This window comes from Mytilus californianus, unplaced genomic scaffold (genome assembly GCF_021869535.1).
Source record: "Mytilus californianus isolate M0D057914Y unplaced genomic scaffold, xbMytCali1.0.p SCAF_6, whole genome shotgun sequence".
NCBI lineage: Eukaryota > Metazoa > Mollusca > Bivalvia > Mytilida > Mytilidae > Mytilus > Mytilus californianus.
The window spans coordinates 108,503,989-108,561,562 of record NW_026262712.1 but is presented as its reverse complement, the minus strand read 5'-3'; the positions used below and the strand labels follow the sequence as shown (position 1 = coordinate 108,561,562).

General features: G+C 33.4%; 2 protein-coding genes across 3 annotated transcripts; both read left to right on the top strand.

Moving 5' to 3' along the window:
* Nucleotides 1-16,790: 16,790 nt before the first annotated feature.
* LOC127704278 (galactose-3-O-sulfotransferase 2-like) lies at nt 16,791-23,674 on the top strand. The gene is made up of 2 exons (XM_052208277.1): nt 16,791-16,874; nt 22,010-23,674. Exon 2 carries the CDS (start codon nt 22,051-22,053, stop codon nt 23,341-23,343), a length of 1,293 nt encoding a protein of 430 aa, XP_052064237.1. The 5' UTR covers nt 16,791-16,874; nt 22,010-22,050; the 3' UTR covers nt 23,344-23,674.
* Nucleotides 23,675-32,520: 8,846 nt separating this feature from the next.
* Nucleotides 32,521-52,516, top strand: LOC127704277 (galactosylceramide sulfotransferase-like). 2 transcript variants are annotated; one of them, XM_052208275.1, is made up of 2 exons: nt 32,521-32,677; nt 51,070-52,516. In XM_052208275.1, exons 1-2 carry the CDS (start codon nt 32,655-32,657, stop codon nt 52,346-52,348), a joined length of 1,302 nt encoding a protein of 433 aa, XP_052064235.1. In that variant the 5' UTR covers nt 32,521-32,654; the 3' UTR covers nt 52,349-52,516. The 2 variants fall into 2 exon arrangements, with proteins under 2 accessions (XP_052064235.1, XP_052064236.1); XM_052208276.1 differs by lacking the exon at nt 32,521-32,677 and adding an exon at nt 36,607-36,711.
* The last annotated feature ends 5,058 nt before the right edge of the window (nt 52,517-57,574 follow it).

The following is a 57,574-nucleotide window of genomic DNA, read 5'->3' as shown; positions in this document are numbered from 1 at the left end:
ATAGAAACCCTTTGTTTTAAACTGTAAATAGACCTAAATAATAGGATAATCCCTTACTAAGAACATGATTTACATTCATTCTTCACAATAAAGAGACATCAAATCCTACAATTTCATTGGTCGAGAGCACTTTGCTATATTCTAAAATTACATAATAACTTATAAATCCTTTCAATCTGATAAATGTGCTTCGGGGCAGTTGTAACTCATTTATAGAACTCTTTGTTTTGAACTGTAAATAGACCTAAATTAAAGGATAATCCCTTACTAAGAACATAATTTACATTCATTCTTCACAATTAAGAGACATCAAATCCTACAATTTCATTGGTCGAGAGCACTTTGCTATATTCTAAAATTACTTAATACCTTATAAATCCTTTCAATCTGATAAATGTGCTTCGGGGCAATTGTAACTCATTTATAGAAACTCTTTGTTTTGAACTGTAATTATACCTAAATAATAGGATAATCCCTTACTAAGAACATGATTTACCTTCATTCTTCACAATTAAGAGACATCAAATCCTACAATTTCATTGGTCGAGAGCACTTTGCTATATTCTAAAATTACTTAATACCTTTTAAATCACTCATGAAGTCAACAAACATAATTCAGTATTCTCACCTGATGAATTATTATTGTGAGTTTCCATTCAGAAGGTAATAGTAAAATACTTTCATACTAGTTGATACCTTAGATGCAAGTAAATAGCTAGGATAGATTTTACAAGGAAGTCCTTGATATGTCGAAATTCCTCTTCAAACAATACCCTGTTTTCAAAGGAGAGGATAGAAATTTAAAACATCAAAATGGCATAACAATTTGATGCATAAGATTTACATCAGTTATGTTCAGAGCCAAAAAAGTTGAAGAACAGATTCAATAATTCCAAAGTTATTTATAATTTTAAAGTGCTATCCAATGAAAACCCTTTTCACTCTCTGGCTTTTATAGAGTATACATAGTAGACCTGGCTTTAATTTTTGCATGTTAAAAAACAGGGATGAGGGGTATAATTCAAAATTTTATGGCATTGTTCTTAACATTATCAGATGAACCAGTTATTTACTTTGTTGCCATTGAGGAAATGTATGCTATATTAAACAGCGTCACACTGCCATGTTGGACTGCATAAAACATACAATGACTTGAAAACGCATTATGCCAACATAAGCCGTGAAGCAATAAAAACATTTCTGAAACTTTGTGATCACTGTGCTCTAAGGAAAAAACGTTCTGAGCTTTTGATTATTCTTCTTTATTATTCAATAAATTTCAAATGTATATTCTGCTTTATTTAAATTTATTTTAAAATTTTGTACAAGTTAAAACCATTTTTAAGGAATATTTTGTACATGTTATAACTTGTACGAGTTACTTTTGTACATGTTATAACTTGTATGTTTGCATTGTACAAGTTATAACATGTACATTATTTCTGGTAAGAATTCAAGTCAGAAGGAATAGCAGATGACTAATATTTACAGGAAAATGTATAATCTTTAATTTATCACTGCCATAGGTATACGACAATCTATAAAAGAATTTTTTTTTTTTGCTAATAAACCAGTATTACGGCTGACAAATCATAAAACAAGAGGCTTCCGTGAGGGCAGTAACTCTTAAAAATGTAATTAACTATTTCTGCAGTGTTCACTTATATGTCGATCTGATTTTTCTCTATAATTATATAACTTTAAATTAACAATCATAAAATCTGTATTGATCTTTATGAACAAATCATTTTATTCTATTTTTTGGTGTTTATTTTCTGAATCCACTTTTTATTATAACTATGTAAAAATTTCATGTTCCATATTTCATGATGATGAAGAAGATTTTGGTGTTTAATGTTTTATAAGTGCAGTATTCGGCCTCTTTATTTGTAAAAAAAATGAATAACAATATCTGGGGGAAAATTGGCCTTAATAACATATTGAAGTCTTGTATTTTGTTAAAATAAAATAATTATTCAAGTTTATTCTGGAAATCGATTATATATGATACTATGAATACACCATCAACGGGTGTCTTTACGGAAAATCGGACTTTTCCTTCTCTACTTTGCATGATTAAAATATGAGCGCAAGTGAGAACATGTATGATATTTTACATACGGTATGTATGATAAAATATTAACATTATATACAAATTTCATAGATGTTCTCAACTGCGCTCATATCTAAATTTTTAAAAATTATCATGTACAGCCGTTGATTTTTGCGTGCGGTTTATTTTTCATCCAAAAACAGAGATCTATCATAAATCTCCTGTGGGATAATGCACGGGCTCCTTAAATAGTTCAAACCAAAAGAGCAGACGTCATATGTTAGCTCTCTATTTCAAAGCATAAATTATGATAGAGTGGTAAAAGTGATCAACGACCTGATTTATTTACAAAACAACAAACGAAAACACAAATATGATATACAGCGACAAACAAATACTGTATTATATGTTTTTTGATTTGGGACAGGCACATACAGTTTGGTATTTTTTAAAACTGATCTCCAATGCTTCTAAATGAACCTTAGGCTTTCCAATGCTCCTAAATAGAACCAATGCTTTTTACACGAATGAGTAGTAAGATAGAACACACGGAGTCCTTTTATTTTCATTTTTACCTTTGTTTTCTAACAGCTTGCTCCTTTATGTTATTTACATGATCGCAGTGCATTAAAGATTACCTCTTTTTTAAAATAAACTACAGTGATAATTTCAAACAAAACAACAACAAAAAATACTTTAGATCTGAATTTTTTTTATTTCAAATTAATATTTACAATGAAAAAAAATCCAACAGATCGGATTACTCATCAAACTCGTGTCGCAAACACCAGGCGAATTATATAACATCATAACGCGCAGATGAGATGAACCCATATTTCGTTGCTCTAAACATTTAATTGTCTGTCTTATACAACACTGCGAAGAATTTCCGTTTTTTTTTTTTTTTTTCTCGTAATGATTTTGAGATTGTATAACAGTTCATTCCAGATTTGAATTTGACCGGAAATTCCTTAGAGATGGCATTAAGAACATCCATCCTTCTATACCACTCAAAATAAAATGAAAAGAAAAAGACAACGCTTAGAACGTTGACCAGGAGTCGCAAACAACTCATCCAACACTGTAGTCAACTTATCTACTCACCAGTTGATAGAGATCGAAACATCCTTGCTCTCGGACGGTTTCAAATTCCGCCCAGTATCATGTCCCATCAATAAGACACATTTGTCGGAGGATCTTGACAACTTTCAGCCTCCGCATCGAGGAATTAATGTATGATTAATAAGAATGAATACCGACGTTTTTTATTTTTGCTAATAAACCAGTATTACGGCTGACAAATCATAAAACAAGAGGCTTCCGTGAGGGCAGTAACTCTTAAAAATGTAATTAACTATTTCTGCAGTGTTCACTTATATGTCGATCTGAGTTTTCTCTATAATTATATAACTTTAAATTAACAATCATAAAATCTGTATTGATCTTTATGAACAAATCATTTTATTCTATTTTTTGGTGTTTATTTTCTGAATCCACTTTTTATTATAACTATGTAAAAATTTCATGTTCCATATTTCATGATGATGAAGAAGATTTTGGTGTTTAATGTTTTATAAGTGCAGTATTCGGCCTCTTTATTTGTAAAAAAAATGAATAACAATATCTGGGGGAAAATTGGCCTTAATAACATATTGAAGTTTTGTATTTTGTTAAAATAAAATAATTATTCAAGTTTATTCTGGAAATCGATTATATATGATACTATGAATACACCATCAACGGGTGTCTTTACGGAAAATCGGACTTTTCCTTCTCTACTTTGCATGATTAAAATATGAGCGCAAGTGAGAACATGTATGATATTTTACATACGGTATGTATGATAAAATATTAACATTATATACAAATTTCATAGATGTTCTCAACTGCGCTCATATCTAAATTTTTAAAAATTATCATGTACAGCCGTTGATTTTTGCGTGCGGTTTATTTTTCATCCAAAAACAGAGATCTATCATAAATCTCCTGTGGGATAATGCACGGGCTCCTTAAATAGTTCAAACCAAAAGAGCAGACGTCATATGTTAGCTCTCTATTTCAAAGCATAAATTATGATAGAGTGGTAAAAGTGATCAACGACCTGATTTATTTACAAAACAACAAACGAAAACACAAATATGATATACAGCGACAAACAAATACTGTATTATATGTTTTTTGATTTGGGACAGGCACATACAGTTTGGTATTTTTTAAAACTGATCTCCAATGCTTCTAAATGAACCTTAGGCTTTCCAATGCTCCTAAATAGAACCAATGCTTTTTACACGAATGAGTAGTAAGATAGAACACACGGAGTCCTTTCATTTTCATTTTTACCTTTGTTTTCTAACAGCTTGCTCCTTTATGTTATTTACATGATCGCAGTGCATTAAAGATTACCTCTTTTTTAAAATAAACTACAGTGATAATTTCAAACAAAACAACAACAAAAAATACTTTAGATCTGAATTTTTTTTATTTCAAATTAATATTTACAATGAAAAAAAATCCAACAGATCGGATTACTCATCAAACTCGTGTCGCAAACACCAGGCGAATTATATAACATCATAACGCGCAGATGAGATGAACCCATATTTCGTTGCTCTAAACATTTAATTGTCTGTCTTATACAACACTGCGAAGAATTTCCGTTTTTTTTTTTTTTTTTTCTCGTAATGATTTTGAGATTGTATAACAGTTCATTCCAGATTTGAATTTGACCGGAAATTCCTTAGAGATGGCATTAAGAACATCCATCCTTCTATACCACTCAAAATAAAATGAAAAGAAAAAGACAACGCTTAGAACGTTGACCAGGAGTCGCAAACAACTCATCCAACACTGTAGTCAACTTATCTACTCACCAGTTGATAGAGATCGAAACATCCTTGCTCTCGGACGGTTTCAAATTCCGCCCAGTATCATGTCCCATCAATAAGACACATTTGTCGGAGGATCTTGACAACTTTCAGCCTCCGCATCGAGGAATTAATGTATGATTAATAAGTATGAATACCGACGTCAATATACTATTGGTTGTTACCTTAATCATAAGAAGAGTTCACACCCTGTTCACGGCTGTCATTCGGTAGATCGAGAAAAATTATCGTTAAAGAATAAGGAACAGTGGTCAAGTATTATGATAGGATTGCGAGAGAACTGGTATGGGATCGCGAAGGAAATGTTATCGAGAAGACACATGCAATGTCAATTGATATTCTAATTTATTGAATTATAAGAAAAAAATTTAAAAATAAAACTGTCTGTCGAAATGGTTTAACATAATGATCAGTGTCTTAGAAAATCAGTGTTTGAAATATCACCGTCTTTACATAACTACAAAAGGCGAATTCCTCTTCAACATTTCAATGACATAAAAAATGTAAACATACATGAAATTTTAATATATGAGCAATATCGTTCTATATCAATGTTTCAAATGGCTCTCAAATTATTTTGTAGTAGCTCAATCTGAAAGTGGGTCATGATTGGAATATTTTTATAGATTTGATGTATATGATCGTGAAAGATCGGCTACCACATTTTTGAGACCTTGAAAAGGATCGTGAAAGATCCGGTGTCGCTTATTTGTTATTGCACAAATTATTGAAAGTGTTCAAATCATTTATAATAATGTTATTGGTACAGCAAAATACTGGACTTTTATGACTTTCGGTTCACTCTTTGTTGGGGAGTAACCTGTTATGTTATGATGCTGCAATGCTATTTGGTCTGATTTTTTTTAATAAGACCGTGCCGACTAGTCCGTGGTATCCTAAAGTAATTTCTGAATTTCTGTCCGTCCGTCAACATTTTTATGTCGCTATTGTAAGTTAAGAATGCCTCATCTGATATCAATAATGTTTATAAACAGTATTTATATCTTTAAGAGGAAAATCCGTGCCGATTTTTTATCCCAAAAAAAGAGGAACATTTTTGTAAAAATAATCATTCTTTTTTGGTTAGAAAAATTCACAAAACTTGAGAAATATCTTTTTGTGCTAGAATTTCAATGGAACCGTACGGCCTTCAACGATGAACAAATCCAATAAGTCTTGTCTGGTCACGCATTGTTTTTACGATCAAAATAACGCGTTTCCTGATCTTTCACGAACGATTTTGATTAAAAATCAGAAAAAAATCCTTCCTTTTAAAAAATATAATATTAACCGTTTCAAGGGAAACATTACTTCCACTTTACTGTACTATCTGAATAACAAAAAAAAATACTTTCAAATATATCATGATTTATTGGAATGGAACCATTAAAGATCCAAAACGTGTTTTTTTCTTCAATGATCGCATAAGGTTGTGTGTCACCTTTTGTGTTTTCATAAAAAGTACTGAATTTTTTCTTTACCTTATTGCACAGTTTTATGAAGAAAGTTGAACCATTTTGACAGACATATTTCTTTGTCGGGTTTTCCCCGCCTGATGACAATACAACGGATATTTTCACATATTTTGAAGGTGAATTGTACTTTTAAAATTGCTTTCACGTATTGATATTAGATCTTTCACAATCCGTCACATTGCGTTGCCATTTTTAGGTAGCACGGTAGTATTTGCATTCCGGAATTTAGGTTGCTCTTTTGTGTACCCTACCTAAGTCAATGTATTTGAACAGTGTGATTGGACAAAAAATACAGTATCAACTGAACATATTTTCCCAAACTGAGGGATGAATCAGGTGTAGAAAAATATGAAATAATTTTACATACAGGTGAAAATGAATTTTTGAGAATTTGTTTAAATTTTGTATTCACTGCATGATAAAAGACTGATGTGATTTCCGAGTATTATCACTCAATACTAATACTTCTAATAAAATGAAATGCTCCTAATTGTACTAACTTACCAAATATACTCTGATACTCTCTGGTTAAGTTCTAGTACAGGCGTTCTCATTCCCGCCAATACGCCAACTCTCGTTACCTGGTAACTATTCGAGATCTTATCCTGAGCTGGGTAGTTTACCATGGATCATTCCGGGAACCGGGCTACGCGGTATATCTAACTACCGTACTGTCTACATAGTAATGTCACGTCCATTATACCATATTACACAACACTCCCCCCCACTTTGAAAGGAGTGAGTTTACTTCTTATCCGAATATTCACTATCTTCCTTTAGTCCACCCCGTCTGGTCGCACCACGGGGATACAAATAAATCTCCATATATATAGTTATAGATATTCCAATGTTGACATATTAACAACATACATATATTTCAAAATTCCACAATTGCTCCGTTGTCGCTCTGCGGAGTTATTTTAAAACTAGCATATCATTCCTTGATATATATATTATTATACACAATCTTCACTGTTGATGTAATTTCCAATCAAAATTTACAACTGATTTCCTTTATTCTCTATGTACACACGAATCTGCTCTATATGTACATCATAGTATCCTTGTCTTATATATGAAGTTATCTTGCGGTATCAGAGTCCTGGCACCGTGGACATCTGAACTTTACCATAGTGTCAGCCAGCTCTGGTGTCACATCTATACAAGCTCCATGGTACCACTCATCGCAAAAATCACACTGTATCATAAACAGTCCATCATCTGGTTTTCTGCACAAACAGTACAAGTCTTGATTAGTCGCCTTGGTCACATCTTCACCGTCCTGTAACCGGTGCTGGCACTGTTTTAACCAGGGTGGTACTTCTCTGTCGTTACATGGCTTTAAACGGTCATGATTTATTGTCAGTACAGTTTTTTGTAATTTTATCTTGTACACATACGAAGATAATTTGGCACATACAAGTCCTGGACCTTTCCAAGGTGGGTCCAATTTCTTCGCTCTACCTTTAATTTTTGCCGTGTCTAAAACATAAACTAAATCTCCTATTTTGTATTCTCTCTCCAGGATACGTACATCATAATCACGTTTCATGGTATTCTGTGTAGTTTTTAGCGTGTTGCGCGCTATTTCATGTGCAGATGTTATGGCATCTCTGAGTCTTATCACATACTCATCTTGTGACTCGTCTGTTTTAGCACCAGGTACGCTGTACAATAAATCAACAGGCTGGTTAACCTCTCTCCCAAGCATCAGCATGTTTGGCGTAAAACCAGTACTTCTGTTAACTGACGATCGAACAGCTCCTGCCAACTGTGCCAAATGTTCATCCCAATTGTTCTGTTGTTTAGAAACGAAGCAACGGACGGCGTCCATTAAGGTTCTGTTGCAACGTTCTGCTTGTCCGTTTGAGGATGGTCTGTACGGAGTAGTTCTTGCTTTGTGCATTTGCAAGATTTCACAGATGGATTTGAAAAGCTTACTTTCAAAATTGCGTCCTTGGTCTGTAAAAACCTGAAATGGGAATCCAAAACGAGAGAAAAACTCGTTCACAGCAGCTCTTGCCGTATGTTCTGCAGTTTGTGCTGGTAACGGAATACATTCCATCCATTTGGAAAACTGATCAACCATAACTAGTACATGTGCATTCCCAAATTTCGTCTCTGGCAGTGGTCCTAGAAAATCTAAGTGGACACGCTCCATTGGTGCACCTGCATGAAACTGGGTAAGCGGACATTTAGCCTTCCTGTTTGGCTTCTTGTGTAAATTGCATGTACTGCATGTTTTGACAAAGTCTCTTATTCGTTGTGTCATACCATACCATTGATATTTCGCCTTGATTCTCAATGTGGTCCTATTCATACCTTGGTGACCTGCAGCAGGAATATCATGACATAATGATATCACTTGTTCTACAAGATCTCTTGGTACCACAAGTCTTGGTGTTCTGTCTTTCTTGTCCAAATTTCTCAATATTCCATTATCATCTAAGTAGAACATATCTTTGTTTATCCAATATTTCTTAGCTATTGGACTGCATCTGAATATTGTAGCCTCTGATGGTTCTGTTTTGTCCCTGAACCATACCAGTATTAACTCCAAGTCTGGGTCTTTAGACTGATAATCTCGTAATTGCTCTGGTGAATAAGTACTAGCTTCTATACCTGTCTCAGTAATGGCATTTACATTTGGAAGGTCCAAATATGTCGCGTAAACTGACATACCAAGTGGTGTAGTGACTAATTCAACTGAACTGTGACAAACTTTTGGTTCTGGCTTACTGTATCTTGATTGGTACTGTCAAATACTTGTTGCTGGACCGGAGATGTACCTAAATTCTCATTCACGTGACTTGTCACGTTCTGGTCCCTCTCTTGTGATATTGAACTATCTGGTCTAGCATTGTCCTTTATAATTACATTCGTATGTTGTGCATTGTCCTGTTTCAGTAAATCGTTCTCAGAAATCAAAGAACTCGGTAGTACTGTAAGTGGTCCTGTATTGTGTGTTTGCTCAAAAGTTTTACAGTCTTGATGTGAAGCTAAAGGAATAACGTTATCTACGTCTTCTTGAAAACCAAGCCAACTTTGGTGAGCACGAGTACAATAATCGCATGCTCCACAGGGTAGATTGTGTTTTAGCACGTTCCCAGCTGCTAATCTATTCTGTGAACAGGCTAAATCTGGCAGACGTGATAATGCGTCCGCATTTTGGTGTCTTCTGCCTGGACTGTGCTTTACTGTCATGTGATACTGGCTTAGCTCCTCTAACCATCGAGCTAGTTGTCCTTGTGGCTCTTTAAAGTGCAATAACCACGTTAAACTACTATGGTCTGTACGGACTATAAACTCTCTTCCTAAAAGGTAATGTCTATAATGTCTGGTGAATTTCACTACTGCAAGCAATTCTTTCCGTGTCGTGCAGTATCGTTTTTGCTCATGGGTTAATGAAAAACTTCCGTAGGCAACGGGACGCTCTACACCATCTTGGACTTGTATTAATTCTGCGCCAATTCCGAAATTGGAAGCATCTGTATCCAAAATAAACGGATCTTTATTGTTTGGTAATGCCAATAACGGAGTTGTTGTCAATGCCTCTACAAGTTTGTCAAAAGCCTCTTGCTCTGAATCTCCCCATTTGTACGGTTTCTTACCGGTCAATTGATACAAAGGGTAGGATAAATCCGCAAAATTCTTGATGAAAGTTCTATGATAATTAGCAAAGCCAAGAAATTGTTCAACCTCTCTTGTTGTCGTAGGTACTTTCCATTTCTTAACAACTTCAACATATTCACTGCCAATTGCCATACCATCTCTATTGATTGTTCTGCCTAAAAAGTCTATTTCCTTTTTAAAGAAATCACATTTCCTGGGTTTCAATTTGAGCCCATACTCTCTGAAACGTTCAAAAACTGATCTCAAATTCTGTAAATGGTCTTCAAATGTCTTTCCCATTACTAGAATATCGTCCAGGAAGGCGAGTACAACATTCCATGTTAAACCTCTGAGAACGAGATTCATTACTCGTGAATATGTTCCAGGGGCGTTGCAAAGGCCAAAACTCATTCGGACAAAGTGGAATAATCCATATTTAGTGATGAAGGCAGTCTTTTCCTTGTCTGAGTCCTTCACTTTAATCTGATAATATGCACTATTAGCGTCGAATTTTGAAAACCATTCGTTTTCCGCTAAAGTGTCCAAACATTCGTCTATCAAGGGAAGTTGATAGACATCTTTTTTCGTCACGGAATTCAACTTCCGGTAATCAATGCACCAGCGCACGTTGCCATCGCGCTTGCGCACTAGTACTGGGGCAGATGCCCATTCTGACATAGATGGTTCTATGATACCTGCATCTAACATTTTCTTTAAATGGTTTTCTTCTTCGTGTGCAAAACACATGGGTGTTCGTCTTATTCGTTGTTTGATAGGGCGCGCATCGCCTGTATCAATCTGGTGTTCAATGTGGTTAAATGTTCCCAAGTCAAAATCATCTAGTGCAAAAACATCAGCAAATTCATGAAGTAAATTTGCAACTTTGGACTTTTGGTCTTCAGCAAGTGTACTGGATTTATCCAATATGTTCTGCAACTGTTCCGGTAGTGTATTGTTATCTCTGGCTATTCCAGTTGTTGCTACTGACGGGGCTGGCCCCGTTTCAACAACATCAGCTTCAATTGCTTCGCCTAATAGAGTTCCTTTTTGCAAAACTATCTTGTTGTTCGTTACATTAGGTAAACTGACACATGGCAAAGAACTAGCGTTGTAATAACCACGTGGGATTAACAAATCTATCTCTTTATTAGGTTCAATTATAAAATCAGTTAACTCTGCTGACAAATCTGACTCTAATTGTACAACTGAATTAGGAGGTATGACTGTTCTATGTGGAACGGTAATTTTAGCTACTCTTGCTATAACGTTCACAGGCGGTACCAGTCCAATATGTCCATGTACCATAGGTAGTGCCTCTCCATTGATGAAGAAGATTAATTTTCTGCAGTCTAAAATTACTTTTGCTTTGACTAGAAAATCAAGTCCTAATAGCATGTCATTATCAATAGGCGCAACATAAATATCTGTCCGATATGTTCTTTCACCAATTTGTAATTCAACTGGTCCCACTACAAAGGCATCCATGTGCATACCACGCCCTGCTGCATGCATTGTTGCTTTTCTTTTCATGGGTGGTTTTTTGCTAAGAGATTCATAAACTTTGTCAGAAATGATTGTAACTTCTGCTGCGGTATCTACTACCGAAATTACAGGCTGTCCATGCACTTTTAAAGTGAATCGAAGCATAGATGCTGAGCCTAACTGGCAAATAGTTCCTCCTAAGTGTACGGGATCTTGCAACTGAAGGTCAATTACTCTCTGTAAATCATTATCAGGATGCGTTGTGTGCAATAGTGAATTAGACAGAGTATCTGTGGATGTTGACATGTCACATGTTTTCAACGGGGTAATCCCCGAAACAGGTGTCTTGTTTCTTTCGTTTGAAATGGTGTTTAACGTTAGGCGGTTAGGTGTGGTCTGAGTCAGGGTTCCGCCCTTTAGCCCGACTCTTTCTGGTTTAAATGGTCTGTGTAATTTTTTTCTGTTGATGAATGCAAGTCAGGACAGTCCCGTTGTATATGGCCAAACTGGTGACAGAAGTAGCAAGCCATATTTGCTAATTTTTCAGGTGGAATAGGTCCCCAGCGCCTTTTAAATGGCGATTGTCGCTGATTATCTTGCCTATTATCCCTGTTACGCCATTGTTGGCGATTACCTTGATTTTGTTGGCTGAATGGTTGAGTTGCTGGCTGGACTTCATTTTGTGCAGGAAACTGTTTTGCCTGCTGTTGTTTTTGAAGCTGCTGTTTAATGTCTCCAATTTCCTGCTTATGAAATGCTTCCATGGCAGTCATTTTCTCTAGCAATGTTTCCATTTGTTTAGACAAATCGGACTTTGTGTCCGTCTTACCCATAGCGTGAACAGCTAGGTCGCTTTCATAATCACTTGGTTCATCCTGATTTGGTGTTGGGTCACGTCTACCGGTTGGTTTACCAAAGATAGCTGTGTGGTTATGTTGGAACCATTTTATCTGGTCAATTGCTGCTTCAACGGATGTTGGTCTGGCGGTGGCTCCATGTTGACCAGCTTCTTTATCTGAGCATCCCTGGCATATTTTCCAGATAGCTTGTGTATACATATAACTGTCGGGAAGATTTCTAAAGGCTTTACAGGCTAACGAGAGAACTCGGTCTGCCCAATCTTCCAATTTCTCATTTGTATTTTGTCGTGCACTCATGAACTGAACTTGCAACGTCTCTGGTAAGTCTTGAAAATTGAACCTTTTCTCTAATTTGTGAATTAATTCAAAGTAATCCACACCTTGGTCTCTATCCAGTAAATTTGCATAGTAATCACCTGCTTTACCATGTAAACACCAACACAGTTGGTCTTTTCGTTCCGTGGTAGTCCACGATAAACGATCAGCATACCTATGAAACCTGGTGTAAAACGTTTTCCAACTTGAGGAACCATCATACTTCAGTCCTTTAGGTATTTCTAGGTTCTTTGATTTTGGCTTTGCTGGAGGCATTAATTGCGGCGACTCCCCATAACTTAAATATGGTCTTGTAGGGTACATATTTCTGTTTATTGTAGAAGAGTATGTTGGATTTGGTGTTCTCAAGGAATATACTGGTTCCCTAAATATTTCTGGTGAAGGTATTCTGCGACGGATTTCTGGTGAAGGTATTCTGTGTCGGATTTCTGGTGAAGGTATATGTGATTCTACCTGTTGACGACGTCTTGGGACTGGAACTGGCCTTTCTAATCTAGGTTCGTGCTCGTTGGGCCCTTGCTGCCATCCCAATTGCTTTGTCTGCTGTTGTGTATTTTGATTACGTGAATAATCACGTTTTTCAATGTGCTCATTGGGACCTTGCTGCCATCCCAATTGTGAAGTCTGCTGCTGTGTATTTTGGTTACGTGAATAATCACGTTTTTCAATGTTTTCCTCAACATTTAATCTGATACTTGGTTTCGTGTACCCTAATTCATCTGTTCTGTGAATTTTGTCTGGCTTAAACTGTCGATCAATTGAAAAATCTTGAACTTTATCCTGGTCATCATACTTGGTTTGTAGTGATGGTTTTCTTTCATCAGGTCTTGACAATTTTGTTGAATACTGGTGGTCCCCATACTGCAAAGTGTAATATAAAGGCTTGCTCATCGCTGAACTGGGACGTGATAACTCACGTTTGACTTCCTCAGGCTCAGGTTTAAGCAAACATTCATCAGAAGGTGTGTCAGAATCCGAAAAGTCATTGATTTCTGCTTCTCGTCTTGCATATTCCGAATGAAATCCAGATGTTTTAACTTCACCATAATCAACATAGTCTTGTAAATCATAACTTGACTGAGTCCGTGATTTGTATTCTTGTAGCTGTGTAACTGGTGAAAAATCTATCAAATCCATCAAAGTTTCTGTAAGTCGTAGTCTTGGTATTTCAGAAAGATGCTCAAACTGAATATTACCATATGTCTCTCTCAAAGAGATAATCTTGTCAGCTGTGACATTTCCAACACCAGGTAACAATAATAATTCTTCATAAGTACAGCTATTAATCTTTGTACGCTCCTTCTGAAAAGCTAAGTCTGCCATTATGTTATTATAACACAAATACAATTCAATTTAATCACTGGTTGCTGAACCAGAAAAAAAAATTAATGTGTATGTGCTATGTGGCTAACCACACAAAAAAAACGGCAAATTTTTCCGAAAATGGCAAATTTTCACCAAATTGCTCTGATAACGGCTAATTTGTCTAATTTCTACACAAAACGGCTAATTTTAGCAAAACGTAAAACAATTATCGAAAATAACTTCTGTAATTAACGCAAGTTTTTATGCTTATATTATTTCCGTGTTCAAACACTTCATAATATACCAAATATAGCAATATGAACTTCGCAATTACACGTGACGTACTCACTTCTGTGTCTCGATAAATTCGTCTTTTTAACACAGGAAACCCTGCTCGCCAAGCGCCAGTGATGTGATTTCCGAGTATTATCACTCAATACTAATACTTCTAATAAAATGAAATGCTCCTAATTGTACTAACTTACCAAATATACTCTGATACTCTCTGGTTAAGTTCTAGTACAGGCGTTCTCATTCCCGCCAATACGCCAACTCTCGTTACCTGGTAACTATTCGAGATCTTATCCTGAGCTGGGTAGTTTACCATGGATCATTCCGGGAACCGGGCTACGCGGTATATCTAACTACCGTACTGTCTACATAGTAATGTCACGTCCATTATACCATATTACACAACAAGACCTAAAAGCACTAGTGGCCTTAGGTTTTTAAAGATAGCCAAAAAAAGTAAACGGTCATGATACATATTTAAATTCATTTCTGAAAATTATAATGAAAGTACTTCAGTAAACTGTGTACATAGAATTTTGGGCAGTGCTAGAAAGTGGTGAAAAGTTTAAAAAGGCTATCATTATCCCTTATGGGCCAGGAAATACTACCGTGCCACCTTTACTGATTCATTCACGATAATATTTCTCCACATACCGAATGACAGCCGTGTTATTCTTGATACGTAATCGCTCAACATTGCTTATTTGCATTTAAGGTCAAGGAACAGTATATGGGCTATTTCACAGATTTTGGTAAAATTTTTCATACAAGTTTGTCTCGTTGAATTAAAATCCTGAAATATTGCTGATTAAATTCCCTCAAAATATGTAAACATTTGTATAGAAAGCGTTTAAAATCAGCGAAAATCGTTCTTTTATTAATTTGTCTTAAAATCATCAAATCTCCAATTTCTAGTACGTAGATTTTTCTTAGGAAACTATATGTTTTTGATACATTAATTTTGTTTTAAATATATAAAATGAGGATAGGGTCACCGACTTTGTTTTTAGTGTATTGCCAAATCTATAACCTAGTCGGTAGTGAAAAAGTCAAAAATCGACGTTTTACGGCTTATAACGCGTTGACATTTTGTGGTATTTTGTTCACCTAGAACACAAGTTTGAATGTGTATAGCGTTAAAACGAAGTCGGTGACCCTATTATCATTTTACATCAATAAAACGGAAATTTATGTATCAACAACATACGATTTTTAAAAATAAATCTATGAGCTTGAAATTGTTCTCAGATCTAATGTTTTTAGATATTTTTCTGTGGTGTTGTTGTACACTTGTACAACGTATGTAACGTTTTTATTTGTGTTTTAGTTTTACAACATGTTGTCTAGATAGGCAAAAGGTGAGGGGGTTTGCGCTTATAAAACTTGATTTTATAATAAAATCACTGGTGATATTACTTAATCTCAAAATATTCAGGGAATCTGGCAAATCACTTTAACATATGCAATACCATGTTAAACAAGTACGTGAAATAGATACTTCGATATGAAATTAAACTTTTTTTAAATCTATTTTTTTTTTCTTAAAAACAATCATGTCTAGTGAAAATAAACTTTATATGGTTACATCTTCTTACAATACAATAGTAAGATAAAGTAACATATTGCAAGACATATCTTATTTATCCTAAAAATCTTTTACGTATTGAGAAATTTGAAAATTCTTAATAAAGAAATTATATTTCTATGGGTGTCAAGTCATACCTCATAACCGGAAACACAGTTGTAGATCAGGAAGCAAAGAATGCCCTGAACGACCCAATATCTAAATGTGAAATACCATAAACTGATTTTAAATCTAATATAAGGAACGACAATGAATTGCATGAAATTAAACCAATTTTATGCAAACCTTTAAATAAATTCATCAGCTAGAAAGATTAGTGTGTTTTTTCTAGCTGCCGTATTGGTCATACTAGAATAATACATGAGTATCTTTTGAAAAATAAAATTCAACCAGTTTGTATACCTTGCGATTGCAAGTATACAATTAAACATATTTTAATTGAATGTATAAACTTTTCCAATATCCGGAAAAAACGTTTTAATATAAATAATAAGTATGATTTATTGAATAAGATTCCTGTTGAAATAATTGTTTCATTTTTAAAAGAAATTGGAATATATTCCAAAATTTGAATTTGTTGTATCAGTTTAAAAGGATTTTAAGTTTTTTACCATGTTATCTTATTGATGAAATTTTATTTGTAAATAAATAATTTTGCTTTAAACTAAAGTTTTAGTAAATTGAAAGACTTTTTGTCTGATTTTTAAAAAAACGTCTTGTTATAATATTTAAAATAGCTCTCGCCGCGATATAGCCTTTTTGTACTGATGCAGCGTAAAGCAATCACCAATCCATCAATCAATCTTACAATACAACAGAAAGAGAAAGCAACATATTGCAAGACATATTTTATAAATCAATCAAATGAAAAGGGATATCTCATTAACTATGTCATACGAACAAAAGAACGACGCATCGTACGGGTCGGATAAACATCACATTATCATAAACTTCTGCAGTCAGCAATGTTGAAATGGATAATAAATGCATGTAAGTTTGTTGATATGTAGAAAATAAAAAATAACAAAAAAAAAAGAGTTTCATTACAACAGAGACATATATGTATATTTGTCCTTCATTGGCTGCTTCAACTTTTGTCATTAAGCGTTCCTTTATTACAGGAATGCTCAGCGTTCCTTTATTACTGGTATACTCAGTGTTCCTTTATTACTGGAATGCTCAGCGTTCCTTTATTACTGGTATACTCAGTGTTCCTTTATTACTGGAATGCTCAGCGTTCCTTTATTACTGGTATACTCAGTGTTCCTTTATTACAGGAATGCTCAGCGTTCCTTTATTACTGGTATACTCAGTGTTCCTTTATTACTGGAATGCTCAGCGTTCCTTTATTACTGGTAAACTCAGTGTTCCTTTATTACTGGAATACTCAGACGTTACGCACGTTTTTGCGTCAATGCCGTGAAATCAACCAGTCTACATTGATAAACAGCTTTTCTATAAAATCAAAACAGTTAAGCTATATAAAATGTATGTCCAGAGACTATTCAGGTGCTACTGTTTGGAAATAATCAACAAATTGTTTGATAATATTTTACAATAGTCTAAAATAAGAACAAAAATGTTGGCAAAACGTCAAAAATACGCGTGTCAGACGTAACAGACTATACGCATAATGACTTTTACAGGGTGTTTGTGCTCTTCGAAACTGTAAAATCAGCAAAAATTCGCATGAAGAATATGTTTCATAAATAAAGTATTACAACATTACTGAATATGCGTTGATGCAACGGCCAAAGCTAATTTTTTGCAGAGATAAATAGTCTTTACCATGGTCAGATTTTGGAAAATGATAAGTTATCAAAATTTATAGGTCTTTAAAATGTAAGATTATATGAAATTTCGTTTTCATAAATTATTTTCACAAAAATACATAGATGGAATCTTTCAAAATCGAATTTTTGCAGCACTCACACCGCAAATAAAAATGAAACGGCTTCTGGCAAATGTCTTGCAATAATTCCATTGTCGAATTTCGCCGCTTTTTGAAAGTAAACTGTCACAATTTCGATTTGTTGCATACAGAATAGTGCTTTTCCGTAATTTTACTTTAATCCTACAAAACATTTACATACTTTTTGATAATTTACGAAGTCAAAACAACTAAATTAAATCCAATGTCTTTCAAGTTTGTCCACTGAACGATTTTCTTACGTTTTCAACGTTGTCTATTCGGGACGCTATTTATGTGTTTTAAAATCAAATCGAATTGTTTGTTTGTTTTGTGTTTTGGTGTTTAATGCAACTTTAAGCGCCCTTGGTTGTAGCATATCGGACAGTTTTCTATGGTAGAGGAAGTCGGAGAACCTTGGTTGTAATATAAATTGTAAACCCTTGGAAAGACTCGCAAAATACACCAAATAATATCCACAAATTTTGTTACAAATGTTTTTGTCCGAGACTTATCATGTTACAATTGTGATAACTGATTTAATTGAGCAATATACGATTGCGAGAAAACGCAATTTATAGGAAATTTCAAAAAGGTAAAAATGATTCAAAATGTCAGGAACTCGAATTCCGAAAAAAAAAATGATGACCATTGAGATACAAGTTATAATATAATCGAAGACATTGTTGAAAAGGACATGATAATTGCGGTTTTTGGCAGACGATATATACTAGGAGTAGTAATAGTATCAACAAGACCACAAACTATAAAAAAAAATCCGATGACTGGGGTTGTTCGTTTAGATGAGGTTCTAAAGTTGTGAAAAGGCTATATTCCGGAAGGATAAAAAAATCAGGAATTTGATTTTAAATTTGTGAAGCGATTTGTTATTTCTTTGCAATACGATTCATATGTATAGAACTTGAAAGTGAGAATAAAATTGTTGTGCCTGAAGAGTTACTCCTCTATATCATACAAAGCTTGTAAACATATGTGATGAATACAACCTTTTTTTCTGACAATCGTTTCATTTCTTAATTTAATTGTTCTGTTATTAAAAAAGTAAAATGTACTTTTTAAGTAAGACCCGTTTAACTTGTAATTCCCCACACACTTTTTTTTATTAAAACAAAATGTATATCTTCATCCTTCTCGGATTTAAATGGGCAAACATTGCTTTTTATTACGTTCTATGTCATTTGGTCTCATTGACACTCATACCATATCTTCTTATTTTTATATAGACCCTATTATCTTACACAAAAACATATATTGTGTTATTTGTTGCTAGCGTTACTTCCAGTGGGAAATATTTATATTCAATACAACCAAACATTTCGAGGTATCCATATTGTTGTGCAGAAACAAAATTGCCAACGAAAACATTTTTCCTCAATATTCGGCGTAAAACGTCAAATGTTGACGTTACCAATTGAGACGCAATATCGTGTGAAACGTCTGAACGTTCCTTTATTACTGGAATACTCAGGAGGTGATATACTCGTTAATCTCTATATAAAAATAAGGAGATATGATTGTCAATCAGACAACTCTCCACAGTTGTTCAAATGAAGTAGGTGTAAGGAATTACATCTGTCCGTTCCTCCAAGAGAGGACTCAAACTCAAAAGTGTAAAACGAACTGACAATGCCATGGCAAAAGACGAAAAACGACGAAAAGACAAACAACAGTACACAAAACACAACATAGAAAAAACTAAAGACTGAGCAAAACGAACTCTATCAAAACCCGAGGGTGATTTTCGGTGCTCCGGGAGGGTAAGCAAATCCTGCTCAACATGTGGCACCCGTAGAGTTGTTCATATCAGTTTAACCCGGTGGTAATTTTTAATGCGGTCAGTCACATTCGGTGAAAAGTGGATGGGATTGTGGGTACGACAATTATAACATATCCGTCGTCATCTGTGAAACAGATATTCTATAACGGTCATCCAACTCGTGATGGCATGCGTTTTTAATATATACTGGTGTATAAATCGTGAGCATATTCATAAAACATTTTATCAATAAGCATTTAAAAAATTTCTTAAAAGTCAAGTTTTGTATATATTTATCCCTTATTGGCTGTTTCAACTTTTGTTTCCATGCGTTCCTGTCCTATTTGCACTATAGTATGTATTTATCAAACACAACAAAAATTTTACTTGATCTTCTACCCAAGTTTGATATTACTTCTGATGACCTAGATGAGTTTACCTAGCAGTCTTCGTTTCGACATTGGCTATGAATGATACTATACATTTTACAAAAACTGAAGAGGCAACTCAACGATTCAAAAATAAAAACAGACGGTTTTGACTGATCTTTTGGGAGCTTTTTTTGTTAGATACATTGCACCTTGAACATGGTCATCCATTTTGTATGGTTTTCCCTATTTTCGTACCCCTATTTCTTAATATTAAAAAAATCAATTACAAAAGATGCAACATACAAAGATTAATGTTTTTCATATATCATCAAAAACAAACAAACAATCAATATACACAATTTAGATATAGTATCGAACTTGCCAACCATTTCGTTATCAGTAACAGCATATTAAAAGCTTAAGAGCATTGGCTGAACGGTTCATATGTTTGCACGGAAACGACCTAAATGCTTTTTTTCAATCTATCAAGAACCATAACTCATGGACTTCAAAAGTGAAAATCTTCAATATCGAACTTGACAACCATTTTTTATTTTGTTATCAGTAGCAACATATTAAAATTTTAAAACTATTGGTGAATTGTAATTTCCCAATAGATCAAAGTCCATAACTCCTGAACAGTAAATGTGAAATTGTCAATATCGAAATTAACATCCATTTTGTCATCAGTAATAACATATAATGTTTTTGAGAATATTGGTAGAAGGGTTCAAAAGTTATTGAACTGCAACAAAATAAAGTGCCGTTTCCAACACAAATATATCAAGGACCATTACTCCTGAACGGTATAATAAAAATCACCAATATCAAACTTGACCACTATTTTGTCATCAGTATTGCCATATTAAAATTTGAAGACCATTGGTTGAATGGTTCATAAGTTATTGCACGGAATTTGCTGGCAACCGCCCGCCCGCCTTCCTTTACCAATTATAAACAGGATTTTCCTGCGGAAAACGTTAAAAATATGCCGGAAATTTCAATATCATGTGATGGTATATGACCTTGTACTTAACTTCAGCATGAATCAGTTTCGGTTAAAATAAAAAAAAATATAACAAAAGATGTAACCAATATTTATTCATCTTGATAACAGCAAACAAACAATATACACAATTTATTCATGAAGGCAATCTATCTCTGATTTCGAATTTCGACGAGTAAGCGAGTTACGATATATCTTGATTTTTATCAGATTGTCCTTACGGAACGATATTTTGTTCAAGGTTCACCAAGTCAAAATTAAATCTTTGAGCTGTATTAATCCACAGTGTTATAGTATTCCAGCTCCAAAACGTTTTACTTTATATCAGTTATTTTACTCGTGTATGGAGATTTTAACATCAGTTTTGACGGGACTCTGACTGAAAGATTCACAGTTACACCTTGATAAGTTTAATCTGACTAATATATTCCAAACATATCAAATTATCTATGTAATATATATGCAGATTGATTCAATAATATATTTGATAAATGGTGAGTTTCAACTTGTCGTATTATCAAACGTATTTTCCTAACAATATAGTAAAAAAAAAATAGGAGATAAATGCCTTCTTTTGAAAACAAAATTTGACTGAAGAAAAAATATCATTATACACACTCAAGATCAGAGGGATTGTACAGGTGTCGACCATTTTCTATTCATCTTTCCTTTTGGTTTTTAACTTTATAACGCATGTTTTCCCCGCACCGCTGTAATCTTCCAATTCGTTCCCATTGAGGCAAATCAATATAAATAAGATGTGGTATGAGTGCCAATGAGACAACTCTCCATCCAAGTCACAATGTATAAAGAGTTAAGTATGGAATTAGATCGAATGCACGCAACAAATGAAACCAGTGTAAAATAAATGCCATGTATGATCTGTGATTTCCTAAAATGCGGTAACAAAGTTTAGACTTAAAATATAACGATCAGCTTTTTCGTGATCAAGTGACCGATGCTGAACTTGTACCATTTTAAAATAGAAAATTGCAAATTGTAATAACTATATAATTACCTATATTTAGAACATAATTTATAAAACCATTTTTTTAATTTCAGATTGACTTTTTTATCTATAGCGATCGTTTTGCTTACGATATATGCACTACTTCACGAAGGTACATATCTTTCAACCATCAAGTCGATTGTGCCCGATGATCAAACAACAAAACAAAACTGTTCATAACTCTGTCACATCTATATTTGTTTCCGTTTCTCAATCCTCTCTGTCTTTAAGAAATGTATCAAGATCTAGAGTTGGGCAACAAACATCCGAAAAGAGTGTCGTGATCACAACGCTGTTAGACCCTAGATTGGTCTCGACAAATGTTTCACCTGAAGTGAAATTGACCAAAGTACATTTCAAACGAATAGCATTTCTGAAAGTCCATAAAGCAGGAAGTACGACCGCACAGAACATATTTCTACGCTATGGCGAATATCGCAACCTCACGTTTGTACTTCCAATAATTCGTGAAGATCATTTGGATAATGTTATCAGTGTACAGTCGACTTTGAATGACAAAAATATTCTTCCTCCTCCACAAAATAGAACATACGACATATTATGCTGTCATGTGTTATACAGCAGTGAAGCTTTTCATAAGTATATGCCAACTGACACAGCATATATAGGCATTGTTCGCGAACCATTTGACCAGTTCTTGTCGACCTTGAATTATTTCAGAGCTCCACATATTTTTGAAAGAATAAAAGCACACAATAAAGTTTTAAAGTATCTGCAAGATCCTACTCAGTATAAACATGGTTTACCATATCGGTGGTCAATGACAAACAACAGAATGGCAATTGAATTTGGATTTCCTTCCAATCTCTTTCGTCAATATTTAGAAGAAGAAAGCATGAATTATTTGACGAAACTAGATAAAGAATTCCAGTTTGTGATTATAATGGAATATTTCACTGAGTCGGTTGTTATGATGAGACGTATATTAGGATGGACAACAAAGGATGTTTTGTATTTAAGGAAAGATTCAGCACGATGGTCATATTCATTCGCAGATAACACTCACAGACATTTGTACGAAAGATTTGCAAAGTTAGACTACGACTTGTACAATTTCTTTTATAGACGGCTGTGGTCACAGATTCAAAAGGAGGGTCTAGACTTTAATCTAGAATTGTTATATTTTGATCGATTACGTAAAGAAGTAGAGGATTATTGCACGTATACAGTGGATAAAAGTAGCGGTTATATAGTCGCGGCTTCTATGTGGTCTGCGACATTTGTGGTTTCTAGAGACGACTGTGATTATCTTAAAAAGAGTGAGTTGTTTTTTGTGGAGAGGATAAGAAGGCGTCAATATGGCTTTCAAAAAAGAGGAAATTTAATGGAAGGTGTAGTTATAAGTTTAAATGGATCACATTCATGATGATGTTTGCAACATAACAGAATGTTTTCCCTAGACAATACTTTCATTTTACATCTCTAATTGCACTCAGTTTCTGTGAGGGTGCAGTCAACATTGAAATACAGCCATTTAATAACACTACAGTATTAATCGAACATTCGTCAATACCATCTATTATGAAACTAGGGAACCTTTCGGCATCATGTCTGATCCATGTCATTTAAATTTTCAGTTATTCTAATTTATGGTGAATTTCGTTGATTGAAACGACAAACACTGAATGATGAAATAAATTTGAGGCATATATTTTCACCGAATCAACTTTTAAAATCAGTATAATCCTAGAAAAGAATATATAAAATTGAGAATGGAAATGGGGAATGTGTCAAAGAGACAACAACCCGACCATAGTACAGACAACAGCAGAAGGTCACCAACAGGTCTTCAATGCAGCGATAAATTCCCGCACATACTCCTTATAGTGGATTCTATTATTATGATTCCAACTGTAGTAAATCGATTGAAAAACCCGGAATTCCTTCTGCAGAGAAAGAAGGTTGTTGGTGAGAAAGACGAGACTGATGTTTTATTTACCTGTTAATTGTTTTAGTATGTCACTTCTGAAGGTGGCACGGTAGTATTTCCTGGCCCATAAGGGATAATGATAGCCTTTTTAGAATTTTCACCACTTTCTAACACTGCAAAAAATTCTACATTCACAGTTAACTGAAGTACTTTCATTTTACTATTCAGAAATGAATTTGAATGTGTATCATGACCGTTTACTTTTTTGCTATTTTTAAAAATCTAAGGCCACTAGTGCTTTTATGTCTTTTATCGTGCAGTGAATACAAAATTTAAAAAAAATCTCAAAAATTCATTTTCATCTGTATGTAAAATTATTTCATATTTTTCTACACCTGATTCATCCCTCAGTTTAGGAAAGTATGTTCAGTTGATACGGTATTTTTTGTCCAATCACACTGTTCAGATACATTGACTTAGGTAGGGTACACAAGAGAGCAACCTAAATACTGGAATGCAAATACTACCGTGCTACCTTAAGTACTATTGTAACTAGTCTTATGTCGCTTTCTACGTATTAATCAATTCTAAATGAGGAAACCTGTATTTGTGTTACTCACTTGTTCACCTAAATAAGTATGACTTTTCTCCTGACATGTAAGACTAACACGAATAAACAGTCTCTTGGTCCCAGAATGCCTATACACTCATTTTTTTAATATCAAAGACTACTAGCTAATTTCATTTTTAAAGGAATCATTATTTTCTTAAATTGCTAATTGTTTTTTGAAATTATGCGAATAAAAGTATTTCTTCATCAAAAGAACAGTTTGTGTTATGGTGTATAACAGGGGTGATTCATATTGTACAGTGTGGATATACATGATTAAAGATTCGATATAATGATACCAATTACAAAATATAAAAGAAAAACAAACATTTATGAATTATGAAAAGCACTATTTCTTGCTTAGGGTAATATATATAGATATGTAATGTTTTTCATCGAAAAAATTGCATAAAAAGTTTTCGTTTTGAATAGGATAGTATTTCTTGTAGTTTTCAACTGATTTAAGTTTTTTTTTAAATTTTATCAATAAGGTACGCTCTTTGTTTAGGCCTAACAAGAGATGTAGGTGTATCTAGTTATATTAGTTCGGCATTACCGGTCTTACTATTAGTAAACTATTTTGGGAAATTAGCTATCAAAGGTAGCTTTAGGGGGGTGGGGGCAGGGCCCCTTTTGGAGCAACATATGTGATTGATGCATAGACATTTTACAAGTCCTACGCCTATTGTTTGATTGTTGAGCCCCCTTTTTCAAAATCATGGATCCGCGTCGGTTTATGATTTTATTGTAAGGTTTTATCCTTTGTACATATTTTAATACACTTTGTTTCTACTTTGGCACTTTGGCAGAGTTTTTTTACATTTGAAAATATTCATTTTATTTATACAGTAAGGTTTCAGAAATAGTCACCTTTTATTTTATAGAGATAAAAAGTGTAGTAAATAATGAAAGTCATCCTTGATTTCGTTATAATGACTTAGTATTGAAAGATCATTGACTGAATAGATTTTCTTTGCCGATGCCGTGAAATCCAGTTTGTGTTCAAGCTCCTGAGAGGATCAGAGAGTAGCCACAAAGTGATCACAGTCAAAGATTTTACCTGAACCTAAAAATGCGGCCATTGTTATATGACATGACACATATTCCCCAACTATTGCCAATGTTTCCGATTTACGACTGATTTGACCCAGTAGAGAATTTGTGGTTGATATTTCTCGTAAGTCGTAAATCGTAAATATTTGTGAAACAGTGGCGTATTGTAAACATGGTAGTACGACATATTTCTCGCTATACGACCTTTGGTGAAACATGGGTAAAATTAGAAAAGCGCTCAAAACGCGGATTCTAAAATTTAAATACATTGGGTGCAATGGGTTAGGTATAGGTAAGTGAAATCAGAAAGCTAGTTCTGTAACTTTCAAAACAAGTTTGTCATTATTAAAATCAAAGGTGTTTATTTTGTGAAATTTGACTGTATATTTAAACAATAGATCAACGTCCTATAATTCAAGATATCTTTAGTAGGACTCTTCACCATTCCATTGAAAGACCTTTTAATTTTGTTCTGATTATTTTTCTTTCCTTTCTCCACTTTTATATAAAAACATGTCGATAACATATATGGAAAATGATATTGAACAGTTATTGCGCTTTGGAAAATCTCCGAACACTTTTCCAAATGGGAGTTATCTCCCAGTAGACTAGTATTGTTTTTCTTGTTATCGCTTCTCCTCAGAAACCGTGAAAGATATTACTTATTTTTTTCATGTTCGTTAGTTCCTCATGGTGATCTATTAAATTTAGACCGGAGTGATCTGGTTACCTGTCATATGAGCTATTTCTCTTTTTGTGATCGATATAAAAGGTATGTCGATGTAACTCATAAACCACAAGACCTAGAGTCTTTAGATATGAGGTCCTTGTTCCACACCTAGGAAATTGAGGTCCAGAACAAAGGTAAATGTAAAGTTCTCAATTTTGAACTTTGCTTGTTATCGCAACTCTGTCAAATTTCAAGACTTGAGAAAACGCCAATTCATCTATCCTTTATACTAAAATAAGCTGTTAGGTGGGATAACGATCTTTTTTTTTAACCTTTACTATTACTTAATACTGGCACATGATAAAGTCATAAGGCATTTTGCATTGGGTTGGACAACATATAACAAACCATATATATTTTTGGAATCGGTGAAAAGGCAGCTATTAGTTGACACCGAAAGTTGCAGATCATATTCTTGTTTTAAAGAAAGTAACCACAAACTATATGTTTTTGGAACCTGTGCAAAATAAGTTATCTTCTGGAACTATTTTATTTGTACGTAAACAACTTTTATGTAATAATTTTTCTATCGAAAACTGTATAAAAATTGTTTAAACCTAAATTAAATATCAAAAAGAGAGATTGATAGACCTTCAATTGCTCTTTAAACAATTGGTATTTATATAATACATATGTTTGCCGGTAACACCTAGAAATAGAAAAATCATTTAGATTTGTTTATTACAACGACCATGGAAGTATTATATTGACAGGAACTACAACGATTAATTAGCACTTATTTATAACCCGGGTAGCTCTGTAGAAAAGATATGGAAACTGTCTTTTAAGTACGCTGTCGTTAATTTCTTTTGTGACTATCTGCGATGCCGCGGTCATAAATTGACAAGAGATACTTCTTATCAATCACGTGGTTTTTATCCAGACGGATTAACATCAATACCTGTCGGAAAACACATTTACGTATTTCAATCGCGTAGATTGACATTTATTCATGAACAACTTATTTAAACAAATCGACTGATGCATAAAAAATGAAAATCGGCCCAAAATTAATTATTCTACAACGATTCAAAATAGTGAGTGACAGTATTTTATTTCTAAAGGGGTTAAGTTAAAACTGTCAAAAGGGTGTGTTCCGGTTACCGCCGGGTCACGAAAATTTTCTTTAAAATATATACACTGTGACGATCCGATTAATGTATATAGCAACGGACCTGGATTACCCTGGAAAGTAGAAATTTTCAGTTTTAAATGCGAAAATTAATCTATCAAGGACTTAATATCACAGAAATTATACATAACAAATATAGTTAAAAAAAAAAGACGCACCTCGTTATTTATAAAAAAAGTTATATATATATAAGTGGGTTTAAATTTTTTGACATTTGTGAAATTCAAAACTGCTAAAATATTCGTATTTGAACGAACTTTATCCGATAATATGCAGCCGGTGTCAGTATTTTCTATTTGTCATTTATGAATGTGCCAATCTTGACTTATGATTTGACCCGTATTTATCAATTTGAGAACAAACAAAAACGAGACTTAAAAATTGTTATTGAATAGCTAAAGCATTACTGTCCCATAAAATATTTTATCACTATCTGTCCAAATGATACTAGTAAATATTGAACAGTTGCAGTACTTACAAAATTTCAACACATCGGAGCTCAGCTGAAACATTCGTATACCAACCAATGATCTGGATTTAGAGCGAAGCTTGATAATTTCTACATTTATTTCAAATCTCTTTGATCTTTAATTTTTACCAGAACAATCATTTTACAATCGTCTTAAATATGCATGAAATGTGTGCCACTGGAGTAAACAGTAATTGTATAATCACAACTTGCGATATATTTACATATAGTGCAATTTATTCCGAAAAAAAAATCAATAAACATGGGGCATTTATTCAATTAATATGGTACAAATTTCCATCGTCAATGTGTTTTTCTATAGAATAAATGATGTCTCGCGAAAATTCATCAATCAATCATTCGGCACACATATGCAGATGTAGGGTAACGGAATCTGCCGAGGTTTGCCGATTGCTGTTTCCTAAGAATTTATCACAATTATCGATTTCTTCGTTTATTTCCGTTATCGCGAAAGCAACCGAGAATGACGATATTGTAGGGTACCACACGCTGGTGTGTAAATAACGTGCCATTTTTCAAGTTATTTAACATGTCATCAAATTGAGCGCGGCATTGCAGATAAAACGTTTGGAGTCTGGTCGAAATAGTTCCTGTCAATATAATACTTCCATGCAAAGACTTACTGCAATGTGGCATATATGACTTCATAGAAATGACATTTTTTTATTTTACATACACAAGACGGATAAACAGCAGCATCTTGTGAATGAATAATTAATCATTCAGCTGATAGACTGATATTACAATTGAATAGTATAACTATGAAAGGATACAGCATTTCGTATGGAGGTGAAATAACGTTGAAAAAGAAGATGCGCTGAGTGAGAAAAAATATTAAATAATTGTAATTTTTTTTTAATAATTCATATCATATAAAAAATAAATTACTGTTTTATCTAACATATGCAAGGTCGGTATAGTGTTTTTTCCAGTGAATCGGTCCACTTTTTCGAGTGTAGATCAGGTTTTTTCGAGTGATGTCACATGCGATCAGATCAATTTACCGCTATTTCGCATATATAATAGTTTTATTCATGATGTTACATCTTAGTCTGAATACTAAACATGTTTTGGGCACAATTTCCTTGTAGTTCACTAACAATTCAGCGTTTTATATTGTCCATGTTTTTTCGAGAGCAACATTTAAATCGTCCGGGTTTTTAAACAAATGGTGCAGGGTTTTCAAAGAAAATGTGAATACGAAAGAAGGCATTCTTGGGCTTTAAAACTAACTTTTTCTAGTTTGTAACTGTAATTTAGCGAATTGCAATATAATATATTCCTAATAAGTAACAAAACATAAACTTCCAGTATTAAGATATTTTAGAAATTACTACATTCTTTATAAAACTGTCTTTAGAAGCGAGAACAGGGAACTCAAAATCTTTTTAATATCATTTCATGCTACAATATTTTTTACAGTAATTAATAGTTGATGATTTATATATAATACAGTGGCGAAACCTGGAGTTTTAAAAATAGAGTTAAGAAAACAAGGAACAGAAGTAATGAATTTAGTAAAATGCAAAAATGCAACCTGGAACCAGCCAAGCCCTCCCCCTTAAATACACTTATTCCGCCCCTGTACTGTTTCCTATTGACAATACATTTGGAATTGAAAGGAATATATAATAAACAATGAAATAAATAATCTATAAGCTTTTATATGATCCTTTTGAAATAATAATTAGAAAAATGTGTATACAATAGCGTACACCTCGTGTATTTAATTCATGTCTTTCGCAGACTTCCATAGATATAAACATTGGTAATTGTAATGTCTAGATAGAGATCCGTATTTTTCACTTTTTAAAGCAATGCTAACTGATGGAGAGGATGCTATCATTGTGTTTTATTGTTTTGTGACCAAGTATAACATACGCTTGATCATACTCCTCATCACAGTAGTAGCATTTGAAAATTGTTCTTGTTTTCCATTTATAGAAAGATAAAACAAATTATCATCAAGACAAATAAAAATTCAAATAATAAAAGATTAATTCAAACAAAACAACAAAAAAACAATTTATAACTGAATTATTTAATTTCAATATTATATTAACAATGAAAACATTTACAAAGTATCGGATTACTTCTCAAACGCATGCCGCAAACATCAGGCGAATTATCTAACATCCTAATGCGCGGATGGGATGAAACTCTATTTCGGTGCTCTAAGCGTTTAATTATCCGTCTAATACAACACGGCGAAGAAACTTTCAAAAGTCTCACTGACGAATTAAAAACTGTAATGAACTGTTATACAATCTCAAAATCTCCATGAGAGATAAAAACCAAAACAAAAACAGAAGTTCCAGGCGACAGAGTACGAAATATTCCTGCTCTCGAACGGTTTCAACTTCCGCCCAGTAGCATGTCCCATCAATAAGATACATTTGTCGGAGGATCTTGACAACTTTCAGCCTCCGCATCGAGGAATAAATGTATGATTAATTAGTATGAATACCGACGACAATATACTATTGGTTGTTACCTTTATCATACGAAGTGTTCTCACATTGTTAACTAGAGAAACTTTACTGTAAAATTTTCACGACTCGCTGCGCTCGGCTGAATATATACTGTTTTCTAGAATTACGCATTTACAAATCCTGCATACGTCCTTGCACAGTTGTACGTTCTATGAAACGTGGACAATATTTTTTTGTTCACAATTGATTCAATGGTAAGATAAAATACGAACGTTTATGGTTTCAAGGTAATAAATAGTATTGACTTAGGTTAATGGTTTGTCTAATCTTTTACTAAGATGCATTAGACAGATGGACGTCACATCTGTCAAGACATATTAACATTAATTAATCAATTTGATGATACAAGTTTGTCTCAATGAATGTTTCACAATTGATGCAATGGTAAGATAAAACACGATTGTTTATGGTTTCAAGGTAATAGTATTGACTTAGGTTATTCCTTTGTCTAATCTTTAACTAAGATGTATTAGAAAGTTGGACGTCACATCTAATAAGACATATTAACATTTAATAATCAATTTGATGATGCAAGTTTGTGTTTAATGAATGTATCACAACAGCAGTATAAAAAAAAACGTATAACGTTTTAAACTAAAGTGAATAACTGAAAACTAGGATACAACTTAAATATTGTTCCAACAATAATGAAGTAGAAAATACGAATGTAAGTTATCCTTTGGATATTTGATTAATAGCACTATAACAAAGTTACTGTAGTAAGCTCCCGTAGTGGGCTGAAATTGTAGAAGGGTAGAGTTAGGTCTGTTTACTGTTGCCCTTAAAAACCTTCAACAAACAGACAAACAGCTGTCCAAAAATAACACAAAACTTCTCTTTAAATTTGCGATGAACTCTGTAATTCACCATAATTCAAAAAATCTCGTCGGTACATGGAAATTCTCTAATCCTAAAACTTGTCCGAATGAAAGTTTAAAATGGAAACACTTCTTTCCAAGGACGAAATGCCTTTGTTCTATTAAAAGGGAAATACGGTGGTTGGTAGTTAAGTCTGGATTTTTTACTGCAATCCAGTCATTAATTTTACCTTCCGATCTACAATTGAAGTTTTATTGTTGAAATACATAATATCACGTGGTAACCTGTCCGTACATAGACCGTATCAAAGACAAAAACATAATTACCTGTATAAATGATCTGATATTTTCAAAGTATCCAAGAATCTTGTTTCCGATGATATCTGAATGGCCCATAGTCGATACCAATACTAAACAATATCTAGGGATGAGCCCCTCTGGTGGTTCACGCCAAAAACAAAAAACAAACGGAAATTGCGCAGTGATGGCATTGAGAACATCCATCCATCCTTCTGTATCACCCAGTTGACAAAGGTATACACAAACTTGCTCTAGAAAGGTTTCAATGTACAACCAGTAGAATGTCCCATCAATACGATCCATTTGTCGGAAGATCTTGACAATTTTGCAGGGAGCCTCCGCATCAAGGAATAGATGCACGATTGTGGCTTCAAAACAAATTTTAGTCAGTATGAGAAAGGTTTACTCACTGTTTTCAATAACGGAAAATGCAGTTACGTACTATATAAAGCATATATGTATCGAGCTGATTAACAATTAAAAACAAAAAATAAGAAATACATATCAATTCATTTTATTTAGAAAAAAAATCCTGGTTATTTCCTGCTTTTGGGCTTGCCTTAACGTTAACATGTAAACAAGTGCTACTAAGTATATTCGGGTTAAAGTACCATTTTCAAAGTCACACGACATCCTTTATGCACACAGTAGTAGGGGCGGATTCAAGGGAGGAGCGTAGATTGCGTACGCCCCTTTACATTTTAAAATTGATAATTGTTTCGCATTAAATCGTCCAAATTTTGTCCGACTCGCTCCGTTGACTAAATATATACCGTTTTCTAGAATTACTCTTTTACAAATCCTGGATCCTCCCTTGTACAGTTTTACATTGATTTCTATGAAACAATGACAATAATTGTGCTGTTCTCTCAATTTATCCAAGGTTGATACAATAGTAAGATAAAACACGAACTTTTACGGTTTCTTGGTATTAGTATAGACTTGGGTTAATGGTTTGTCAAATCTTTAACTAAGATATATAAATAATATATAAGAAAGATGACCGTAACATCTGTCAAGACATATTAAAATTAATTAATCAATTAGATGATGCAGGTTTGTCTCAATGAATGTATCAAAACACCAGTATAAAATATTTCGTATAATGTGTTAAACTTATGTGAACTTTTGAAGACGGGAATACGACTCAACATTAAAAATAATTCATTGTTAATTTCAACAATGTTGAAATGGAAAATACAGATGTAAGTTATTCTTTTGAGATTTTATTATGACAACTTGAAATAGTTACTGTAGTATCAGTAGTCCATAGAAACACATTATTAATAAAAGTGAGTATTGTGTTTATTATACTTATTATCATAAAGCTCCTGATAGAAGCTGAAATTTAGTAAGGGGCGATTTAGAACTGTTTACTATTACCCTAAAAAAATGAATTGGCGAGGAACTCTGGAATTCAGGGAAGATAAAAAAGGGAGGGAGAAGAGACCAATGCAAATCAAAGTTCATGTGCAGAACACCTCACAGAAACTAAACTAAAGAAATACAAACTCCATCAATATCGAGGGTGAACTCGTGTGCTAATCAAAAGACATCAACATAATTCAAAAAACCATCGGTACCTGGAAATTCTCTAATCCTAAAACTTTCCCGAATGACCGCCTTCATTTATTAGATTTTAGTTTGGTTCAACTAAATTTATACGATAGATTTGGTTTACAGTTTGATTCAGAAGAAACACCGACATAGCTAGATAATACAATTAATTATCTAAGTACTACCACAATTTGATACTAATAAGTAATGTAATGTCAGTATTACAAATCTAATCTTGAATCAATCCTAATCCTATCTTATTTTTGGGAAATTTTTTTAGAATTTCAAATGTGACGTCACTTTGTGCGTTGAGGCTTTGGCTAAGTCGGCTGTGTATTTTTATGTGCTGGATTAAGTTGTTTTATGTAATGTATCCGTTTTTATTCTATAGTTAGTCCCAACTTCGGTTTTATCATGTATATCTATTATATAGTCATTTTATAAAATTTACTGTTTGCAAAATTATAAATTATTCTAAATAATAAGGATGTTCTTGTCCCAGGCAGAAAACCCAGGCCGTGTTGGGCGCAACTTTTTGGAAGTTTTGGTTTTTGGTGCTCTTCAGCTTTGTACTTGTTTTGGCTTTCCAACTTTTTTCATCTGAGCGTCACTGGTTAGTCTTGTATGGACGAGACGCACGTCTGGCGTATTGGATTTTAAACCTGGTGCCTTTTGTTAGCTATTATTCGTGTGTTTCTTTGTCCTATATGTTCTCCATTTATTTGTATTGTAATCCTGTCATGTAATGTTGTCATTTTAATGTTATATTTAACATTGCCATAAAAGCGGGAGGTTTGGCATTCCACAAAACCAGGTTCAACCCACCATTTTTTTCTTAAAATGTCCTGTACCAAGTCAGGAAAATGGCCATTGTTATATTATAGTTCGTTTCTGTGTGTGTTACATTTTAATGTTGTGTTTTTGTTGTGTCGTTGTTCTCCTCTTATATTTGATGCGTTTCCCTCAGTTTTAGTTTGTAACCCGGATTTGTTTTTATCTCTATCGATTTATGAGTTTCGAACAGCGGTATACTACTGTTGCCTTATTTAAATGGAACAGTTGTTTCAGGGACCTTTAATATGTTAAAAGTGAAATATGGTTGGTATTTAGGAATGACTTTGGGCTTGAAATCCAGTCTTGAAATCTTACTTTCCCATCTGAATATGAAGTTTTTTTGTTGAAATACACAATATCATAATATAACGTGGTAACATGCCTGTACAGGGACCGTATCAAAGACAATAAAAATAATTACCTGTATAAATGATCGTAAATTTTTAAGGCATTCCAAGAATCTTGTTTCTGATGATTTTGGTAGTTGCAGTATGCTCACTAGCTGTTCACAAATTAATATGGACAGCTGTTAGTTTGATACTAATTAGTCTGACACTCTTTCTGGTGAGAATTCTAGTCAGAGGCAATAGTAGATATATGTTTTAACTAATACTTACACAAAAATATATAATCTTTAATTTATCATTGCCATAGGTATACTACATAGCATATTTACATTCGTGAAATTGGGAGACAATCTACAAAAGAAATTTTTTATGCTTATAAACCAGTTTTACAGTTGACAAATTATAAAACTAGAGGCTTCCATGAGGGCAGTTACTCCTAAAAGGGTAAATTAACTATTTCTGCAGTGTTCACTTATATGTCGATCTGATTTGTCTCTATAATTATTTAACTTTATATTTACAATCATAAAATCTGTATTGATCTTGATGAACAAATCATTTTATTCTATTGTTTTTGTGTTTATTTTCTGAATCCACTTTTTATTATAAATATGTATAAACTTCATGTTTTATGTTGATGATGAAGATTTTGGTGTTTAATGTATGATAAGTGCAGTATTTGGCCCCATTATTTGTAAAAAAAAATTAATAACAATATCTGGGGAGAAATTGGACTTAATAACATATTGAAGTTTTGTATTTTTTAAAATAAAAATGTATTGCCCTCTGGGAGGTATTGTTTCTTTGTGTGTTTTCGTGGTATCGCTCCTCCGTCCATTGAGCCATTTGTGTAATTGCTGCTTTGACTCAGCAAAATATTAAAGTCATATGAAACTTCAAATTTAAAAAAAAGTTGGGTATGTTTTAAATACTTGAATGGCTAAGTTTTACTATAAAACAAGAGTCATAACGAGAAAAATCAACTGCCTGATTTATGTACAAAACAATATACGAAAACACAAATAGGATATACAGCGACAAACAAATACTGAATTACAGGCATTTTGATTTGGGACAGGCATATACAGTTTGGTATTTTTCGAAACTGATTTTCAATGCTTATGAATGAACCTTAGGCTTTCCAATGATCCAGAATAGAACCAATGCTTTTTACACGAATAAGTAGTAAGATAGAACACATGGAGTCCTTTTATGTTTCATTTTTACCTTTGTGCTCTAACAGCTTGCTCCTTTATGTTATTTACATTCGCATTGCATTGAAGATTCTACTTGTTTTAATATAAACTACAGTGATAATTTCAAACAAAACAACAACAAAAAATACATTAGATCTGAATTATCTAATTTTCAATATACTATCTACAATGAAAAAATTTCAAACAGATCGGATGACTCATCAAACTCATGTCCCAAACACAAGGAGAATTATATAACATCCAAACGCGCAGATGGAATGAGACCATATTTCGTAGTTCTAAGCGTTTAATTTTGACTTATACAACACTGCGAAAAATTTCCGTTTTTTTTTGTTTTTTTGTTTTTTTTCTCGTTATGATTTTGAGATTGTATAACAGTTCATTCCAGTTTTGAATTTGACCGGAAATGTCGCAGGGATGGCATTGAAAACATCCATCCTTCTGTACCACTCAAAATAAAATTAAAAGAAGAAGACAACGCTTAGAACGTCGGCAGGAGTCGCAAACAACTCCTCCAATACTGTAGTCAACTTATCTACTCACCAGTTGATAGAGATCGAAACTTCCCTGCTCTCGAACGGTTTCAAATTCCACCCTGTAGCATGTCCCATCAATAAGATACATTTATTGGAGGATCTTAACAACTTTCAGCATCCGCATCGAGGAATAAATGTTCGATTAATTAGTATGAATATCGACGTCAACAAACTATTGGTTGTTACCTTTATGATAAGAAGGGTTCACACCCTGTTTACGGCTGTCATTCGGTATATCGAGAAAAATTATCGTGAAAGAATAAGTAACAGTGGTCAAGTATTGTGATATGATCATAAAAGAACTGGTATGGGATCGCGAAGGGAATGTTGTCGAGAAGACACTTGCAAGGTCAATTTATAATCTAATTTATTGAATTATAAGAAAAATTTAAAAAATAAAACTGTCTGTCAAAATGGTTTGACATTATGATCAGTGTCTTAGAAAATCAGAGTTTGAAATATCACCGTCTTTACATAACTATAAATCTGGGTTTTTTTCTGAAACAATCGTGTCTTGTGAAAATAAATTATATGTTTACACCTTTTTCACAATACAATATAAACTGCAAGTGACATATTGCCAGACATATTTTATTAATCAATCAGATGAAAAGGGATGTCTCATTAACTATGTCATACAAACAAAAGAACGATGCAAACAAAAGATGATGCATCATACGGGTTGGATATACATCACATTATCATAAATATCTGCTTTCAGTGATGTTGATATGGCTAATACACGCATGTAAGTTTGTTTCCTATCTAAACAATATGAAATTACAAGAAAGAGGAATTTCATTAGAATTTTTAAACGGGGTGTATAATTTACTAGTTCTTAAAAGTAATAACACATTCATCAATGTTAGTGGTAGATAAAAAAAAAAGTTTGAACGTTACTCAAGAACTCGGGGAGTAGTGCTCTCCCTACATACTGAAAGGTAGAGATGAACCACGGGAAAATGTCACTATTTCAAGCTTCATTATAAATGATAAGGGTCAGACATTTAGATTAAATTGTTGATATGATCATAAGTATCTAAAACGCAATCAGATGTTAATATTTTGTAATGATGCAATTAAAATCACAGTTATATATGGATCAGATATTTGTCAAATTTAGTTTAACGCTCCATAAAATGGCGTGATATAGCTATAGTAACAACATAAACGGTACACCAATTTTAATGCATCAGATGCGCATTTCGACAATTAATGTCTCTTCAGTGATGCTAGAGGTCAAAATATTTAAATATCTAGAAATCTAATATAAATGTTGAAATGTAGATCAAACCAGAACGGACCTAAAGTATAGCCAATTCAATAGGTTTATTGTTTGTCAAAAAATGTATGAAAGGATTTGTATTGTTAAATATTCAAAATATATGAAAAAGTAGAGGTATTAAATTTTTCTCATCCCTACCACAAGAGTTTTGAAGAATTATATCCCACTCTGATCACGATTTTCCAATTAATCTCTTTTCATAATTGTCAAAAATAATGATTATTTTCATTCTTGAAATCAACATTATTATATACCCTTCTTTGGCTGTTTCAACTTTTGTCATTAAGCGTTCCTTTATCTCGGGAATACCCAGAAGGTAAAAAAATCATTTATCTCTATAAAATTAAGGAGATATGATTGCCGATAAAAGTTAACCATTCATCATAGTTAAAATGAAGTGGATGTAAGGAATAACCTCTGTCCATTCTTACAAGAGATGCGAAATGCCATGGCATTAAACGAAAACCGACAAAAAGACAAAACAAAATACACAAAACACAAAATAGAAAACTAAAGAATGAGCAACACGAACTCCTACAAAAACTGGGGTGATTTCATATGCTCCGGAAAGTAAGCAAATCCTGCTTTACTTGTGGTACCCCTCGTGTTGCTCATATATAAGTACAACCTCGATGATAAATCTAATGTGGTCGGTCACATTCGAGAAAAAGAGGAAACGATTGTGGTAACGACAATTGGAACATATCCGTTGTGAAACTGATCTTCCATAACGATCAACCAACTCGTGATGGCATGCGTTCTTAATATATACTCGGGTATGAATTGCGAGAAAACATTTCATAGAACATCTTATTGATAATTATTTAAAAAAAAAATTAAAAGAAACTTTTTGTATATATTTATTCCTAATTGGCTGTTTCAACTTTTGTCTCCATGCGTTCCTGTCCTAATTGCACCAAGTATATATTTTTCAAACACGTCATAAACTTTTCTTGATCTTTTACCCTAGTTTGATACTACTTTTGATGACTTAAATAGTTCATTGAGCAGCCATTGTTATGACAATGATTACGAGTTATTCTATAAATTTGACAAAAACTAAAGATGCAACTCAACGATATAAAGATGAAAACAGACGATCTTTTGGGGGCATTTATTGTTAGATACGTTGCACCTTGAACATGTTCATCCATTCGTATGGTTTCCTCTATTTTCGTACCCTTATTTCTTAAGATTAAAAAAATCTATTACAAAAGATGAAACTAACAAAGTTTAATATTTTTCATATATCATCAAAAACAAACAAACATGCAATATACACAATTTAGTGTATATATATACATATTGTTTCAATTTAGACTTGTTTATATATGTAACACTCCCAAACGTGTCCATCCCCCCAAATGTGTCCGTTTCCCCCAAACGTGTCTATTTCCCCCAAACGTGTCCTTAAAAGTTGATATCGCCCAAACGTGTTCAATTTCAAAAACCCCAAAAGTGTCCGATAATTGTTATTCGCCAAAACGTGTCCACTTTAAAACGCCGGAACGTCAGAAAACTTTAAGCGCTATTATATTCTCAGTGACGTCTATAACATTTACGGCAATTCCATAATAGGGGACATTGAAGATGTCGGGTTTTTGTTGGATCCTAAATAAGATAAAAGCCGCCTTCAAAAACATTAATCCTGGAGTATATATTTTGGGCACAATTACCAGAAATTAAAAAGGAACAGAGTTAAAAGAAGAAGATTCAAAATGTATAAGCCTTAGTTTGTTCAACGCCAGTTGTTTATATGTATGCAAGATTGATTAGCAATATATACATAATTCTTGACTGTTGCTTGCTTAATGTCTAGTGGCAAGTATTGGATGCATATTTAGAGCGAACATAAACATTACTTTAGTACAGTTAAATTAATCGTTTACTCGGTAAATAATTTTGTACTAATAAACTGCAGTGATGCCTTACTACATTAACTATGTATGAGGATGATGTACGACTGGCTTCCTGCAGAGGTTTTTCCCAATTTTTGTCAACAGTTCGGATTTATTAAAAGCTCTTGAAATCATAAACATGTTTTCAGGTTTAATATTATAAATTTGGGGTTTCGAACATCACTTAAGGACACACAAACAAGAGACATTACCTCCAGTGGCAAATATTTCATGCATTTTTAGGACGACAACATATAAACAATAAATATTATTGGAAGGTTCTTTAATGAGAGGCGGAAGACTATTTCCCGGGACTTTAGGATTGTAACATTTTTATTACGGAAATTTGTACGGTTATTAGGAATTTACACTGTATGGTTATTAGGAATTTACACTAATCGGGACTCAGAATTAGATAATAATTTTTGGGAGCGGAGAAAGACCTCTTTATTTTTACAGGGCTTTAGTATAACAATCCTTTATTCCCCTTTATATAATAAAGGCCGTTTGAAATTAAAGTTGGGGAAATTTTAACTGCCACTAGATAATAAGGGTATATGTATAGGGATAAAAATAGTTGCCTTGATGCATACCATCGACGGCACCCTGAAAGAGTTGTTACAATGATTTTAATGTGCAGATAGTGGGCATTCTCCCTATACAGGAGGTATCTGATTGAATATCTACATTATTACCTATAGACATTGCTGCGTACTTTTACACCCCGCCCAATCGAACGGAGGCCCCATTTGGCACGAGTTATACTGTTCGTTTGATAAAGACCTAAAGGACTATATTTCAATTTGCAATGAAATAGTAAAAGGAGTATATGAAAGAACAATAACCATGCAAATAACGGGGACACGTTTGGACATTTTTATGATATGGACACAATTGAGCTTTCAGAGAAAGGAAAAAGTTAGGCTTCATATGGACACGATTGTGAGATTGGACATGTTTGGGCGTTAGCATAAATATGGACACGATTGGTCGTTAATAAAAATGACACGTTTTGGCGCCCTTTTACATTTAGACATGTTTTGCAGTTCAGTTACATCATGTGGACACGTTTGGGGGAATCGGACACGTTTAGGGAGAAGGACACGTTTCTGAGTGTTACATATATATATACAAACTATGATTGCGTTGGCTAAAAACCGCAATTTTTATACTTGTGCATGAAAAACAAATTTCTTGGTAGATGGGTCTAAATACAGCACAAACAACATTTTCCAAAAGACCAAAGAAGTGAAAAAGTATATTTTAACAAAACGCATTTGACTAGCAGGTCGAACAACGGAAGTTCTTAAACCCTGCTGACTGTTATTGGCGATTGCCAAATAAACGTATCACATGATGTAACAAATTCAAACGTTTAAACCCGCTGCAATTGTTTGCACCTGTCCTAAGTCAGGAATCTGATGTTCAGTAGTTGTCGTTTGTTGATGTGGTTCATAAGTGTTTCTCGTTTCTCGTTTTTTATATTGATTAGACCGTTGGTTTTCCCGTTTGAATGGTTTTACACTAGTAATTTTGGGGCCCTTTATAGCTTGCTGTTCGGTGTGAGCCAAGGCTCCGTGTTGAAGACCGTACTTTGACCTATAATGGTTTACTTTTATAAATTTTGTCTTGGATGGAGAGTTGTCTCATTGGCACTCATACCACATCTTCTTATGTCTCTTAACTATTAATTTAATACCAAACAGAAAACAATAAACTTGCGGAAAAGATGGTATACCGCAAACAAAAGGTGCAACAATTAGTACACTATATCCGGATTTCAACAATTAATGTCTCTTCAATGATGTTAGGAATCGAAACGGTATTTGGAAGGCCATATAATTCACCTCAATTTTGGATAAATATTGGCGGGTAAACAATGTTGAATTGTATGCAATAACATATTTTTGTACACAGGTTAAAATTTTAATATTGATTTTTTTTTAAGGCCTGAATTTTGCTTAAAAGATTGAATTAAAAAGATAACTGACAAAAATCATATGCAATGAAGTCTTGTTAAATTTTCTATGAAATAAAAAAAAATCTATTAAATATAAAATTTGAATTATAGTATTTTTTTAAACAGTTATCGTAAAACATTAGTTATTTTGTTTAAGCAAAAATCAACTTATCGAAAAAAAATTCATAATATTCTTCAGTTCTTTATAATATATATTTCTTCGGTAGTGTACACGGGAAAGAGAATTATATGTCTGTACATTTTAGAAAACTTGTGTATATCACTAAAACTAAACTCTGGAAATACATGTGTACATCGGATGTTAATGTCACCTGATGGCTTTTGGTTTGACAAGATTCCTTTACATACCTGATGATTTGTTGTTTAGGTACAGAGCAGTTATCTATATTGTGCATGGTTTTTTTTTGTTTTTTTTTTTCTCGAGACGAAAATTTTTTTTTTCTATAAAGATTATATTATTTTTCTACATGTATATAAAGATAAATTATACAGAAAGAGGGAAAAAAACTTTAGAAAAATGAAAAATATTTTTCTTATAACTGATTTCAGTGGTAACTATTTTTTTCACTTCACACTTGAAATAATTAATTTTTTATCAAGAAATTTAGAATATCAAACATGTCAGAATATCAACGAAGACAGCACAATTTCTGCATGAAAATTCCAAGATGTAGAAAAATACATACGACACTTCCAAACACATCCGCCATTTTGACAAATTCCGAAAAATTCATTTTTTTAAAACGATATGGGACGTAATTTGCCCTCGATTTATACTGTCAAAAGTGGTTTATTTTGCTAGAAATATTTGTTGATATTTTCAATACAGGTTGCACTTTGTAAATACAGCTGTTTCACAAACCACGCCTCTTTTATATAAAATTCATAGATATTTTGTTTTGTTTACGTACTGGATCCCAGATATGACTTGGGAATGTTACCAGTGTAATAGGAGGGGTTCGATTGGATAAGGTTTGCAAGGTTCTTATGATACGGCCTCAATGTATGATGCACTTTAAGCTTGACGAATGCCCAGTGATAGCTCAACTCACTAAACTCAAACCGGTATGCTGTTGATAACTTGTATTCTATATATTTACTCTGTATTTTTAAAGGTGTTCTCTATTCAGACTTCTATTTTTATCCTGTATGTTTTTTTGTACTCTATCTGGAGCTAAAAGAGACTTAATGCTGTTTCAACAATAAACTTTTATTAACAAAATACAACAAGGCAAGCAAATTCAACAAGTGTAAAGTAGTATCAAAAAATGTAGATGAAAATGTATCAAAAGTAAATGGGGAGTATAATTTAGCAATGTAAACTAATATCAAAATAGAGAGGTATCAAGGAGCAATTTAGACTACTTAAATATACTCTAAATAAACATGGATCAATCTATAAATTGAGCGTTTAGAACAGACCAGGTTAACTTACCAGCAGAGTGGAAAGCTTCACCATTTCAGACAGGAAACCCGTCTTTAGACAAATTTAAACATAACCCGGCAATCGCAATATATATATGTGAAAGTTTATAAATTAAGGTATGATAAGAAATTTGGAAGTACAACAACTTATTAATAAATTATAACAACTTACTCCTGAATAACTAAAAGATTTCAATTATAAACGATCTTATTATAAATTAAATGCCAAAGATAAAACTGAACATAGGATTAAGTAATTAGTGAAAAGTTAATTAAACATTTGTCATGGAACATAACTCCGTTTTCCTACATTCTTCCCCCCTAAGACAAATTTTAATTATAAAACAAAAATATTAAAGTCTTCTCCTGTTCTCCTGCGCTTGCCGTCTCATGTCATTTAATATTTGATGTCTCTCGTTCTCGGTTCCTTTCCTATAAGGGTAGCAGAGCGGGTCCCGATATGAATGGTTTTTCACTTTATCTTTCCTTACTAATACTTCTGGATGAGGTCTATGATGACAAAAGGCTACATGCCTTTTACATGAACTAAAATTTCGAAAAGTCTTTTCACAAATATCACACTTATGAATAGTTACGATCTCTACATGTATTTTGGTCCAATGGGCGATATATGCATTGAAATTAGAGCAGACGAAATTACATCCATCGCCATTACATTTTGTACTATTTGGGTTCCATACAGGTCTAAGGCTGTGATTAACGAATTCACTGTATTCCTCATCCGGTACATTTATTTCAAATTCATCCATGACTGAAAAAGAGAGGAATCATAAAAAACTATGACAAAATAATCATACTATATAAAGAAAATATAAAATACATATATGTACATTAATAAATGTGTTTTTGTTACTTTAATTGAAAAGAGACAACTAAACTAGATTTAAACAAACGCATACTAGTATGTAATGAGGCACACATGCAGCCTTGGGTAGCAAGACAATTGAGACATTACTAATTCTAAGCCATTACGCGAGTTTACTCGAGTTTAAATACATATTTCATTCAGACTTGCATCAAATCTTTTGAAGGTATGTACCCTTATAAAAGTTTACACGTGTTTAAATTTATTTTATTGGAGAGGGGGAATAAATGTCTCTGGGTTTTACTAGTTTCCCTGTCTATTAAATATGACACGACATGTCTGCTCTGTCTGGTGGAACACGTCAGTCCAGTATTCTGAAGGGCTATCAAGAAGTTGTTTCCTGTGCTCTGGTTCTGAATGTGTTTTCAAACTTTCAACAGATTTAAAAGTATTTGAACCAACGTCGGATACAAAATCTACTTCATTTACTACTTCAATGGTAGTATTCTTGCTCAACTTTACTGGTCTTTGATTTACATTCATTGAATACAGTCTTTGTTTTTGTGTTTTGGAATCAATAAGTGATTTAGCTAGTAAGTGACCCTTGTCAACAAAATGTGTACCCTCTATAAGTGCAATTTCCCATTCTGGTTTGCCAATAACATGACTTTCAATTGAAAATCCACTATTTGTAGGAATGGTGACGTCATTAGACTGTTTGACTTCAACACCTATACTACATTTTATTTTTTCTAATGGGATCTTTTGACGTTTTATTTCTAGGACCCTTTTCCCTATTTTAATCTCAACATCTTGTTTTTCTAGATAATCCATTCCAAGTATGCCTGCTAGCTTCTCGATGTTAGCAACTATGACATTTTGTTTACAATTTTCAGTACCAAGTTTAACTTGAACACTTACTTGACCTTTTACCACTAGCTTAGTGCCATCAGCTGTGTACAGAGCAGTATCAGTTTTCTGAAACTCAGTCTTATCTACTTCCATGGTATTGAAAAGTTTTGATGATATTACACATACAGGAGACCCGGTGTCAACTAATAATTTACATGGGGTGCTATTGATTTCAGCCTTGACATATAGACATGAACCCGACAACTGATTCAAGTGAACAATAGGTGTCGTGCTTTCTACATTAATACATGTATCAACCTCTTGTCTACACAAGGGTTCCTGGTCTTGACAGGAAATTGTATTTGCCCTTTGGTTTAATGTTGTTGCTTCATTTACAACATCTGCAAACTGAACTTGTTTCTTAAAAGTTTCAATTTGTTTTGGACGATTTTCAAAGTCTGAACGAGCTGAATTCACATACCTGATTTCAGCCCCTTCTCGTTTAAAGAACTCCTAGGTCATTGATTTGAATCAAAATAACTTCTCTCCCTTTCCCTATTTAAGTAAGGCCATCCAGTTCTAATATGGCCTAATTCATGACAATAATAGCAAGTTATATCCCTTGGCCTGTCAAATCTATTTTGGGATTGTGAACTTCTATTATAAAAACCTTGTCCTTCATTTCTGTTTGGTTCATTGTATGACCCTATTCTATTTCTGCTTGTATCTACTGTTCTATTCTCATTTAGATACTCCTTAAATTTATTGTCAATCATTTGAGATATCTGACCTAATATCTTACTTTCAGGGTTCTGTTGCTCGCTTTCAGTCAAGGCCTGTAGAGTTTGAATATTATGAGCGTCAAACGTCTCTCTAGGTTTTACAATTTAATCAACTGGGCCAAGAAATGATTCATATTCACTTGCAAAAGCTATGGCTTGACTGAGCATTCTGGGGGTGGTGAAATTGAACATGTTTCTTCAGTTCATGATTATTCAACCCGTGTATATACTGATCAATCACCGTAGGCTCGATTTCATGATAGCGTATAGTGGGATAAGCCTGTTGTGCAAGTCTGCGTAAACCGTACCCGTACTCGGCTACCGTTTCATCTTTTTGCCTTCTTCGATTTCTAAATTCGCACCGATAGACAACTTCACCCTCTCTTGGGTTAAACCGCTGCGACAAAACGTTTTTGAGTGCATTATAGTCTGACATTTGACCGAGTGTAAGATCACTCAAGATTTTCTGAGCACAGCCGCGTAGACACACTGTAAGCTGTTGTGCCTTTTCACAATCGGTCCATTGATTCCAAGATGCCACTTGCTCAAAATGTATGAAATAATCAACCCACTCGGAACATTTGCCGTCAAATGAATCGGGTTCTTTCTGTTTGCGCCTATTATTACCCGAAACAATAGGGTTAGTTCCGTAATAATCATGAACTGATCTTTCATAAGTAGGAAAAGGACCATAACCTTCATGAGGGAAGCTTTCATGCTCAATATAACCAACAGGTCCAACTTGCCTTTGGGGTACATACAATGATCCCGGAACAGAGTTTGACAGTAACATGGATGGCCTTTCATGTTGTCGGCTTGGCAACCTGTAATAACCTTCTGGTTCTACAATATGAGGGCGTAATGGGTCATATTGAGGCGGCACATGCATTGGCCTTTCATAGAGAGGTCTTTGCATGTCAACTTTTTGGACAGGGAGTTGAGTATCTCTGTACACTAGCATATTCATACCCTTTTTGTCGAACATCATTAGGGGCTACTTTGGTACCTATATAATGGTCTTCATACATATAATGTGAACTATGCGGAGGCATAGCATGTTTTATGAACTCTGAATTATCGTGTGTTTGTGCCATTGTATTACGAATTGTATCATTCTTTATTGTATGTTTTGGTCTCGCACCAGCTGTCAAGCTACTTTCTAGATAATTCATAGGCTTTTGAATTGACTGTGTCTTTTTGTATTGACTCGAAGCCGGATATATGCTCTCTTTTTCTGTGATCTCACTTAATTCAGGCCTAGGAAGTTTATTCAACCTTGTTTGTCTTCCATAACGAGGTTCACATTCGGATTCAGATTCACTAGTAATGTAAGCATATGTAGGTCGAGCTTTTGGATATTCTAATTGTATTCCAGATCCACTGGATCATGCGTTTTTTCTAGCTCTACCAAATAATTCTTCCCTATATGGAGTAGATTTGTGTTTACTATCTGCGATAACTGAATGATCACTATCATATAAGTAACACTTACTTTGTGTCTCTTGCACTTGTTGTACTTTACCATCTTTTTCATCAGATCCATAGTCTTCCTGACTGAATGCACCATGCAAGGGGTTAGATCGATCCATTTTATCTGATATCAAAATTTAATTCTCAATACAAATCAAAATACTAATTTGTTGCCTTGTGTATTTGCAAAAACCTTATCCGCCTCGCGGGACCAAAATGTAATAGGAGAGGTTCGATTGGATAAGGTTTGCAAGGTTCTTATGATACGGCCTCAATGTATGATATACTTTAAGCTTGACGAATGCCCAGTGATAGCTCAACTCACTAAACTCAAACCGGTATGCTGTTGATAACTTGTATTCTATATATTTACTCTGTATTTTTAAAGGTGTTCTCTATTCAGACTTCTATTTTTATCCTGTATGTTTTTTTGTACTCTATCTAGAGCTAAAAGAGACTTAATGGTGTTTCAACAATAAACTTTTATTAACAAAATACAACAAGGCAAGCAAATTCAACAAGTGTAAAGTAGTATAAACAAATGTAGACGAAAATGTATCAAAAGTAAATGGGGAGTATAATTTAGCAATGTAAACTAATATCAAAATAGAGAGGTATCAAGGAGCAATTTAGACTTCTTAAATATACTCTAAATAAACATGGATCAATCTATAAATTGAGCGTTTAGAACAGACCAGGTTAACTTACAAGCAGAGTGGAAAGCTTCACCATTTCAGACAGGAAACCCGTCTTTAGACAAATTTAAACATAACCCGGCAATCGCAATATATATATGTGAAAGTTTATAAATTAAGGTATGATAAGGAATTTGGAAGTACAACAACTTACTAATAAATTATAACAACTTACTCCTGAATAACTAAAAGATTTCAATTATAAACGATCTTATTATAAATTAAATGCCAAAGATAAAACTGAACATAGGATTAAGTAATTAGTGAAAAGTTAATTAAACATTTGTCATGGAACATAACTCCGTTTTCCTACACCAGTATAAATACACATGGATAGCGGCGAAATTGAATTTTGAGAAGGACAAAAAGTGAAGGCAGGGGTAGTACAGAATAATAGTATAAGTTTAAACTCTTAGAAGTTCAAGGCGTATAAATGTTGAAAACATGAAAAGGAGTTCCTATGGGAAATTTCATTGTCTATATTTACAGATGTGCAACCTACAGCTGTAAATTATTACTTTTATCTATAGAATTTGTGATTTTGATGTAGACATGGGATCGCTAGATTTACCATTGAGTCGACGGGGAAATGACTAGAAAAAGTACGATTTTTACGAATCTCCAGGGACGTAGTTCAATAAAAAATTATAATATAAAACTATCAAGACCAACATTTTGAGGTAGAATTATGTTCAAATACCTAGGATATAGCTGCAAAATTTAGAAAACGGGTCACATTTATGAGAAAATTGAACTATATTGCAGCACCTATGCATTTCATATGGAACAAAATAAAACAAAATAGCGGCCCGATACGTCACCAAAGTCACATGATGTTTTACTTAGTTAGATATGTAAAATATAGCGATCGTGACCTAGTGACCGAAAACTAACGACATGGTATTTGTGGAGTATGAAAGAAAACCTCTTTAAAAGACGTGTTCTGGTGGCTTATTCCAGTAGATGCTGCGCAAAATTATATTTCAAAAATGTACTCAACTGGTATCATTTCTAAATACAAAATTACATACTGTAACAACTATATAATTTACTTTTAGAAGATAATTATGTTCAAATAAGACGAACTTTTATTATGTTGGCACTACAAATGTACTTCGTCAGTGTCAATCGTGTTTTCCAAAAGCTATAATACAATATGAAAATCATTAAGTTCCTTTATCCATAATATTTCCCGATCCTCTAGATCTCGCTTGGAATCATTCCAATGAATGTTCTGTTCGACCCCTATTTCCATGTGGTTGAAAGTCATCGAGTTTTTGGTCAACTGTCTTAAGTGTTTGCTCACTGTGAGATATGGCTTCTTTGTGATATTCATGTATCGCTCCTATGCCCATTGAGGCATTTGTGCATCGGCTGCTTTGACCCACCAACATATTAGAGGTCATATACCAAACATTCTAGAATGTAAATAACATTTAAAACTTTTACAGCACACTTTTTAAAGTGGCCTTTCTGACTAATGATGCTGAATGCTATATCTGTGTGCAGTATTTGCCACGTTTGCAAGCTATTCGAGACCCGAATAACAAATGTAAAAAAAATTTAAACGAGAAAATTAACGGCCTGATTTATGTGCAGAACAATAAACGAAAATACAAATATGATATACCGGGACAAACAAACAGTGAATTACAACCTCTTGATTTGGACATACAGTTTGGTATTTTTTTAACTGATTTCCAATGGTCTTGTACAATGTATGAAACATAGGCTTTCCAATGCTCTTGAATGAAACCAAGGCTTTTAACACAGATGAGTAGTAAGACAGAACACATGGTTTATTTTTATTTTTAGCTTTGTGTTCTAACAGCTTGCTCGTTTATGTCACTTACATAATCGCAGTGAATTAAAATTTCCATCTTATTTAACATAAACTACAAAGATTATTTAAAAAAAAAACAACAAAAAACCAAATTATAACTGAATTATTTAATTTTCAATATAATATTAACAATTAAAACATTCACAAAGGGTCGGATTACTCCTCAAAGTCATGCAGCAAACACCAGGCGAATTGTCTAATATCCTAATGCGCGAATGGGATGAAACCCTATTTCGGTGCTCTAATCGTTTTATTATCCGTCTTATACAACATGGCGAAGAAAATCTCAAAAGTCTTACTGACGAATTAAACATTGTAATGAACTCTTATAAGTAAGTATGGTTCTATTATCATTTAACTCCTGATAGAAGCTGAAATTGTGTAATGGTCGATTTAGGTCTGTTAACTATTGCCCTAAAACCTTCAACAGGCAGACAAACAACTGTTCAAAATTACACAAAACTTCTCTTTAAATTGGCGATGAACTTTGGAATTCAGGGAAGATGAAAAGAAAAGGACGGAACAGATACCAATGCCAATAAAAAAACAGAAAAGACTAACAGTCCATGCACTAAACACTTCACAAAAACTAAGCTAAAGTAATACGAACTCCACCAAAACCCGTGGGTGAACTCACTTGCTCTGGAAGGGTCAGCAGTTTTGATTCCCGCCGTCTAAATTTTGTTAAAATACATTGGAGAGTCATGGCCAGTGATTAGGCATATCAATAAAATCTATCAGAGCAGGAATGCAGAACAGTTTGCCACTTCAAAATTTGACATCTTGTTCTACAAGAGTCTTTGGAAAATTGGTCATTGTCTTCTTGGGATTGGGATTGTTATTGGCTGTTAAACATTTAACCGAAACGTTTTTCTAATCTATCAATGCAGTTATGACTTTTACTTGTAGAAAAAGACAGAATGAAAGGCAAAATTATCCTTGCTTTGATAAATGTCTCACCCCCGTGAGATGCGAAATCTGACACCCCGTGCGACACTTTACATTTCCATAAAAACATTTTGACTGGGATGCTGGCATTTGGTCTTATTCTATGATTTGAATTAATTTTTATATAAATATACGGAAATAAGTCGCCGAAAAGTAGTTTTTATCCTGAGAATCTGACGAAAGAAGTTTTTTTTTTTTAGAAAACAGTGCACTGGGGACATCTGTTTCAGCTTGCTGGAAATAGATTATGAGTCGGTACCTTCCGTACAATACATCAATTGATGCTAACAGTTCTCAAACATGGAAAACTTGATACCTTGATCGTTTGTCTTCTTTTCAAAACCACCACCAGGTGTCAAACATAGCCAACAGCCCGCTTGTGGCGTTATACACGGTGAACTAAGCTGTTGTTTTTCTCTTTGAAAATTTATATTAATGGATAAATGTCTCATTGACTATCATAGTGTGTACTTTATCTTCCCATTTTTATATACAAAAACTTGCAACTGACAGTTATTTAAGCAACCAACAATTAATCATGGGCTGAATACTCGCTGTAGTATTTGTCCTGTTTGCGATCAAAAGATTTTTTTTAATGTGACAAATGAACAGGTTTTTAACAGGGATATCCTTTGATCATTCAAAATTAATCTGCATAGTTCAGTATTATAATCAGTTTAAGTCTGGTATCTTATTGTCAATTTAGATGTTTGCAGTCTATTTTCAGTAGGTTTTCCTGTTGAATAAATCTTAATTAGCGGTAAGGACACTCTTACATATTTAACTAAGAGGAAAATACAAAATGTATGTAGAAAAATAACAAATATTTTAGATCGCGTTCAGGTCCATGTTGTATTTCAAGACCAAAATTCATTTACTGTTGTCTACTGTGAGATTAATAATTAACACACAGCAGTAGTGAGATACCCAGAACGAGTTTCATCGATTCTTTTTGTTTTTATTCAATATAGAAATTGGGATATATACACTTTCGTGTGGGCTTATCTTAGTAAGATTCTCAATAAAAATTCATAACATTCATAAAAACTATACATGAAATAGATATCGCCTTTAAAATGTGATTTTTTTTTTATATTTCAGATTAAAGATTATTTCATTTTCTGTACTTATGGTGGTAATATATGCCTTTCTACGAGAAACTAAATATCTTCGTTATGTGAGTTCAGGTGTGCAAGACAACTATGAACAGAATAAACATTTGAATAAAACCTATGAGATCGAACCTTATAATCATATAGCCAAATCTTCGTTAAACACAACAAACAATCAATTATATATCAATTCAACGAAACATACCAAAGAGGTTATCGGGCCTACAACACTATCCAAACGTAGTTCGCTCTCGATAAATGATACACAAAATATTGAATTGAGCAAAGAATTTTTCAAAAAAGTTGCGTTTCTAAAAGTTCACAAGGCAGGAAGTACAACTGCGCAGAACATTTTCCTACGCTACGGTGAATCTCGCAACCTCACGTTTGTAATTTCGAGAATTCGAGACAATCAATATGATAATGTTATCAGTTTACAGTCATCTTTGAATAACGATAATATTCTTCCTCCACCACCAAATAGAACATTTGATATTTTATGCTGCCATGTTTTATATAACAATGAAGCTTTTCATAAGTATATGCCAACTGACACAGCATATATAGCCATTGTTCGCGAACCGTTTGATCAGTTCTTGTCGACTTTGAATTATTTTAGGCCTGCTCATATATTGCAAAATATAAAGGCTGAAAACAAAGTTTTTAAGTATCTTCAAGATCCTAGTCACTTTGAGAAAACACATCGTTGGTCAATGACAAACAACAGAATGGCATTTGAATTCGGATTTCCATCAAATCTATTTTACCATTATTCAGAAGAAGAAAGCATGGACTATTTGAGGACACTGGATAAAGAATTCCAGTTTGTGATCATAATGGAATATTTCACTGAGTCTGTAGTTATGATGAGACGTATATTAGGATGGACTATAAAGGATGTCTTGTATTTAAAGAAAAATGCAGCACGGAAGTCATATCAATTTGTTGACAATACCAACAGATATTTATATGAAAGATTTGCAAAGTTAGACTATGACTTATACAACTTCTTTTATAGACGACTGTGGTTGCAGATTGAAAAGGAGGGTCTAGACTTTCAGTTAGAATTGTTATATTTTGATCGACTACGTGAAGAAGTGGAAGATTACTGCATTTTTAACGCACATCAAAGTAAAGGTTATTATGTCGAAACTTCTAGGTGGTCTAAGGCATTTGCAGTTACTCAAATAGATTGTGAATATCTAAACATGGGTGAGATGTCGTTTGTTAAAAAAATAAGACGCCGTCAATATGAGTATCTACAATGAGACTTATAAGATATTCACACAGTGTAGAAGTTTGAACACATCTGCGATAAGATATAAAGCGCGTTCTTATGCAGTATAAATTGCTACATAACAAAGTGTACAAACTAAGAATACCTACGACATTCTGAAATGCTTTAATATAAATAAAGGAACTTCACTTGTTATTTAGATGACCTTTTTTATTTTTCACATTTTCTTTCATACTTAAAATGCTTTATATGTGACAAATTCGTTAAAATTTGATAATCTGACAGCATTTTTTAAGATGAAGACCACTTTAACATTATAAAATACGATATCAGATACAAAGTTATCACTCTCAACGTTCTTTCTCGTGGCTGTACTCATATACCTTTAAATTTCACGAGATTTGAACTGAGCAGGATTGCAAAGCTTCCAGAAGGTCCAACTACGAGTCCCTATAACTCTCGTCGACCAAATATAAAAATATACGAAAATTTGACGAAATAGTTGATTTACTTCTACGAAACCGGTAAAGAGCTCGGCAGTGTATATGGAAAGCGTAAGATAGGAATCGCATGAACTCAAAAAGGAACGAGACCAGGTACATCGGCATGGTAAAAAGTAAAATAACAAAAATATCGAACTCCAAGGAAAATTCAAAACGGACAGTCCCTTGACTTGGTACAGGCATTTCCTTATGTAGAAAATGGTGGATTAAACCTGGTTTAATAGCTAGCTAAACCTCTCACTTGTATGACAGTCGGTAAGCGTCTCCTGCTATGCATGCATCACACGCCATACGAATCTGCACTCAGTTGAAATGTCACAAACGGGAATAGGACACACTCGGTAAATTAACAGATAAGATGATAATTCTGGTATTTAAAGATCTAAGACCGCAAAAACATGATTAACAGGACATAATCAATATACTTGAAAGTGAAGTAAAAGAACCTTGAAAGATGTTTTTCCTTCTTGAATTTGATACGGATCTGAATTCTGCTTCATATGAGTAAAAAAAAAGTCGGCAAATAGAGGTGAATTATAAGTACCCATTGGAATATCGACTGTCTGTTGAAATATCAATCCACCGAACTCAACAAATATGTTGTCGATCAGAAAGTCGAGGATTTGGATGATATCATCTTCTGTGTTATTGTTTTTGGAATCAGTGTGGTTTTTCAGACAGTAATATTTTCTTTTTTTATATAGTAATTTAGGGGATATATAGATATATATATATTTTTTTTTAAATGTTAATAGATATGTGTTTGTGTGTTATGTTTTTAATGTTTATTATCAAATTTGGTAACAATCCTGTAATTTTGGATTTTAAATTTGGATTTTTAATCACAGTAAGATTTTTCATGACTTTAAACAAGAAATTTGTTTCTCCGATGATTTCTCTCTTCTTTTTTATGGGGAATAGTAGCGTACACATATAAAAAAAAATCATTATACTGCAAAATTGTAACGATTAGTAATGAAGATTTTGCAGTAAATCTTTATAAATTCAAAGAATCCATATCTGATTGTCACCGTTGGTTGAATATTCCTCATCGCAATTTTTCGGAAAGCTATATTTTACTATGAATAGAAAAATGGTTGTAGAACTTGAAAAAGATGTTTAGTAGTAGAAAATCTGGACGACCCGATCGTATATCGTTCTTTATAAAACATTTCGAAAATAACTTCATACAAAATCGTTCTAATAAAAAGATATGATCTTTCAATTCTCAAGGCTAATTATCTGTTTTCCAGGCTTACATATCAATTTAAATGGCAACATAGATTGTCATTTGAGTGGTACAATTGTTTTTTTTAAATGGCTATAAGTAACACATTGTGAAAAACTGGAATAAGACCACCTTTTTCAGAGTATAAAAAACTCTTTGAAAGTCTTAGGTAAGTGAAGATTCTTTGAAGGTCAATTTGCCTTCTACGACCGTTATAGCTTCTCTACCCTTTATGCTATACAAGCACACAATCTTACTAAATATAAATAACACGTTATTGATGTCTTGGGTTCGCAGCGCTTTTCTGGATTTACATTCATCAGGAACGATCAGACCCAAATATGTGAGAGTCAAGGATGTAAGACCTAAACACGTGAAGAGATATCTAGACCTAAACACGTGAAGATATATTGAGACCTAAACACGTGAAGAGATATCGAGACCTAAACACGTGAAGAGATATCGAGACCTAAACACGTGAAGAGATATCGAGACCTAGACTACATTTAATGAAATGGTATTTTGATAAATCTGGTTGCAACAATATTTGTTGCAGTCGTTACATTTCCTTTTTAGTGATAAAATCTACAAAAATAATCAACAAACTGGACATGCAAACAAATAATTAAAGTCATTTTGGGAGATAAAATGTAACGGCATGTGATTGGTATTCCGATGGGAACTTACTCTGCCACTCATACGGCACACTCATTTCTTTATTGTTATGGATCATATTTCTATCAAGACTTCGTAATGACCCAACACAACACAACTTGGTTAATATCTTAAGCTGTATACGAGCAGATTTTTAGATGCTATATTTTATGTAAGTAATCAAGATTTTTCTTTTTATTTGTCCTTGTAAATTTTTAACCTTTACTGTTTGGTCCATTTTTGGTAATGTACTTTTGGCGTGGCTTGGTACTTATACTTCCCGCCATTGTGTTATTGTGCTATGGTCAATTTTGTATTCTTGTCTTTCATTTTTGCTTATATACTTTGTCTGTGGAGTGTCTATACATTTTGTTTTTATTTGTAAAGCGAATAAGACCATATTACAATGTTAACTGATGTACCCCAATTTTTGACATTTTTACCTACTATATAAAAATAGAAGATGTGGTATGATTGCCAATGAGACAACTCTCCACAATAGACCAAATAACACAGAAATTGACAACTATAGGTCACCGTACGGCCTTCAACAATGAACATAAGCTCATACCGCATAGTCAGCTATAAAAGGCCCCGAAATGACAAATGAAAAACAATTCAAACGAGAAAACTAACGGCCTAATTATGTACAAAAAAAAGACCAAAAAAAAAAACAAAAATGTAACAAAGCAAAAAACGACAACCACTGAATTAAAGGTTCCTGACTTGGGACAGGCACATACAGAATGTGGCGGGATTAAACTAGTTTGAAGGCGCCAACCCTCCTCCTAACCTGGGACAGTGGTGTAACAGTACAACATAAGAACAAACTATAAAAATCAGTTGAAAAAGGCTTAACTCATCAGATGGATATAGATAGAAATACATCTAACAAAAACACAAAGTGGACGTGGACGGGTACTTGTAGATCCCCACAACAAAAAGACAATTAGCACAGATCTGAGAGTACTTGCAGTTACTGACAGCTAGTTCAAAGCCAATAACAACTAATAAAAAAAATCATGCATGTAAGACTAAATTATCAATCAGTACACATCCAACATCCAATGAATTTAGTTTAAAGACGTCATGAACAGTCAGAGAAAAGCATGACCTTGTGCAATTCCAAGATACAGGTATCGACAGATTGTAGAGCCATGAATGTACATATGTATATAACAATAATATTTAGTTTCATTTTAATTTAATGATAACAAAATCAATATCGTCCCTTTTGTCGTAAATTTTGGTGAAGAGTTTCCCGTGTAAGACTGAAATATCTAAATCTAGGAAAGGATAGTTATTACTGTTTATATTTGATTTATTTAAAGTAAGTTCATTTGGGTAAATTTCGGCAGTATCTTTAGAAAATTCTTGATTATTTAACGAAAAAATATCATCAAGATAACGGTAAGTGTTGTTGAATTTATCAATTAAATGCAATTTAGACGGGTCTTTACTGAGTTTGGTCATAAACTGTGATTCATAACAGTGCACGAACCAGTCTGCTATTAAAGGGGCGCAATTGGTGCCCATAGGAATACCTGTCGATAAACTTTATTGCCGAAACGTACATAAATATTATCAAGGAGAAAATTAACAGCTTCAATCATCTCATCACACCTCCAGTAAGTATATCTAGCATATTTACCTTTCTCATTAGAGAAGAAGGCATTCAGATTTACCAAACGACCATTTAAATAGGAAAACTTTTGTTTGATAAGATTGTGTGGAAGTGTAGTGTAAAGAGTTGAAAATTCAAAGCTGTCAACAGAATCAAAAGGACCATCAAGAGCACATAATTTATCTAAAACATCCAAAGAATTTTTTACACTCCAAAAAAAGTTAATTCCACTATTTTCATATATTTTATCACAAAAGTTAATGATAAGTTCTTTGATAGTAGTTAAGGAATTAGTTAAAAGCACTGAAAGATTAGTTGTAGAACACTTAATAGAGGCCGAAATGAAACGATATTTTACTGGTTTTTTTTAGTAGTTTAAGTAACCAATACATAGAAGGGACCTTCAAATGTTCAGAAGAACCTTAAGCTGTGATGTGGTTATAATATGATTGTTTACTATATGAGTCTCTGTGGAGCGCACGGACTTGAATGTAGATGAATTTAAAATTTCATTCTTAAGAACGTCCGTGTAGTATTTACGGCATACCACCACCACAATGTTGGCTGCTTTGTCGGCCGGTACAAACACAAACCGCTTTGAAAGTACTTGAAGTTTGTTTCTTATTCTAGAAATAGGCGTATTATGTACTCTTATATTTATTTCTGAATCATTTTCGAAATGTGATATTCGAATATCCACAACATTCATACATTTATTTAAATAAGAATCAAGAGATTTTTTATCAGATTTTCTCGTTTACACCAATGTTTACAATACGATAAAAGAGTGTCTTTTGTGACCTGACGACACCGTTTCCAATCTATTTTAGATGGAGGACGATATTTTGGTCATTTTTCAAAAAAAATTAACATCTCGGTCTTGAACGATATTGAGGTCCCACTTCAGATTTGTGACTTTTTACCCATTAAACTAAAGATTAAAAATAAGTTGTTTGTAAATCATGGAACAATTTCTCAAAACTGATTTGTGACATTTTTTCTGTTACTTTATGCATTGTGGCTCATTATTGTGCTACTTAGTCCTTTGAAAAACAATTCGCAAAAAATAATGCCTGTATCTTTAGCATTTTGAAGATCATTCAAATGAAAATGCTAAAATCTATAAAAAGAAAACTAACAAAAATACTGAACTCCAAAGAAAATTCAAAAGGGAAAGTCCCTCATCAAATGGCAAAATCAAAAGCTCAAACACATCAAACAAACGGAGAACAACTGTCATATTCCTGA

Bases quoted from the DNA above. Each gene is read 5' to 3' on its own strand.
- LOC127704278 (XM_052208277.1), top strand. From the start codon at position 22,051: ATGCACTACTTCACGAAGGTACATATCTTTCAACCATCAAGTCGATTG.
- LOC127704277 (XM_052208275.1), top strand. From the start codon at position 32,655: ATGTTGAAATGGAAAATACAGAT. The intron at 32,678-51,069 runs GTAAGTTATTCT...TTTATATTTCAG, and splicing joins TTGAAATGGAAAATACAGAT to ATTAAAGATTATTTCATTTT.